We start from the raw sequence: 72,089 nt of genomic DNA on the forward strand, positions 1-72,089 counted from the left end.
ATGAGATGATTGGTGACTATCGAGAATCTGAACCCAAACCTAAACCTAGAAAAAGCAACCAAGTTGGTAGACCACCTCAATACCTTGAACGCTTTACCTACCTAGGGGAACACTTTGAAAGGGTTGGGGATGAACCAGATCATAAGCGTAAAACTTACCAAAAAGTGATAACAAATTCTGAAAAGAATCATTGAGTAAAAGCCATGAAAGATTAATACAATTCTATAAACCAAAACTATATTTGGGAACTAGTACTTCTACTTTGAAACCGTAAGACAATATGATGCAAATCGATTTTCAAGAAAAAGTTGAACTCAAAGGAAAAATTTGAAAAATATAAAGCTAAGCTAGTAGCCAAGGGATTCACCAAAAAAAGAAGGGGTAGACTATGAGGAAACCTTCTTTCCAGTTGTCAAGTTTCTATCCATTAGAATTCTGATAGCCATTGCAGCCCACTTTGACTTTGAGGTCCATCAAATAAATGTAAAGACAACTTTCTTAAATGGGGATTTAGAAGAAGAAATCTATATGAAACAACATGAGAGATTTGAAAAAAAGGGAAATGATAACCTTGTGTGTAAACTTAAAAAGTCTCTCTATGGCCTAAAACAAGAATCGCTCCAGTGGTACATTAAGTTTCAAGAGACCATGTCTCTTGCAGGGTTTTCCTTGGAATGAATGAGATATTTATTCATGAGTAAGAAAAGTGTGATATTATTTTCATGATTTGATTATTTGATAGGATTAGGTCTATGAAATTGCAGAAAAGATTCTAGCACATTCATTTGAATCATGATGGTGTTGGGTTTATGTGGCCTTTAAAGGCCTTATGAGTGCGTAATGAAAAATATTTATTATAAAGGAACATAAACTCAGTGGAAGTGTGATCCTTCGAAGACCATACCAAGCAAATGATATTTGCAGATACCGGACTGTGCTTAACGATCTAGGCCAGTCGGTTGGAAAACCCAAGGTACCTGGGCATAAAAAATAAACCGAGAAGGGTTTTTGGGTTAGTCCTTGATGAGGTCGGAGCTTATGCCTAGATGAGTGAGCCGAGAGACTGTGTGATCCTTGTGTGTGACGGTAGGCCTACAGAGACGGAGGCCAAAACCTCATCTGTGTTCCACCACACGGCAAGCATATAGATAGATCGTTCGAAAAAACTAGATATCCACCTTTGGGTGAAGCATATGCATGTGCGAGAGATACCCATATGAGCCATAAAGTTGTGGTCACATCAGATTGTGGTGACCTTGATTTGTCACAAGGGGAGGACCTGTAATCCACAGACTGAGATTGCGACTCATTGGCTCATCGACCATACTTTCGTGACCCGCTAATGAGCCCCTGCTTGGATTGTGGGTCATAGAAAATACTGGGTTGGTTCGATAAAGCTAGTATGGTCTGTAGTCCACAGTTGAAGGTGGTGTATCCCGTGATCGTTGATTGAATTCCTGAACCATATGGATCTACTTCCCATCATATTATTTTAATTGTGTTCATTTTATTATTAAATTATTTTAGATTTATTATTTGAATTTTTATAAGTCATTTGATATTTTATTTCTTATTTTTGGACTTATAAAAATGAAGTTATTAATTTACAAAGTTATAATGTTTTAAAATTTATTTTGTTTAATTTTAAAATATTTATTAAAAAAAATACTTGAGAGCCCATAGTGCACATGGGCCCACCGTGTGGGTATTAGGTAGGGCCCCACATACCATACATGGGTGGCACGCCCCACCCTTGGATACCTTCTCTTATTGCCTTGTCTTTAAGTTTATTAAATATGATAACTATATCTTGTAGCGTATGGTCAAATATTGATTAGGAAATATTGATCATAGCTTATCTTGAAGGAATATCTTGACTTTATATTATTGAAATATTCTTATGGAAAATATGTGATGGAATATGCAGTTTATGGTATGCACTATATTTTTAATGGATTTAATTTATTTAAATATATTGATGGGAAAATGGTTTAAGGAAAGAGAGACAATTGTTCATGCACCTTCCATAATTTTTGATGGCCCATCTATGATATGGATGTCTTAGATCTGTCACCCTACAAGTCACCATGATCAACGGTCCATATTCAATCTCAAGAAAGAGGCAAACTATGAGAAACCTTAAGGAAACCCTAGACCTAAATTTCACTATAAATAGGGGTGCTCTCCCTCCATCTCTACACACCTCTCTCTTTCTCTCCCATAAACTCTCTCTCTCTCTCTTCCTTAGGGGTCATGCCCCTCTCTCTCTACTCTCTGATTTTCTCTCTCTACTCTCTCTCTCTCTCCTAAAAAGACTCTAGGGGGCATGCCCCAACATAGAGACTCTCTCTCTCTCTCATGATCTAATCTAAGGATTGGAAAAATTAGGGTTTGAGCCTAATTATTTTGGAGTCAAGGTTTTGTAGAGATTTAAGGGTGGTTACCTAGTTTGGCCGAAATTAGCTTTCTCGGTTCGAGATTGAAGCTAGACCGCTGATCGCACGCCATTGGATGTGGTGACTTGGTGTGGGGTGTAAAAAGCCCGGTTGATGTAATCTTCGGCATCTTTTCTTTTAATTATTTGTTCTTTCATTTTATATTCTCAAGCACAATATTAGGTTGTATGAATGACATCAAGTAGTTGAGATTTATTTTATTGATGTGTTATTTTTTTTTGGAATTTCTATTGTTTGTAATAAGATCATCTATGAGTGATCTTGTTGTCAAAATTATAAGGGATGATTATTATTATAAATAAATAAAAAATTGTATTTCCCCGGCAAAAGATTACATAGGTTTTTCTTGCATTAGTATCAGAGCTAGTTTACTTGATTGCCATTATGAGTCTTTTCTTATTTTTGCTTGAGAATAGAAATATAATGGTTGCTCGTACCTTCATCTCTGAGATCTTGAAAACCGAAAGGTTTGATAGGGCCAACTTTGCTTCATGAAAAAGAAAAATCAAATTTGTGCTCTATGAATAAAAGTTGCATGAGGTAGTCTTTGAGGACCAACCTCATCGTCCATCTGACGACTCATCTCAAATAATCAAACATGAGTACGCCACTGGAAGAGGAGGAACTTGAGATGCAAGCACATTCTTTTATGTGCCATGACTGACTCGTATGCTTCTGAGTACGAGTCAATCTATATTGCAAGTGAGATTTTTGATAAACTTGAAAGAGAATATGCTGAACCCTCTCTCATGAAGCAAAATAGGGCTATGAGAAGGTACAATGATTAAAAAATGGTAGAACATATCAAGTTTACAGATCATGTGCACGTGTTTCGTATGTTAGTCAGAAATTTGGAAGATACAGGCATGAAGCCCAATGAATCTAGGAAGTGATTCATTTAATGAATTCTCTTCCTAATTCATGGGAGACTTTCATATCTTCCATAACTGCTAGAAGAAAGGCACCAAAATTGGAGGAACTCATCGCGATCATCAAATCTAAAAAAGAAAGGAGGAGTTCAAGGCAAACCCCAATAGATGTTATGCATATGATAAAATCTCAACCATCTTTTTAATTTAAGAAAGGAAAGGGAAGAAATACTTTTTGAGAAGAAAAGATAGTTCAAAAGAAGATATTTTGGAAATAAGGGAGCAAAGAGAGAGACTCGAACTTATTTTATTTGTATGAAGGTGGGCCACATAACCAATAGTTGTATGTTCAACAAATCTGGTGAAACTAACAAAGAATTGATATGTGTGGTTTTCGAGTTCATGCTAGCTGACCCCAAGGAAGCTTCTTGGTGTCTTGACTCGAGGGCTACGGCCCATGTCACAAACACTAACGAAGGTTATCATTCTTTCACTCCAATGGGGTCAGGACAACAACATATTTATATGGGAGGAAATCAGAAGACTGATGTACTTGGAGTTAGAGATTTTGAGCTGAAACTAAAGAGTGGGAGCACTTTGATCTTAAAACAAGCACTTTCATTGGGGAAAAAGTGGTGGTCAAGAAGGGGAAAGATGTGATCATGACTGGATGACTTGTAGACGGGCTATTTACTATTGAAATAAAAGAGAACGTTCCTTATGTCTCGTCCCCAAATGAATTAGATGCTACCCTATGACGTATGAAGTTATGACACATTAATATCAAACGAATGGAAAATTAAAAAGGGACGGGATTCTTCATAATTACAAGGGAAATTTATCGAAAGTGTGTGAGTCTCGTCTGTAAGAAAAACAAATAAAAAAAAATACCACCAGGGCAAAAAGAGCTACTAGTGTATTAGAAATCATTCATAGTGACATATGTGGACCTATGACCACTAAAAGTGGAAAAAGATATTTTATGTCTTTTATAGATGACTACTCGTGATATGGCCATGTGTACCTTATTCATGCAAAATCAGAAACCGTAAAAAATTTAAAAGAATATAATGCTCAAATAGAAAATCAAACCAACCTGAAAATTAAAGTCCTTAGAACCGATAGAGGGGGGGAATATTCATTTGATCTTTTCAAAGAATTGTGCATTGAAAATATGATCATCCATCAGTACACCATGCCTTATACTCCTGAACAAAATAATGTAGCTGAGAGAAGGAATAATACCTTAGTGGAAATAGTAAGGAGTATGATGGGGCATGCAAATCTCTCATTGGAGTTTTGGGGAGAAGCCGTATTAACGGTATATTAATCATTAACCGGACTCCCACAAAAGCTGCCCCACTTACTCTTCACGAAATTTTCACTAGTCGTACTCCCTCCCTTGAACACTTGAAAGTTTGGGGTTGCTCAGCCCATGTGCTTATCCCACATCAAAATAGAACCAAATTGCAACCTAAAACTGTCAAATCCATTTTTATTGGTAAGGGGTATCGATTCTATAACCTTAAAACTGGTACGATTATTGAAAGCCGCGATGCTCACTTCTTTGAGAAAGAGTTCCATGAAGCAAGGGTGAGTAGAAAACAAGTCAACTTTTATGAGGATGCCAAAAACAAGGATGTAGTTCGAGCCCCTGAACTTGAAACTTCTAAACCAACCCAACCTGTTTCTGAACTCTCTAAAGAAATTTAACATTTACCTGAACCAAGACGAAGTAACCGAGTCAGTAGACCACCTCTTTACCTATAACATTTTGTCTACCTTGGAGAACATTTTGATAACGTTGGGGAATATGTATATTCAGAACCTAGAACTCACGTAAAGCCTTGACTTGTCTTGAAAGGGAATACTGGGTAGAAGCCATGAAAGATGAGTATGCTTTCATTAACCAAAGCCATGTATGGGAATTAGTATCCATACCTGAAAAACGTAAGGTCATTGTTTGTAAGTGGATTTTCAAGAAAAAGTTAAACTCTAAAGGGAAAATAGAAAAATACAAAGCTAGGTTGACTGCAGAGGGTTTTACCCAAAAGAAGGGATAGATTATGAAGAAACTTTTTCCCCTGTTGACAAATTTCTATGCATTCGAATACTTATAGCTATAACAACTCATTTTGACTTTGAGGTTCATCAAATGGATGTCAAAACAACCTTTCTAAATGTGGATTTAGAAGAAGAAATTTACATGACCCAACCTGAGGGATTTGAGGAAAAAGGGAAAGAGAACCTTGTATGCAAACTTAATAAATCTCTTTATGGCCTGAAATAAGCATCACGACAATGGTACATAAAATTCCAAGAGACCCTTTCTCTTGTAAGATTCTTTATAAATAATGAGGATTATTGCATATATCAAAAGGTCAGTGGGAGTGATGTGGTCTTTATATCATTATATGTGGATGATATGCTAATTGTTAGTAGCTCAATTGTCCTAGTAATAGAGACAAAACATTTCCTTACACAACACTTCAATATGAAGGATCTTGGAGAAGCTTCATATGTGTTGGGCATCAATATAATAATAAACAAGAGAGAGAAGATTATCCAACTTCTCCAGGCAACCAACTGTAAGAGGATACTGGAAAGTTTGATATGAGTATGTGTAAGCCCATGTACACCCCAATTGAAAAAAAGACGAAGCTTAGTAATAAAATGTGTCCTACCGAAGACATGGATATAAGAGTCATGGAGAGAGTGCCATACAGGAGCGTAGTTGGGTCCCTTGTGTATGTACGTCATGACGGGAACAGGGTCTGACTTGTCCTTCGTCATGCGTCTGGTGAGCTGTTTCCAAAGTAATCCATGAGAGGAGCATTGAAAAGCAGTAAAAAGAATTCAGAGATATTTAAAGGGGACCATGAACTATGCGCTCACATATAAGGGGAAACTGAAATAGTAATAGAGGGATATTCAGATGCAAGCTATCTCGCGGATCCAGATGATGCGAAGTCTATATCTGGGTATGTATTTATGCTTAGAGGGGGTTGGCTTTGTTTACTATGGAATCCGAGTATGTGGCATGCTGTCTAGTAGCCAAGGAGGCTGTGTAGATTAAGGCATTTTTTAATCAACTTAATTTCCATCATGTACGTTGTGAGGCGATGCTAATTTTTCGCGACAGCACGGCGGCTATTTGTGTCTCTAAGGAGCCTCGGTTTCATAAGAATTCCAAGCATATTAAGTCATACTTATATCACCTGATAAATGAAGTGAGATTGAGATTGAAAGAGATCGAGATCAACTACATATCTACAGATTTGATGATTGCAGACCCTATGACTAAGGGAGTTATCCCTAATGTTTTTGTAAGATATGTAAGAGAGATGGGGATGAGAGAAAGTGAAGAAGAGAGAATGTAAGGCATTCAAAGGCCAAATGAGAGATGTTGGATTTATATGGCCTTTAAAGGCCTTATGAGTGCGTAATGAAAAACATTTATTATAATAGAACATAAACTCAGTGGGAGTGTGGTCTTTCGAAGACCATACTAAGTAAATGATATTTACGAATACTGGATTGTGCTTGACGATCTAGGCCAGCCGGTTGAAAAACCGAAGGTACCTGTGCATAAAAATTAAATCGAGAAGGGTTTTTGGGTTAACTCTTGATGAGGTCGGAGCTTATGCCTAGACGAGTGAGCCGAGGGACTGTGTGACCCTTGTGTGTGATAGTAGGCTACAGAGACGGGGGCCAAAACCTCATCCATGTTCCATCACACGGCATGCATATAGATAGATCGTTTGGAAAAGCTAAATATCCACCTTTGGGTGAAGCATATGCATGTGCGAGAGATACCTTTATCCACCATAGAGCTGTGGTCGTATCAGGTTATAGTGACCTTGACTTGTCTCTAGAGGAGGACCTGCAATCCACAAACTGGGATTACGATTTCTTGGCTCATCGACCGAACTTTGGTGACCCACTAATGAGCCCCTGCTTGGACTGTGGGTCATAGGAAACATTGGATCGGTTCGCTAAAGCAAGTGTAGTATGTAGTCCATAACTGAAGGTGAAGTTCCCTATGATCGTTGATTGAATTCCTCAACCATATGGATCCACTTCCCATCATATTAATTTAATTGTGTTTATTTTATTATTAAGTTATTTTGGATTTATTATTTGAATTTTTATAACTCATTTGATATTTTATTTCTTATTTTTGGACTTATAAAAATGAAGTTATTAATTTACACAGTTATAATGTTTTAAAATTTATTTTGTTTAATTTTAAAATATTTATTAAAAAAAATACATGAGGGCCCACAGTACACATGGGCCCACCATGTGCGTATTAGGTGGGGCCCCACATACCTTATATGGGTGGCATGCCCCACCCTTTAATACTTTCTCTTGTTGCTTTGTCTTCAAGTTTATTAAATATGGTAACTATATCTTGTAGCATATGGTCAAATATTGATTAGGAAATATTGACCATATCTTATCTTTAAGGAATATCTTGACTTGATATTATTGAAATATTCTTATGGAAAATATGAGATGGAATATGCAATTTATGGTTTGCACTATATCTTTAATGGATTTAATTTATTTAAATATATTGATGGAAAAATGGTTTAAAGAAAGGGGGACAATGGTTCATGCACCTTCCATAATGTTGATGGCCCATTTATGAAATGGATTACTCAAATCTCTCACTCCACAAGTCACCTTGATCAACAGTCCATATTCAATCTCAAGAAAGAGGCAAACTATGGGAAACTCTAAAGAAACCCTAAACCTAAATTTCAATATAAATTGGGTTGCCCTCTCCCCATCTCTATACACCTCTCTCTCCCATAAACTCTCTCTCTCTCTCTTCCCTAGGGGCCACACCCCTCTCTCTACTCTCTGCTCTCTCTACTCTCTCTCTCTCTCCTAAAAAGATCCTAGGGGGCACGCCCCAACATAGAGACTTTCTCTCTCATGATCTAATCTAAGGGTTGAGAAAATTAGGGTTTGAGCCTAATTATTTTGGAGTTAAGGTTTTGTAGAGATTTAAGGGTGGTTACCTAGTTTGGCCGAAATTAGCTTTCTCGGTTTGAGATTGAAGCTAGACCTTTAATCCCGTGCCATTGGATGTGGTGTCTCGGTGTGGGGTGTAAAAAGCCCGGTTGAGGTGATCTCCGACATCTTTTCTTTTAATTGTTTGTTCTTTTATTTTATATTCTCATGCACAGTATTAGGTTGTATGAATGACATTTAGTAGTTGAGATTTATTTTATTGATGTATTATTTATTTTTGAAATTTCTATTGTTTGTAATAAGACCATCGGTGAGTGGTCTTGTTGCCAAAATTATAAGGGGTGATTATTATTAAAAAAAAAAAAATGTATTTCCCCGGCAAAAGATTACATAGGTCTTTCTTTTAGATGGTTGATCTAAAGATCGGATAGCTCAAATCTCTCACCTCACAGATCTCCTATGATAAATGGTCTAAATCTAATCTCACTAAAAATGGCTAATTCTAAGAAAACCCCAACCCTTTCAAAATTTCTAAATAGGGGCTCTCCCATCAATAATTTTACACACCTCTCAACTCCCTCTCTCTCTCTCTCTCTCTCTCTCCCCTAGGGTGGCAAGCCACCCCCTCGGGTTTCCTATCTCTCTTTCCTCATTTAAGATCTTCCCTATCATCTCTCCCTCATTAGTTAAGGAGAAAGAGGGGCATGCCCCACCTAGTCCTAAGAGGGGGGCACACCTATAGCCTAAGGTATTGTAGCTGTGACTTGATCCAAGTTGTTCCATGCTCTCATAGTTTGTAAGGGTTGCAGCCTTAAGCTTTTCCATATTTGGTAGATTCGAGATAGACAATTGATATCGTGTGTCATTAGAGGAAGAGATCTAGTGTAGGGTATACTAAGTCTGGTTGAAGAAATTTTTCGGCATCTTTATTTTGTGCTTTGCAGTATTTTTCTTTTTGTGTCTTTCTTATTCCTATAAGCATAGTGTTGGTTTTATCAATTGAATGAAAGATGTTGTAATTAGTGGCAACAAGTGAGAACCACTTTTGCTGTTTATTTGTTTATTTCAATCAAGTTTTATTGTACTTGGACATTTGTAAGTGTTCTAATCGGTGAGAAAATGAAAAACAAAAAACTATATATACCATGCTAGAGAACCTTGGCCATATTTAATTGATATCAGAGCATAGGTTTCTTGCTGCCATTATGAGGTGTTATTCGTTTTATTTGAGTCTTGTATTTTCTTTGGGAAAAGAAATATGATTGTACACACTTTTATCTCTGAGATCCTGAAGACCGGAAGGTTCGATAGAGCAAACTACTCATCGTGGAAGCGCAAGATAGGATACGTACTTTATTTGGAAGGTTTGCATGAGATCTTAACTGTGCATCATCCTTACTCATATGCATCTGAGTATATGTCAATCAAGGCTACAAAAAGCATGCAAGAGAGGCTGGAGAAGGAAAATGCAACAAAAAGCATGCAAGAGAGGCTGGAGAAGGAAAATGCAACAAAAAGCATGCGAGAGGCTGGAGAAGGAAAATGCAGATCCTTCCCTCATGAAATAATCACTGGCTATGAAAAAAGTACAACAATATGAAAATGGTCAAATATACGAAGACATACTTTCCGAGCACTCGTTCAAGAGATGGAGGCTATCAATATGCGAACCCTGGAACAAATGCAAGTGGTTCACATGTTGAACACTCTCTCTAATTCTCGTCATGTTCCTCTCTACCTAAGAAATAGCTTCAAGGATGGACGAAAATAAAATGGTGTAGATTCATGTAGCCAATCCCAAATACTCTAGAATTCCTTTATAATTTAATCATTCCCATTCAAGAATTCCTTCATAATTTAATCCAAATACATTGCATTGTCTTTTTTTTTCATTTCAATTATTTTGTGTTGTTTTCCATTTGTCCTCTTTATTTCAACTATTAGTGCCAATTTCCATCAGTCAATTCTTTTTATTTTATTTTGTTGGACAGAATAAAACGTTGACATCCTAAAATGTAGAATTAAGGTGCAACTCAAAAATCCTTCAAAAAAAGTTGTTTTGATGTTGGAAAAACATCAAATTGATTATTTTGACTTCGAGATGTATGGATATGGAGAAAAAAAGTGATCTCAAATCCCAAAATAGTAAATCTTGCATCACCTTACATGGACCGTCAATTTTCAAGAGTTTATATGATTGATTTGAACTATATTTGGAGTTTAATATTTTATAATTCGATATGAAAATAGATTTTCACACCAACCTAAAAAAATTTGACACTAAAATTGCATCTTCCAACAAAATATGGAGGAGCGTCTAACTTTGATTGTTGAGGTCGCAACCTTATGCAAACCACACCAATCTGTTTTCGCTTTCAAACCCTGTAGGGTTCCCATGTTCCTTCAAAGAGATTTCTTTGAAATGTTCAAATGTTTCCATGAGGGCTCTGGTTAGTCAAAATGTTCCCATGGGCTCTGGTTTAAACTGACATATTTAGTTTTCTCTATTTCCATTTCATAGGTTTTTCAAATACAATCCAAGAAAGAAAAAGATAGTTCTTATTCTTCTTCTTCGCTACTGCTACCACTGCTGCCGGCAATACTAGTAGTCTGATGGAAATGAAAGGCTAGCACAATTCTCAGTCATGTGGTGACATACAATAAGCCAGTTAGATCAAAGATCCCTTCCAAATTTTTATTAACGCTAGGTATCCATTCACTCATGAGTGAATTGAGCATCAGTGAATAATTTACAGGAAACAAATATAGGTTTTGAAAACCGTGAACGAGCTTTAAAGCACAAACTATAGACATCATCAATAGAAAACAAGGTCCCTGGATATAACCTAAAACTGGGCACTTCCCCTTATCTACAATTAATCACATAGAGAAGATGCCATCAATTTGACCTTGGATACCTTTACATAGAGCTGTGAAGGCTGAACCCACCTCTAAAAGGCTCCAATTGCCTTCTAGGTTGGACTTGTCATGACTCTTGAACCATAATTTCGAATGGAACTTTCGATGTGAAGTGCTTGTTTCCAAACTCTGTAATATTTACAGATTATCATGGAGAGCTGACCTTGTATTGATTTGACAGGGCAACTGTTGATTGCATTACAATCTGTCCTCCTTTTAAAAAAAAATTATTGTAAAGAATAAAGATCAAGCAGATTGCAAGGTGACCTCTCCTGTGGAGCTAAGATTGGCTTCTGCGCTGGCTTCAGGGGTATCTTCTTCACTTGGAGGCACCAGTTGCCAAAACAAAGGCAAGTATTTGTCCCATTCTTTAAGAATCGCAGAGCCTTTCTTACTCCCAGTTTTTTCCTTCAAGATAGGAAAATATTTCAGTGACATCATATAAATATAAGAGAGATTTGTAGATTGACAAGATTGACAAGATTTAAAAGAATGAGATAGAAATTGTTTAAGTAGCTTACCACATGGGCTTCTATAAGGTTCCTCAGTTGCATTTGACCAGCTGGTGCAACCACTCTCTGAATCTTGACGATCTCTTTGTTTGCCTGAGTAAATAGAGGTGGCAAAGAATTTGAAAATATAAGATTCAGGAATAAACCACAACAAAGAACAAAAACTGAGATAAAAATTAAGCTAACGCACTACAGGAAATATGAATTGAGGGTCAATGGATAAACTTTCATCGAATATCTTGAGATATCAAGCCATTAATGTCTAATATTTATTTGCAGTCTCATGTCTAAAGTGCACAAATTGAAATGCTTGTAAAATCCATAGGGCTCACCTTTGGCACAAGGGTGTCATCATCATCAAGAATGTAGACTATACCTCCAGTCATACCAGCAGAAACATTCCTTCCAACTCTGAAAACCAGGATTTTGAGCTTCGACATTCATAAAAATATTTTTGTTTGAATATATATCAAAAGAATAAATACTTACTTGCCAAGGACGACAACACATCCACCAGTCATGTACTCGCAGCAATGGTCACCAGTTCCTTCAACCACGGCTTGAGCCAAAGAATTTCGGACTGCAAACCGCTCCCCTGCTTTCCCCCTGACAAACACTTGGCCCCCAGTTGCTCCATATAGGCAAGTATTTCCAACTATAGCTGCATCCTCTGGACTAAAACCCGTGTTTCCAGCAGGAACAACCACAAGCTCACCACCAGCCATACCCTTCAGAAAAGGAAAACAATTATTGAAACTAAGATTGTACAATTGGGTTTTAGAACATTGCACAAAATTCTTCATTTACTTACCTTTCCCACATAATCATTGGCTTCACCCACAAGTCTAATGTTCATTCCAGGGGTCAAAAAGCAACCGAATGATTGCCCTGCACTCCCTGTGAACCTGAAATATACAGGCTAGTAGGTAAATGCATGGCTAGTACGTAAATGCATGGCCAGAACAAGAAACACAATTTAAAAGGTCAATGAGAAGCAGTGCTTTCTTTCAATGTTATGTGCCAATGAGTTTCTCTTACGTTATATTTAGCTGCCCTGCAAATCCTGTGTCACCATACTTCTTTGCAATTACACCGGCTATGCGACCACATACAGCTCGATCGACATTGTATATTTTGATGGTTTTATTTACAATCTTTTCATTTTCGATCCCATCAGAAATCTGCAAAGAAAGGGAAACATTCTCACCAAACAAATACAAGCAACGAAGCATAAAACTTATAAAACACCAGGAGTGCAAAAGGATCACCATTAACACCTGAATGTCGAGACTTTTCAAGTAGTCAAGACATTAAAAAAACTTCAAGCGCATATGCGGCCATTGAGGAAAAGATTTAGATATCAAACTTAGGTTCATCATCATCATCCAAGCATTATCATAACTATTTGGGATTTGCTACATGAATCTTATTCCGCCATTCTACTCTATCAATGGTCATATCCTCAGTCATACCATAGATCACTATATCTCTTCTCATTACTTTCATCCATGACTTTTTGGGCTTTCCGCTTGCCCTTTTAGAGCCTTCCACTTGAACCAAATATCCCCTTATAAATGGTGTTGTTCTAAGTTGACCCTGCAAATAGCCAGACCACCTAAGTCTACTTTCCCCCATCTTATCACCTTTTGGAGCTACCCCTAAGTTCCCTCAGATGTGTCCATTCCCAATTCTATTATTTTTGTCTTGCCACGCATTCATCTCGACATCCTCATCTCAGCTGAACTTATTCTATAGATATGTTGTTTCTTGACCACCCAATATTCTGTCTCATAAAGTATGGCTGGTCCTACAACCATCCTATAGAAATTCCCCTTTAGTTTCATTAGTATGTTATGATCACATAAACTCCAAAAGCACATCTCCACTTCATCCACCCTACTCTAATCTTGTGTGGAATATCTTCCTCAATCTCTCAGTTCTCATGGATTTTCCAACTCAAGATATCGAAAATAATTTCTTTTAGGTACTTTTTGGCCATCAATCTTAACTAATTCCTGGTTTATAGTCATGCTATTACAGAACCCTTCTTTTTTTTTTGGTGAATATATTATTACTAAAGTTGCATTCTATATATTAAATTTTAGTTCCGATAATTTTAAAACCTTTTAGATTCTAGAGCATCCCTACAAAGTTCTAAATTTGTGTTGACGACGTCTCCAGTATCATCAAAGTATGTCATCTACAAACAATATACACTACGGTATATCATCTTGTAAATGCATACTTAATTCATCCGTAACCAAAGCAAGCGATATGGGCTCAACAGTGACCCCTGAAGTAGGCCTATTGTCAAAGGCATATTTTTAAGTTCACTTTTATAAAATACTACATGTGTAGGTTCTCTTATAAAACATTACATGTTTAGACTACCACAGGCATGTCTTTTTATTAGGAGATGGCTTTAGACAAACAGGCATCCAGGTCCAAACAAATGCAATATAGTTTTCTTTTTCACAAGGCTTTTGGATCACGACAAATGAACTTGGGCATAGAAGGTGCATTATTCTTCAGTTGTAATATACTGTGAAAATAAGAGCAGACAGAAATCTTTAGATCCTTTACACTGTTTGAGAGCAAAGTTCTTGCTCAAGTTTTGATTAAATGATGATTGAGAAATGCAGTTTCAGCGGCAGAATCTCGAGGTACCTGCTAAAGGCACCAAGTATACTTTACTTTTCTTGATCATTACTTGGCATATGCTAGATATCTTATGTTCTTGTCATTGAACAATGAAGAAATATCCTCACGTTCAGAAATCGTAGAAACCTAATCAGCAGTGTAGCAAAATTGCCACCTTACCATAGATTGCAAAGGGTTCTTGGAAATCAAGACCACCATATTCAGAACAAAACTCAAGGCAAGCGTTGGAAAAATGGACCATTATCCTCATTCAACTCATATTCATTAGATTAATAATACTTCATACACAGATGTACATAAGGTGCGAAAACAAGATATACAAGAAAGGGAAAAAGCAGAACAGCAGAAGTAAAGTTCCACCCTTTTTAATTACTTTTCTGTTAGAAAATACTTCCTTTTGAAAAAGTCCATGATTCCATCTCGCATGAGTACAAAATCAAATGGAGAAAGGAAACTAAAGCCAAGCTTCCCAACAAAAGTCTTCCATATAGAGAACCTGTTTTTTCCATGGCCTTCCACCCTTGGGGAAACAGTATGTCCATGTCTTAGTGACACCACTATGCCCACTTTATACAGATCATTGAGGGATATAAAGAAAAGAAATTACTTCTTACCTCTTGATCTGAGAGCAAAATGTCATCAAGAACAGGTCCATTCGTATGAACATCCTGATTTCTGATTGCGGTGCTACTCAACTTTGGCAACCCAACATTCTGAGAAACCAACAAAGATACCATATCAAGAACAGAGAGGCATGTATAACTTACAAAGCAGTTCTGTTCTATTACTCATGCCCAAACTCACATGCAAGTCACACAGAAATCATGCACATATAGGGGGAGAAGTGCACATAGACATAATAAGCAAGTGCACATGCATGTTGCCAAAGAAACTGTAAAACCATACAGAGAGAATGTAGCTGAGATCAAGGTGTTGAGTCTTCATCAAGGAAATATTTCTCGGTCTAAGCAAATCCGTTCGACCAATGATGTCATCTAACTTTTCATAACCAAGTTGTGCAAGCATGCCTCTCACCTGGAAAGAGATAAAGATTCCATTGAATCGTGCAGCATAATGGGTGTCATGCCACACAAGAAATGCAATTAGAGTTTCATGTATCAGACCATGAAATTGATAGAGGAAAGGATTCAATATTTTTATCTAATGGAGACTATTGACGTTCTCATTGGGACATTTCTTTTTCTTTTATCATGCACATTTTTTGTCAATGCTCAACACAGCATGTCACTAAGGTCTGGAAGATAATCACCTCCTCTGCAACATATAAAAAGAAGTTGACGAGATCTCCGGGGACACCAGGAAAACGGGCACGTAGCTCTTCTCTCTTAATAGCAACCAAAGTAGAATTAGGAATTTGAATAATGAAACCAAGTCAAACTCAAAAGAGAAAAAGATTTACAAGATTACCTGACTAGCAACACCAACAGGACAGTTATTTGTATGGCAAATTCGGGCCATTATGCAGCCTGTAGCAATCATAGCCACAGAACCAAACCCATACTCATCTGCACCCATTGCTGCAGCCATTATAACATCTACTCCACTCTTGAATCCTCCATCAACTCTGAGAATTACCCTCTCCCTAAGTCCATTTTCAATAAGTGTCTGCACAAGTAAAAACAAGTACTTTTTGAATATAAATGTTCTTGTGAAATTAGGCCATGTATGAAGCAAACATAAAAACATATTTCAGATGATAAACCTGATGAGTTTCTGTTAATCCAAGTTCCCAAGGGCCACCAGCATGCTTGATGGAACTTACAGGGCTTGCTCCAGTTCCACCATCGTGCCCAGATATCTACAATAAAAACGATTCGAACTCAACTTAAACTTTCGTGAATATTCAAGCATAAAGACAATGCTATTCTCAATCACATATCTTTACACACAACAACCACAGAGATGCTACTAGGAATAAAATTCTACATCACTCAAAGTGTGAATACATAAAAACATGCACTGAAACTACAGCTTATCCTGACTAATCCTGAAGGAATAGAGTGAGGATGGTGTTAAAATAACAGAAGATAAAAGACAAGTTCACTATTGTTCATATGTAGCACGATTTGTTGATCTATTCTATCTGCTTATTGAATAGTTCCTCATAATGCCAAGTAGGAGAAAATAATCATTAATATTGTCATGGATAACTAAAAAATTCAACTATATATTTTTTTGAAAGCATAAAGGAAATTTGAGGTGCCTCATAGGTATTTTGACTTGGGGAAAGATACTCGCTTATGGTGTCCTTCGGTGTATATATTTCCATGCATTTCAAAATGCACATTTCAATGTGCATATCCCAAAGACCCACACTAAGAACAGAGAAACATACAGGAGATGTGAGATAGCCACAAGGAAGACCAGTGTAGGATAGATGATGTAGGAATTTTGTTCAGATGGAAAACATCATGCAAAATATAAATTGGTCAATCACAAAATGGGAATGATTATGAGTAAACACAAGATCATTTGAAGTCATAAAACGCTTACGCTATTTTGCACTCACTTCTAGAAGGTGGAAACATTCTTTATATCATAACCAGTGAAACACAAAAGATAGAAGAATTTACTCAAATCTCTAGGTGCTATTAAACCTTCAGATCTGCACAAGTGTTTCTTACATAGACTTCTGTTCTTGTTATCCAAGTGCACTAAATGAATAAATGGGGAATATAGACCCAACACAGATCATGTTATGACACAATTCACGGAGTGCATGCGGATTTCATATCAATACAAAAACCACATTTTAGTTTGCCACGTGCCACAAACAAATCACAAAAAATATGAATCTGTAATGCAAAGCATCCATTTCAAATAGAATTGCTGGGGAACTCACTTACTACAGTATCACTGTAAAGTGGCAGGCTATCCATCTTACACATGGGCAATATGATAAAACGAAGAATTGAGTGGTGACATCACAACACCAAAACTACTCTAGGCACTCATGGGAAATCCAGGCCCAGAGGTCGATAGAATTTCGGGGATAGTAGGTGGCAGGTTCTAAAATCGTTCTCGGGCCCTACTGGTTTCCGTGACTTGGTTACATCAGAGGTCTCTTCTTTCTTGACAGGGGTGAGGATCTTTGTGGTGTCATTCTCAGTGCCACCTACAGTAGAAGTTGACTCTCCTACTATCATTTGTTGGGATTCGAAAGCATCCCCTATCCCGTGGCTACACAGATGACATGGATGAAATTTAATTTTTGACTCCACTGGTGTATATTCTGCCATGGGGGACCACATTCACTGCCTCTAAATATTCAGAGTACATGGTCCCTGTACTTTCCCTGCTTCTCTTGTTAATAATGTTATCCCATCTCCACTTTTCCCTCATTCCTTCGCTTCTTTGGTACATGACTCACTTTATTTGTACTCTCAGGTATAACTTGTCTACCCTTTTTCAAACAATTTTCCATCACAAAAAAAAAATTAGTTGGGAAAATGAACAGTTCAAATCCATCAATCTAATGAATCAATGTCTATGAAATAAATGAGAATGAAGATTTTGGCTTGATATTTAACAAAACAAAACTAGATTCTTCAGTGTTATATAAATGGGATTTTCAGGTTTCTTTTGTAACTAACAGTTTATTTGTTGTGATCTCTCTAAACTATTCAGAATGAGTTCTATCATTCGTGAATGATAGAATCCTTAGGGAAATTTCTGGAATTACACCCTCTAGTACCAATACACATTTCAATAAATGTTTCAAAACAAATTACAAGTACCTGTATTACATCAGCGTTGCCCTTGGCAACTCCAGAAGCAACAGTGCCGATGCCAGCTTCTGCTACAAGTTTCACAGAGACCTTAGCCATTGGATTGATCTGCTCACTCAGAAGATATCACCAACTGCCTCTCAAGGATGATCAAAGCCATAAAAGACAATAAAAGGAAAAACAAACCATAAACATGACAACGATCTGAAAACTAAGAGAAACTCGAATTGTGTTTTTCTTTATGGCTGGGCAACATCAAGCAGAATATGCTATATGTAAAGGAACATAGCCAACAATGGCCGGCTCATTGATACCTGATGCAGATCAAAGATCAATTGGGCCAGATCTTCAATAGAGTAAATGTCATGATGTGGAGGTGGAGATATGAGAGGAACCCCAGGCTTGGAATTTCGCAGTCGTGCTATGTAAGCACTAACTTTTTTCCCAGGAAGTTGGCCCCCTTCTCCAGGCTTTGCTCCTTGGGCAATTTTGATTTCCAACTGATCCGCATTCACTAAAAATGTTGGAGTGACACCAAACCTTCCGGAAGCAACCTGATATATTGGTAGAAGAAATAAAAATGAAATGAGTGACCTCCAGGGAAGACAATCATTTTTTTTGGGGATGGTGTAACCACAAGGGAATACATTACTATGTCCAAGATAACTATATCAGCTCACCAGTTAAGCATAAGCAAGAGGATCATTCCATAAGAGGAAGTGCAAGAAAGGGAAAGCACATGAGCAAGAATATATATATATATATATATATATATATATATATATATATATATATATATATATATATATATATATATGGTGAATTCTTGTCCATTTTACTAAGAGAAAAGAAAGACAAATACTTTGTAATTGGCTAATTACAACATCTAAATTCCATTAAAAACAAAATCAAAACAACCAGCCAATAGTTTTATGGTAGTCCTTATAAATACCACAAAGAATGAACCAGACACATCCCCTAAGAAAGACTTTGGTGTATGCACCTGTTTGATTGCACTTGTTGCAGTGTCACCATTTTGGAGACCTTTAAGGTGTGGCAGTGTTGGTGAGTATCCATCAACAACATCTGTGAGAGGACTCCAACGAATTGGATCCTGGACAAAGAAAACCCATTCAAACATGTATATGCATAAAAAACCTTTAGGACAAGTAGATGCAACTTAAAGAACAGAAATACTTCAGTTTTGCCTACTGTTCTGAAAAGGTGTAAAAGAGTTGGCGATTAGTAGTTTGGTAATCTCATGGAAGGAAATACAACCTCACCACCTTCCCCGGAATTTGATTTCCCACCCAATCTATTCATGGCAATTGCAATTGCTTCGTGAGTTTCTCTACTAATTGCTCCAAGTGACATCCCACCAGTGCAGAACCGCTGGACAATTGAAGAAGCTGATTCAACCTTCCCGACAGGAATTGGAGGCCGGTCACTCTTGAACTCAAGCAGATCACGGAGAACCTAAATAAAAGAAGGCATGAATTACAGGCTGCCATCACATTAATTATGTTAATGAACAGCAAAAACAAAGAAATTCAAAAAAACTTCTTCCCATAGGAAAAAGAGATCTTAAAAACTTCCTCTCACATTCACAGGTCGGTTGGCAAGATGTTGTTGATAAACTGCAAAAGCACTTTCACTTTTCTGGCGAATAGCTTTATGGAGCAGCTTTGACATCTCAGGGTTGTTACCATGATATTCTCCTTTTAATATGCACATAAGAACAGATTTACAATTACAGTAATTCTTTGTGCATGGATACAAGAAATTGACGAAAGTTTCTAGGATAACTAAACAGTAAAAAATCCTATTGGTACATCCTAAGAATGGTAAAGGAAATTACATTAAGAAAAGAAGTCGATTCAGCAAGGTCAATCAATCTTAATATTGCATAAGTAATAATCCCTTTTCAAAGATTACGCATGAAACCAAGAAACTAACATCAAGTAAATGCTAAGAAATTTCCCATACTGGCAGTTCATAAGTTACTAGCCGCTTTAAATGCAAAGGGCAGTTTACTACTACAAAAGCATTTCTTACTACATTGACAACAAAGAGAAAACCAGGAAAAAAAAAGGAAAAAGGTAATAATGAGAAAATTACACTGAACAAAGAGCAGAACCACTGAGAAAATAAATCTCATCATACTAGTTTTTTCATCATGGACTTTCTTTACTTGAATGCATTTGTCCACTAGTGGTAATGTCTTTGTACTCTGTCTAAGGCAAAGCATGTTGCTCACTCTAATATCGTAAATTTGATGGTCGTGGCGATGTGATTAGAGTTTTGGGGATCATAGGTATCACTATCCACGAAGAGCACTGGATGCTCATGAAGTTGCAATATAATAGGGCCCATCACTTCCCACTTCCTCTCTCTCCCTCTGTAAGAGAGTATAAACCAGGTTACTAAAAGAAGGTTCCACACGTGCAAGAATCTAGTTCATGAATCATGACCATCTCATATTCACTGTAGAGGTCAGTGAGAAGGCACAATATCCTCTTTTCTTCAGGTCGGATTATGTGTGTAGAGGTTCCTTATGAACACTGACAAGGGGATGCACAGATGGCTAAATTCCTCCCACATGCCCCAAAGTGTTCCATAATATTATCGTGTAATGGCAACATCTTTGAGTTGCAATGATCTTTTGATTATGTTCCAGAATTCTTCAGCAGAAGATAGGAAGCCCCAAAGTGTACCATAATATTATCATGTAATGGCAACATATTTGAGTTGCAATGATCTTTTGATTATTTTCCAGGCTTCTTCAGAGTAGATAGGAAGAAAATGCCACTACTACCATGCAGCTCCATGGAGTTTAGAAGCCATAATTATAATGGACTTATTGACATCTCATTTGTAAATTTGGAATTTGAGGCCTTATGGTTATTGAGTTGTCCCAACAAAACTAAACTGTTTATTTTCCCTATAAAAAAACTGAAATCAAGCCCAAGAATTATATTTAGCTAGATCGTGGCTCTTTGCAGACAAGGGCTTGCAAGTTTACCAGGATTTTCCGCTGTCAGCCAACTCATAGGGAGGGCCAGAGTGCCACTAAACAACCTAGGCTGGGTAGAGGTATGGGCTTCTCTACTCATACGAGCTGAGACAGATGTGAAGATATTCCCTCACTCCCCCTTTCTGGTTTCTTTAGTGGGGCTTATTCTTTCATAACAAGCATATGTTTTCACTAAGAGGCAGTAGAATGAATTGTAAATCGTTATTCTGACATAATGGACAAGAAAGAATAAGATCATGCAATATGACCGCATCAGCAAGAGAAGAGATGCATAAACATTAACAATGGAGAATAGTGAGACTTAGTGTTCCAGACACCTTTCCCAATGATCTACAACAGCATCATAAAGATGGTAAGTTCCCTGAAATATAATGTACAAAGGAAAATAATTACATAGAATAAATCCCCCGCCCCCCTCCCCACCCCAAAAACAAAAAACAAGTCTATTAATTGAATCGAGCCTTTCATTGATAAAGGAAAAACTGTTATACTTATTGTTTGCTTTTATTTTAAGCGCTATGGATGTTTTGGCACTTTTTCTTTGACAAGTGGGTTCTAAAAGTCTGTGGCCCATGTATGTAGGAGCTGACCAGGATGGGCCATTTTCACTCCTCAATGGGCAGAAGGAAAAAGGACCCTATGAAGGAAATTTGGTCTGCCTAAATGCAGCGTAAGAAAATAATAAAACTTAACTTCTCTAAAACACTGGAATTCAATGGAATTTACTGAAATCTAAAGGCCGTCATCAGCCTCTTGGGATACTCCTATTTGTGTAAAATTTACCATCAGAAATATGCACACAAGAGCAAGAACCAGGCATTCCCATAATCCCAAACAACATTAAAGAAATTCCAGTGGCAAAACTTGTTGTGAACAAAAAAACTCCGCACATCATCAACTATGATTTATTGGATGTTATCTTAGTTTCCAGGACAATAAAAATCTACTGAAATTCTAGTCCTTTTAACCAACATACTGGATCTTGGAAGATAAAAATCTCCTTCTAGGATGGCATCACCACACATAAAAGTAGCAATTCCTAGTAAGTTGGAGGTGACTCATACTGAAAATTGCTACCTCCAGCACCTCTCTAATGACTCTACCTAGAAGATAATTACCAAGATGATGGAGGTCTATTAAGAAAGAACAACTTAATAGTTACACTACTATTCACCAAACAATTCAAGCTATGTTGAATTTGCTACCTCCTTGACGGAAATTAATAAACCCGAAATTCTCCAGCCTCTTTGCTGTATCCTCCGAAAAAGCCCTGACCCAAAAAGATAGAGTTTCTCTCGCCAACTGCAAATAATGGTAACTATTTACATAAGTACTTGGGTTAATCAAATGATTCCAAATGTTCATGGAATGAAGGTTGCGTGCATTAAAATTGAAATAGCAGACATTCAAAAGAAGCTAAAGCCATTTAAGTATGAATAAATATGACAACTAAGCAATGCAGACCTAATGCTACTGTGAAAGAAAATTTAACTATTGCAAATATAATTAAGGATTTAGAGGAAATCTGGAAATATTCGGCACCACTTTTACAGCTGAGGGAAATAACTTTGACTTTGAATATGGATAATAATGAGAAACTATCAGAACATTTTGGTGGTTCAGGAAAAAGCATACAACTGCTACTCGCAGCTACAGAAGTTAACCATAACTCCTTGGTGTGGAAGTAACAGCTCACCGATGTGAAGCCCTAGAAGTTCTAGAGGCCATAGAGAATCCATGTAACCTTATTATAGTTTCAAGAGATATGATAACTCAAGTTAATATTCTAAAGTTAATACCATAAGGAGATCCTTCCTCCATCTCAAGCTTAATGGAGCGAATGATTCAATGTGTTCGAAAATATTCTAGCTAGGCCATGACTAAAAGAGATCACATAGTTTTTTATTTACCAACTCTTGTGCAGATAATAAACATGTTCGTGATGTCTACATTAAACTACATCACTCAGTTTCTTAATGTTTATTGATACCAGAAAAGTTTATCTTACATCTGATTTTATTGATAGAATGCACATACTATGCTCTTGTGGGAGCAAGATTGTACACTTACTACCCCAGCTAAAAGAGCTACTTGGGAGGATTTTTCTGATATGAAATTTTGGGATCTTCTTAAAAATAACTAGATGATTTAGAAAAAAGAAAATTGGATTTTGGTTCTTCAACAATTAGATTTCACCCCCGAAAAATTGGAGATCTTTGTTCAATCTTTGGAAGTTATTTTATTCAGGCACATAGAAAGTGCGATTTTAAATTTTTTTTTCTTTTCTGAGATCAGTCACAAGCAGAAGAGGTTACATCCCCAAATTTTGGGGTTCTAAAAATATTCCTAGAAAGGGATTTACCTGATAGAGTAATTGAGTAAATGAACAGTATGCTCCCCTGACAGCGTAGAATCTTTTGACTTGTCAATAATGGAATTTTTCAATAACAGCATTAACCGTAGTTAGCAATATGTGTAATGGCATTATATCAGTTATCCAAAAAATCTGTCTTATTTCGGTTTTGTTCCAAAAATGGAGCCCAAAAATTTGGTCAAACAAAACGGAGCACCAGAAAATTCTCGAGTGAAAATACATAATTGGTTCAGATTTGACTGAAAAAGTGGAACTATAAAGATGGGTATATATGTGTATACATATATCTAAGGGGGCCAATGCTTAATTATATTAACTTTCAATGAAGAACTAAGAGTTTCACTTCATATTGTAAGTAATTAACTAATTAACCAACATTAATACCTTGTTGCTATTCATAAGGACATAGCAAACTGACAAAAATAACAACTACGAACAATTTAAGGCACTTCTGAAGATTTTTTTTGTGAACTTCTTTGTTAATGATACAATATAGTAAAATTTCAGTTTCTTAAAAAAACAAATATGAGTTGTTTTTGTGTTATTCTGCAAAACAGTTCTTTTATGCAAAACAGTTCTTTTAAAACTGTTCTAAGAAAATAGGGGTGTTTCTGAAAAACCGTGTTTTGAATCTTGTTTTGATACGCATTAGACAAGCTTAAGATTCAGAGACAAATAGATTGTTGTCAAGATTGATTCTCAGGTAAACTTGCATGGTTTCAAACAGTAAGTCACAATCAGTCATTAACATCTTCGCAGAAACATTAATGTGTCAGAAAATTATGTAAGCCTTCTTGAAAGTAAAATAAACTTTGTTTCACACATAATGGTACTCACTTCATCGAATGTTAGTCCGCCAATACTGGAAACACTTCCAGAAAAAGCAAGATCCACAACTTCCTGTCCAAGTCCATAAATTTCAAATATTTGTGCCCCACAGTAGCTGGTATAAATTGAATGAGAAGAAGTTAGTAGAAAGATCCACACTAGAATATCTTTTCAAAAGAAGACCCCCAACATTTATATTTCATGTAGAACTATGATAAGTTATTGCACTATTCTAAAGTAGCTCACAAGAGAGCTATCATAATACACAAGAATCTCACAATACATACCTTGAAAGTAGAGAGATACCCATCTTAGAAAGTATCTTTAGCAGGCCTGACTTCACAGCCTGCAATGTCTCAGGAAAAATAGGAATATCAAAACCAGGACATTGGGAGGAATAGCCACTACTCAAATAGTAAATGAAATTTCGTGGTGTAATAGTAACATCTATGCATTGCACGAAACAAAAACAAACATTGACTTATTGAACGAATCCAGTAAGAAAGAAATGAAATGGACAGAGAAGTACAAATTGTTATGGAAGACAATACAAGGTCAGGTGCTTCACATAAGGTGACTTAGTCCAAAGTAACATTGCGGCGTGCCAATACCCATGTATGACTGTCCGATATTTGGGTAACATCGCAGAACTTTCCGAAGACAAATCTAAAAGTGCTAGATTTGGCTGTTTAAATAAGACATAATTTATATATTTTTTCCCATTTTTAATTATTTTATCTTTTAAATTATCTTTTATAACATATTTCTTTTATTAGACAAAGTGACAGTCAGTCTGCAGCTAACCAAGTCAATCTGGTCTAATCTCAGTCCAGCACCCAGTCCAGGTTTTTCAAACTATGCTCCTACTAGGTTCACAGAAGCAATGACAACTTAATCAATTTAAGTGCTTAGTCATGCCAGTCAACGAGTAAAACCAAACAATGAAGAATAAAATGAGGCTGTCGTATTAACAGTTCCTAATGAAGATATAATTGTTTCCTATACTATCAAACAGCTTCACAGGAAAATGGACTTCCTTGCATTAAATTTTCCTTACAAATTTTAGATCAAGTATATGAACAATGTTGCTAAAATACTGGAACATAACTAACTTATTATATACCTTGCAAAAATTATTTTGGGCCTGTTCGATAGTGACAGTAGGCATCTTCCCATTTCTCATCATATTCACAGTCTTTGAGCTCAAACGCCACTGGCGGCAGGTTTCCAAGGCCAAATATGGGCAGACCGCACTAAATAAATAAATACAAAGCTTACATTAATAACTGCATACAATAACAAATAAAAATCCCCTCTATGAATTGTACAATAAAAAACCAAGAAATACACCAAGCAAGAGAATGCATAGTAGGTATGATTAATTGGAATTTAAAAACATGCAAATTGAGTAGAATGAAGACAAACTTCACATCTCCTAGCTTGCATCAAGGGAATCATAGTCACTTCAATAAATTATCATAAGTATCATAATCATGTCCAGAAGAGTAAGATTTTAAGCTTTACATTACGTAATATGCTTGACAAATATAATAAGAAACCGCAAGCTAATGATTCATATTTAACAGGGTAGAGATTAGCATCAATACTGAAAGTCGCCTTACATCACACTCGTCCTTTTTATGAGTTAGCGCCATAATGGAGACAGGGTGAGGGCTCTAAGGTTGAGATTCTTCCCAAGGAGGAGTGGCATCAAGCCTTTCATCAATCTAAACCGTGCAAGTACCACCATATATCTTCCTCCATCTCAAAAGGAATATGAAATTATTTGATTCAAAATCCTTTGCAAAGATTCACAAATGAAACCCCCTGTTACTCCCTGAAAATATAGAGAGAAAAAAAATTCATGTGTGTGCAATATGTCTCAAATCCATGTAGCTGCATGGACTGGCAAGGTTCCTGGCACTTCACCTTAGGGTGAAACCCATGGAATACATAGTGATATTTATATGTAGCATAGGCTAAGAATTTGGGCTTTGTGGAGTCCATGGACCATAATTGTTATGTGCATAAAGATAATGGCCTATGGGCACGACCCATAAAGAATTCATAGCTAGGACCCCATGGGCGCCATAACCAAGCTCCATGATGCAATAAAGCGCAGTGGCCTAGAGCCATGGGATTATCAATGGACCACAGCTGTTGGTAATGATCTTATTAGTTTAAGGCTTGGGCCATGGGATCTTTGCTTCCATGGCCTTTCGTCATCCATAGTTTAAGGCATAAGACCCCCCTAAAAGTAAATTCTACTAACCATGAACCCCTGGGACCCTAAATGCAGGTTAAGAATCAAGAGGGCCTTTGTCCAAAGATATATATGCCACCATGGCAATTACTATGAATGCTGAAGTCATTTTTTCAACCCTACTCCACCCAATTAAATTAAGGTTTGGATCAAACCCTAAACTTATCAGATTACGATATTCCTTATGCAGCTGGGGACATCCCAAAAGCCTATGAGATATTATTTCTATCCCTATAAATTTTGGAAAGCAAATTTCACTTTGTATGGAACTCCAGAATTTAATGAGGTTTTGAATAGAAAACCACATGAAAGAATTCCAGCAGAAAGAGTGGATATGGTACTAAGCACAATAGAACAGCAGTAATGATTTCTATATAATACGATCCTACAACCATACAGAGTATATCATGATCTCTATCCACCCTAAACAAAACTTTATACACAAATCTGATTTGCAAATACTAATAAGATACCAATCCAGATTTTTGTTTCAGCATACAAAGATAGGTTGCACAGCTTTGGAAAGATAAAGATAGTAGATGGGATTTGAACGTTGGACATTGTTGAGGCCCACATGCTAACCACCCAGCCAAGAGTCTGAAACCTTAAAATTTTTATTTAGGGGAAATTAGAGGAATTCATTTTCTTTTGTTATTTTAGGAAGATTTGTCATGTTCCTAAGGAAGAAAACTCTCTAGCCCAGTAGGCTAGTAATTATGGAAATGGGAAGGCAGTTGGCATTGGGGAGTTTTTACCTCAACTTCATTGATTATGATCTTGTTATATATGACATTTTTACTTCATCATCTCAAGGCTCACATGAACCTTTTCTTTAATTTTTCATTCAAAGTTATAGATTGTGTATTTTGGGATAACATGTAAATAGAAGTGTAAATTGCAGATAGATGCCAACTGTCAAGAACAAAAGACCTTCACAAGAAAGCCATATCCACAACTCAAAGATGTTGAACAGAGACTATAGCTAGTACAAGAAGAAATAAATAACTATGCAACATGAAAATTGATTTTCTCGAAGAAAAGAGCACCTAATTTCCATGCCACTAATATATTTTCCAAAATCAACAGTTATATGGAAGTTTTGCACAAATAGACTATATGGAGAACAAGAAAGACAAACATATCAAAATGGTAAAGCATCCGAAGTCACTTTGCATAGAAAGCACACTGAGTGCTTCTTGAATCAACAAGTTTCAAAAGAAAAAAAAAAAGTTTCCTCAAATAATACAAGTTATGAGAATTAAGAAGAAAGATCACACTCCAGAAGAAAATGTGTAACGCATAAGAGACAAAATGACAAAGCTGCATATTAAGATAAGAATCATATACAGAACAAGCAAATGAAAAGATGAAACCATCAAGAAGAAATTAATGTAACCTGGCACCATATCCAATTAGACAAGCAAACTGATGGGTACTGAAGCACTGAGCAGTATCAGCAATTATAGAAGCTGACATACGTAAACCATTCTGAATCAAATGCTGATGAACAGCCCCAACTGCTAGAAGGATTGGGATTGTGGGTCGTGTTGGCTCCTGGCAAGAAATGTAAGACAAATGAATGATCTGATATGAGTGACCTCGAGCTTTTCTCAGCAGGGTAAAACATGAGACCTAACCCAAAACCACCCCCAGCCCCCCACCCCATAATAAAAAAGAGGAGGGGAGAAAAAAGGCAGGCAGCACAAGAACAACAAACACTGCTACTAAAATCACAAAGTAGGAAATATAGCTAGCCTGAAGAACAAGAAACAATGCTAACAAAATCACAGACGAGAAAATCTTGCACACCAGTTCATCAGAGCGATCAGAGAGAATAAGCAACTGGGAACCCCCACGCACAGCATCATCAGCTGCATCGCAAATCCTTACAAGCATTTTCTCCAAGGATCCATCAAGTCCTTTCCCAATATCAAAAAATATAGGCAACACTCGAGGCTTCAATTTTGAGTCTTTTGTAAGTGAATCTAGCTCCCCCTCATTCAGTACAGGACTTGACAGGATAACCTTCAACATCACAACATTTACTATATGAAAAAGCAAATGAACATGATACAAAAAATCTTTCAACAGAATAGTCCTTATGCTAATTTTTTGCAATAATAATGAGCAGAAGTGAATCAACACAAGAAAAATATCCTTTAACATATTAATGCTTCTGCTAACTTTTTACAATCAGTGTTTCAAAACGCGGACCGCCCAACGCCTAGGCAGCCAAACTAGGCTGCAGTCCTTGGGTGGCCGCCTAGGCGGTAAGGCACCCACCTAGGCGGCCGCCCAAGGGAAGAAATAAATTTTCCATTAAGGGTTCTATTGGAGTTTTTTGGGAAAAAAAAAGCTTTTAAGGGTGGGTTTTAAGTTTATTTGAAACCCAAACCACATGAACCTATTTTAGAGAGAAAAACCTCAAAAAAACTAGATTTTGTTGTTTTTATTGGATCAAAGTGTTTCTCAAAGTTACGGGAAATGGATCCAAACATCACCAAGGTAGATTAGATTTAGTTTTGGAGCGTTTTTAATCCTATTAGAGGGTATTTTTTAATACTTGAGCACCAAAAAACATCTCAGAGGTGGATGTTTGGAGTTCGAGCAATCAAAATAAGTGCAAAACCATATTTTTTTTGAATTGCTTGTTTTATTTTGAGATGTCTTCTTCAGGATCTAGTCGAAGTGGAGATCCGGGTTGGAAATATAGATATAACCCGAATCCGAATGACAAAATTTGTATAAGATGGAATTATTGTGAAAAAGATACAAAAAGGGGCATAAACCGGTTTAAGAAACATCTTTTGCCGGTATTAAGGGGGATGTTGCCCCTTATAAAAATGTTTCAGAAGCTATCTGAGAGGAGATTAAGCAATATATGAGTTCTATAAAACAAAAACACGAACAAAATCCTTGTCATTTGAATAGGTCTATTTCTGGTTCTGCTAGAAGAAGTGATCCGAGTTGGAAGTATGGTCATAAATCGAAACCAAACAATAAAAATTGTATAAGGTTTAATTTTTGTGAAAACAATACCAATGGGGGTATTAACTGATTCAAAAAACATCTTTTCGGTATTAAAGGAAATGTTGCTTCTTGTAAAAAGGTTCCTGAAGCTATTCGCGAAGAGATTAGACAATTTTTTCGAATTTAGTAGAACTAGAAAACGGTGAAAATGAGCCTTGTTCTATGGAAACATCTTCTCCAAGTTCTTCTAGAAGTAGTGATTCAGGTTGGAAGTATGGTTATAACCCGATTCCGAATGACAAAAAATGTATTAAATGTAAATATTGTCGAAACGATACTAATGGAGGTATTTACCGGTTCAAAAAACACCTTGTCAGTATTAAGGAGGATGTTGCCCCGTGTAAAAATGTTCTGGAGACTACCAGGGAGGAGATTATACAATATTTAAGTTCAGGGAAGCACAAAAAGATAGAAAAGAGTAGAGCAGCCAAGACTCCTAGGGTCTCATCTACACATAATAAAAGAGAGGTAGAAGAAGAGGAGGAAGAGGCAGATTCAGAAGAAACAGAGGAGGTCGAGCGTTATATTGAAGAGGGAGATGATTCTGATGATGATGATGGCCTTGAATCTGATGCATATGATGAGGCTTATCCAACTCCTTCTGATGATGATGAGGACTGAAGAATGAAGAGTTGAAGACGCTTGACTCTTGGTGTTGACTGTTCAGTGTTGACTATTGTGTCCTAGTCTCCAATATTGCATATTTTTTTAATTTCTGTATATTTTATTTTTCTTATTTTTAGTTTCTAGTTTCTACCATCTAACTTTTGTTTTGTGTGAATAGAATCAGACTATCAATGTATGCTTGTATGGTTTTAGCATTGTAGTAAAAATATGGATTATGGTCTTATATACTATCAAAATTTTCTTCTCAACTTCTCCTCATTCATGGAAATATCAAATATGGATTATGGATAGAATATCAAAATTTTAATATTTGTGATTAGAATATCAAAGTTCTCCTCATTTATGGTTAGAATATCAAAATTATAACTTTTTTCTTTCTACTGAGCTGCCCAGGTTCTGGGCGCCCGCCTAGGCGCTAGGTAGCTTGGACCCCCACGGCCACCTAGTGCTTTTTGAAACACTGTTTATAATTAATCTTTACATATATTTTAATGCTTACCTGTGCAGCATTATCAGGTCCAACCTCTAAAATATTTCCACGCTTGCCCAGGTTGACCTCAAGAGACATGACCAGTCCCTCTCTTAGGGGATCAATTGCTGGATTGGTGACCTGCAACAAAATCATCACATGTAGGATGTTTGTTAGTCAAAAGATTATTTCACATTATTAAAGCGCTTCCCTCCACTGGGAAGTAGCCCTAGAAGACAAATGGCAAGAAAGATATTTTTTATCATAAATTGAATGACAATACAGGTGATAAACAGAAAACAACCTGTTGTGGCACTTTAACAAGAACAGTTTACCTTTACCTTTTATATAAATGACAAATTCTTCTCTTAAGGGCCTTATAATCTTCTGTTTCACTTATTAATTTGCATCCATTTTCATCCTTTATAAATAATGTGCAAGAACTTTCTTGCCATGCATAATTCAAACACATTACAAAATACTGGCATGGAACTTTGCAGTTAAATGAAAAACAAACAACAACAACAGATTATACATGCATACAAATATAAGTAACAATAATTTGAATAAAAAATTGTTAATCATAACAATATAAGAAGGTAGGAATCATGGTAGTAGTTGTTTCTAGTCCAGTAACTAACATTATCAGCAGAAACTAGAATACCTGTGCAAATCGTTGCTTGAAATAGTCATAGATCATATGAGATTTACGAGAAAGTGCAGCCAAAGGAATATCATCACCCATACAAAATGTGGGCTCCTTGCCTTGTGATGCCATGGTTTCTATAATCATTTGAACATCCTCAAGGGAGTAACCATAAGCCCTAATCCATCCAAAAGATAGTGATAATATCAAAGTATGAATTGCATACTAAGAAAGTCACAGATAAAAGGTTCATTCATGATGAATCAGTGCAACAAATGAGCCATGAGAACAATCCAGGTGTGGCAGATTCTGAAAAAAAAAAAAAGAAAAGGAAAACCAAACCAAAAAAAAAACTTCACAGCATCAGAATGTATATCCAACATATTTCATCCAATAAGCGGGATTTATGTAGCAAGGGCAGCTCACTAAGAAGAACAAAACCTAAATGAAACTTTACTCATAAAAGTAAGCCCTAGTGAAACATGAACACAAATAACGAGAGGCTTAAACAGTTCAGAATAACAAATAAAATTGTGCGACAATTACGAAAACGACAACTGGAAAGGACTTCCACAAAAAGAAATCCTTCAGCATACAAAGTTCTAAAGAAGGTTAAAAAGATAGATCAATTGATTTAATCATTTTGAGAAGACAATGCTGATGAGGTAGTGAGTAGGATACGTCTAGCATTTATTGGGATAGTTTAATAGATTCCAATCAGGTCAGAATAAGTACTTGGTCTTTGGTTTTAGGAAATTCATTTTAGAAGTGGGATATCTATGTATATTAGGTTTTAGGGTTTTCGTTTTTAGAGTAACTTAGGAAACAAGAATATTTAGAGTTTGGAATTTCCAATGAGCCTCTAAGTTGGCTTTCATGTCTCTAGGCTCTTTATAATCTTATAACCTTATTGGAGAATGTTACCTTTGTATTGAAGAAATACAAATAGTACAAAATTGCAGCCTGAAAGTTCGGGAGCTATATACATAAAAAATTGGCTCCTCTCAAGGGAGCACTGTACAAAAAAGCCCTGAGGAGGTAGGAAAGGAAGAATGAAGAAATAGAAGAGAGAGCAATCCTCTTGAGCAGGGAATGGATTGAGTCTACAAAAAATCACTCAGTAACTAGTAATGTAGCATCTTCCTTTGCAAGAGAGTCAGCATCAGAGTTGCTTTCACGCCATACATGTCTCCAAGAGAAATTTCTTCAAAAATATGCACAAGAGGCCACGGTTGTTGACCAAGCCAGAAGCCCAGTGTAATACATTTTTTGAGTCACCTTCTATTATCAGGGCTGAGGACAAATTGCGGTAAAAGAGTCTAAGGCCTTCGTGGAGAGTTAAGGCCTCCTCGAAGGCCTTAGCTCTCCTAGATGTCACTAACATGTTTGGAATATGATGCGAGGATTGTGCCTTTGAGGTTCCTGAATAGACCACCAATGCCAGTAGGTCTAGGGTTGCCTAGGGAGCAATCGTCGAAGTTAAGCTTAATGGACTCATAGTCAAGTGGTCTCTGCAAAGAGGCGTGAGGGACGCGAGGATTGCTAAGTTAAAGTAGGGGCATCCAGTCACAGTGGAAAGCCGAAAAGTGGATACCTTTGAAAAGCTTATGGTTGGAGGCCCAAAAGATGGCCGAGCTTTTTATCTTGTCAAAGACAGCAGCTGTGGTAGTATACTGTCCTCAGAAAATTCTGTGGTTTCGCTCATTCCACACTGTCCATCAAAGTTCAAACATGGAAGCCTTCGAAAGGAGGATGCCTGGTTTGGGTCAGGGGTAAGGCTGGAGGGAAGAGAAGACGAGAGGGATAGTTTGGGGGTTACCCATGGCCGTTTGAACAGGCGAAGGAGGTATCCTCAAAGGAGATGTGCGCAATGGATGAATAAATGTTCATTGGCTTCCTCAGCATCCATACACATGATACAGCGTTTAGGTATGGGTAAGCCTCTCCTTTGTAGCTGGTCGACTATGAGGATCCATTGGTGAAGTGCGATTGAAAACTTGAATCTTGGGAGGGACAAGAGAGAATCATGCCTCTGCGGTAACTGAAATAGGAGCCAAGGGGAAAGTGGGGGCTTGGAGTACTTTGCGGTAGAATGAGGAGACCGAGAAAAGCCCAAAGGGAGATGGACACCAAATAAGCTTACCATCGCTCGTGGGCAGGGGGGGGAGAAGGTGGTTGAAGGAAGGCAGAAGCTTGAGCCCTGGGTATCAAAGACGTTGGCAACCGTGTCCTGTCGACTGAGGGCTAGAAAGTATAAAGAGGGGAATAAGTCTTTGAACAGGGTGTTCACACCCAAAACTTAACTCGAGTGCCTGCCCGGGCTTGGAGACCAAAACTTAACTCGAGCCTTCCAAGTGGCTAATTTACGCTAAAACTTGTCAATTATATGCGCCCAATACTGATAATTTTTTTCCTTTTCCCACGTTTCCATGCATCAGTTGATATGAGTGCCAGTCATCAATCCATTGGCCATAATTCACAATCGCCAGAATGGGAGGAAAAACCACCTGCATTTTTCATGGCATTCGAGAGGACAACCCCTAGGGAGAGGATTCAAGAGTGTTGCAAATGATTAGCAACTGCTGCAATTTGTGATGCATCTAGAGCAGTGAGACCCATCACAAAGTAGTTTTGCAAGTGTCCTGCGATCCAACTCAGGGAAATCTGCAGATCACGTTTTTCATACGCAAAAGTAATGGCCAAATCCTAGACTTAAAGATAGCATAACTCTAGCTCTTAATGAAGGATAAACCATAACATCAAAGCTTCATCAGATTTGAGTGATTCTCAATTGGGTGAATATGATATGGCACTGGGTAGGACACATGTAGAATTCTTTAGGGTGCCTTTTTACACATAGCTGTACTTAAGGTAGAATAGGCATTTCAGGGTATCAGCTTTTTAAGAAAATTATTTTAGTAGATGGGATGAATATATATGATGTTTTATGATTTTTGTCTTTACTGTTGAGGAATATTTTCAGAAAAGGAGAAGATTTAGTATTTGAAGTTCCCTCTTCTCTCACTTGGTTCCCTAGTCCTTACACTCTAATTATATTGCAGAAGATTTCTTTCTCTTTTTCTCTTCTATTTATTTCCGTGTCATAATCAGAGATACATGAACCTCAAATCCAGAACCTTAGTTCCTCAATGTTTGAGTAATAACAGGGGAAAAATCCGCACGTTTCATAAAGATATAATGTATCAAGTCACTTGCTTGAAACATCTAGGACAGCAGAAAGTTTGAAGCATAAATCAATGGGAGCACAAATATATTCTTTGGCTCTCCAAACTCTCAAGATCAGTTTATGAAATATAGAACTCTTTGCAAGCCTTAATAAAGGTATATATTTGTGAAGGGCTCTGAAACTTGCAAAACCATGTTTCTTGTGTCATTCTCAAACTTTGAGTTTCCAATCAAAAAGTGCGTAAAGTAGAAAAGTACATAATGGCTTCAATAAGGATCTACACCATAGTAACTAATCCTGAATGACAAAGGCTAGTAAACATTATCGAAAGTGCAGTAGTAAGTTAGGGTCATAAAGGAAATCTCTTATTCGAAGAGAGTTATGTGTGAATTATTCACTTACACAAGGGCATTTCTTAACAATATATACCAAATATATGTGACTGATCCCAAAGGAGGCTCATGCCACTTTTTCCCTCTTCTATTTCTTTAATGCACCTCTCTCTCATCTCCTTTTCTCTCATGCACTACATCTTGTTCTTCCTCTTTCCCCTCACAGAAATCTAGATTTTCCTTCCTCTTACTACGTCTTTTCATCCTCTTTCCCTTCACAATGATCTAGGTTGTATCCTTCAACTACCATCACCGAATGATTCCATTCAAACAAAACAATAACACTCGTCTTAAATGGCACGTGTTCTAAAAGTAGCATTCAAAGTACAAGACAACCATAAAATATATACAATGGTCTCATGAGTTATCAAAAACACACTTACTGAAAATTCAGAGTGATAATCAAGCAATAACAAAAGCAAACAGCTATGCCATATCCAAGTAGTGTTTCTAAATGGAAACAAATAAAACTGTTCAAGCATTAAAATATATAAGAAGAATACTGAGCCACCCTCAGACTAAAAGGCAATCTATGAGCCATTTTTAATACTTCAAACATGAACCAAGCAGTATTTCTTACTGTTGACGTCTCAGAATTGTTTCATTGTCCAAAAGTGCTGAGGATAGGAAATTCACAGGTTTCAAGGTTCTCATATTTTCTTTTAACCACTTTCCATATGGGTTGGCCAAGGCCACCTGCTTTTTCACTGCAGTATTTTCATATACCTGCAAAACCATTAGTCAATTATAAAGACAACTAGAACAAAAACAAGTAATAACCAAAAATGACTAAGAAATTCAAACCCCATGCTAGAAAAACTCAGAGAAAGAAACCAATGTCTTTATAATCGTATTCCTTATGACTAATACTTTTTTGCAGGACAAAACTATGACATGATAAGAGAAAACAGTAAATTTAGATATAAAAACAAATCAACAACAAAGTAAAATTTATAATTCCACACCTCACCACTCAGTAGATCAGCAGTAATCATCATTCCAGGTCCTAGACGACCTTTCATTATGACCTTAGAGTCATCAACTGGCAGTACTCCCACCTATGACAAAAACATTTTAAATGGTCAAGGTACAAATTTATGTGCCAGTCACATTTCTTTCTTTCTTTTCTTTCAAATCTTTTTGTCTTTTTGAGAATGTGTTAAGTCACATTTCTAAGATTATTATTGAAAGGATTTACTCAAAGGTATCAATCCAAATACCATAGTCAAAGAAAAAGGAGAAAGAAACTCAAAAAACATTAGATGCGATAGAGAGACATCCATCCACAAAAATCAAAGCATGGGAACATTATCAAAGCAGCATGAAATCATCAAATACGACAAACAATGTGATCATGATTCATCAGGCAGTAACAAAAATCAGGGCAATCTTCCCTATACAAAGAACTTTTAGGGAAGATATCCCTTGGAAGTACAAACAGTTATCTCTACCACATAGAAGAGAGGTGTGTGCCCTTTCTTTCTATCAAAAAACCCAAAGAAACTCGTACAAATGTTAACAAAAAACATAGAAGTGGACAAAAAAACTTAGAAGTGGACAAATCTTACATGAGGTAAGAAACCATATTCACTTAAAGGTAATGAGACTAGATTGGATTCAAATGACCCAAGTGAATTGAAAATAAGTTCCCCCAAAGGACTATTTTGAAAAGGTTAGATGCGCACTAAAAAAGAAAAATATTTTGCCTTGCCTTGAAGATGCAGAGGACTTGAATGGGGCATTCGAAGACAAGTGAGCAGTGTTTTAAAATGGGGGATGCGGCCCTGATGCGGTGGGGGGCTGATGCGGCGATGCGGCTCGATGCGGCCCGGATGCGGGTGCATTGCGATGATGCGGTCAATAAATGTAAACAAATTCTAAAAAATCTAAAAAAATAAGTTAATACATAGAAAAAAATATGAAGGTAATATATGTGATAGTAGGTATTTTAGTTTAATGATTAACTTCAAAACTATTAGCTGTCGAAGATTCTGTATCCAGTTATCCACTATCCCCCGATAGAAACTAGAAACTTGAAACCAACTTCATAAAGCTTTCAACAATCAACAACCACAAGCACAAATTTGCACCATAAGCACAAACATAAGCACAACTATCAACAACCATAAGTACAACCATAAGTACAACCATAAGCACAAAATAGTGATATTACAAAATACAAACCAAAAGTCAAACTCAAGAAGAGTTAATAGTTAATAACTTAATACAATCATCCATTTTGAGAGTAACTTTTGAAATTTGAACTTCATGTTTTCAAATATCAATCAGACAAGACATCTCGAGAGTCGTATTGCGCATCATCAATATCATCATCAACGGCCTTCATGTATTCTTCTTCATCGGTCTCCTCTGAGTCAGCTTCCTCCTCGACCTCTAAAGCTAATGTGCGAGTGCGACTAGACCCAACAGCTCCTCTACTCCTTTGTGCTCTAGTGTTAGGTCGATCTTCTTCATTAACCCCTGTTGCTAGCTCGACATCAAGCCATGTCAGATCCTCACCCTCAAACACACGCGCTTGTCTTGGATCCATGGTCCACTCACTTATGGAATCACCATCAGCTTCATATAATTCGTGCGATTTTCATACCTCTCCCTAAACCGCTCGTTCTATCGCATATAAACCAAATCATTCAACTTTTTCTGCTCCAACCTATTTCTCTTTTTTGTATGGAGCTGTGGTAGAAATTTGAAATCAGATAAATTAGATTTTAGATTAGAAGATTGAAATTCAAGAAATAAGGATTAAGGAATAAGGAGTAAAGGACTGACATGCTCAAATACACTCCAATTACGCTCACAACCAGATGAGCTACATGTGAGATTCAACACTCGAATAGCAAGACGTTGTAGATTTGGTGTCTCGCTTCCATATAATGCCCACCATGCAGTTGTATAATATTTTATAATTTAAAATATAGTTAAAAATTAAGGGTATAAAATAAACAATGGAACTATACATAAAGTAAGAGACAAGTAAGATTATTTTTGAGCTTTTAGCCTTTACCTGGATCTGTAGTGTCCCTATTTCGAGTGGCAATATCTCTCTCAAAGTTTCCCAAGGTCAACTTAAACTTAATCAATTCATGGCTCTGGATCTCATCCTGGATATCTTTGTCTGGCACCAACCTCTCCAATACATCTAAGAACCCACCATTTATTACACGATCTGACTCAATGGATGGGTGCTTGTAGTGAAGAGATGGGTTTAGAAAATAACCGACTGAATGGAGGTGCCTGTGAAGCTGGGTATGCCATCTCCTATCAATAATTTCAAGCATAGCCTTATGCATATTTTCATCATCCTTTGAAACATCTTTTATTTCAGTTCTTGCCCTAGTCATTGCCTCATGTATGTAGCCCATGGCGGGCTTCTCATCACCATCAACCAGTCGAAGCACTCTCACTAAAGGGCAAGCCACCTCCAATGCAATAATTATTTGACTCCAAAAAGATGTATTCAAAATAATTTTTCAGCCTTTCTCCCATCCTTATGCTTTGACCATTTGCTTCGACTCCATTGCTATGAAGCAAACATGGTCCTCAAGGCACTTTTTTCCTTGGCTAGGCTTCGAAGAGTGAGAAATGACGTAGTAAATCTAGTGATATCCGGTCTCACTAACTCTCTCTTCTTTGTAAAAGACCTCATCATGCTTAGGACTATGGTATGATTGTAAATAAATCCAACAACAAACATAGCTCTTGAAATCACCCCACTAAATAAAGATGTTGTACCCATTTCCTTAAGCATAAGATTAACACAGTTAGCTGCACAAGGTGTCCAAAACATATGTTTCCTTTTCAAAGTCAAGAAATGCCCAGCTACAGCATAGTTGGCACCATTGTCAGTGATAATTTGAACCACATTTTGCTCCCCAACAAAATCGACAATCTCATCTATCAAGTCAGATAAGTATGTACCATCATGTGACTTGTCTGATGCATCAATAGACTTAACAAAAAAAGTACCTGTTGGGCAGTTAACCAAAAAATTAATGAATGCCCTTGATTTTCCATCGGACCAACCATCACACATAATAGTGGCCCCATATTTCTCCCACCCTTCTCTCTGAGAAATCAAAATTTTATTCACATCAAATACAACATCCTTCAACAAGGGCTCCCTAACCTCATGTAGTGAAGGAGGAATAAGTGTTGGGCCACATTGCCCAATTGCCTGGACCATATATGCAAAACTATCCAGAGTTATAGTATTAAAAGGAATGTCGACCATGTAAATCTACTTTGCAATCTACTTACATACCAACTTCCTTTATTCTTTCTTATATTTATTGTCAATTGTGGTTTGTTTTGTTTTTTTCTTTCTCTCCTGAACCACAATTTCGGGGCTAGGGGTGAAAAAAGAATCCATTGGCCCCTTAGAGAGAGGTGTTCTTGAGGTTGGAGTATGAGTACCCCTTTGCCTCATAGCAACTTCAGACATATCATCATCATCATCATCATCATCATCATCATCATCAACATCATCAAATAATTGCATATCATCAAGTAATTCCTTTCTTTTCTTTTCTTTTTTCTCTTTATCTTTTATCAATCTATCCAAATATTCTCTAATCTCCTTTTTTATATCATCTGTAGCTTGTGGGTATGCTCTTACATTTCCAGAAATTCCGGCTAAATGCTCTTTTTGTCGAAAAATACCACCCATATAAGTATTTCCACAAAGCAAGTATATCACACAATTTCTATCTTTCGGATATTTTAGTTTAGCATATTTCCAAGCCGGATCCTTGTTACTAGAAGATTGGGAAGAAGACATTGCCCCAAAAATAAGTATAACAGTATTATTGTACAAGAAGGAATAAAAAGTTACCGACTCTGTGAAGTAGTGCTCGATTTCTTCACGGTCTCTGAAATCCCCAATTTCTTATCACAAATTCACCTTAACATCCCTAAATCAACAATAAAAGGCATCAAATGAACATCCAAGTATCAAACAACCACCAAATCAAAGATTTGAATGAAAAAAAAATTTTCGCCAAATTTTTTTTTTCCTTCAATTTGATGCAAAAAATGCCACAAAAGTGGCTGAAAATATTTGATTAGGGGGTATAGTAACCCCCCAAACAGTTTCTCTAAACATTGGAACAAAAACAGACCATTTAAATCAAAAAAAATTTCGTGCAAACAGATGCGATCTGATGCTGTCTGATGCGGCGCATATGCAGCCGCATCTGTCAAAAGCGAAAATGCGCCTGAACGGGATGCGGATGCGAGCACGTCCCGCATGATGCGGCCGCATTTTAAAATACTGCAAGTGAGTAAATAGATTATAATGAAGCATAATAGACTTCTGGCAATATATAAATTACGAGGGTGAACTAATATTCCAAGTTCTAGATGAGATAATTTTTTTCGAATAAAGTGAGAAATTCTGGCACACATCAAAGAAATAAATGATTTCAGATCATCAACAATCCATAGATTTACTAACCTCATTAAAGTTATACTGACATTAGTTACAATAATGAGCATTTGTATAAACTGGTCACAAGTAATAAATCAATCAGTTTTAGAATTTTGACCAATCAATTCATCACTTAATTGAATTCTGATATTAGTGAGTATTTCTAGGAAAATGCCATGGAATGTGGTAAATAATCTTGGCTTGTGACTTAAATTTCAAAAGACCAACTAATCAGTTTTAGACCAATTGAAATCATGACTTACTTGAAATTCTGAAATTCATTTTTTACAAAAAATTGAGGACCAATGATAACTAGTCATTGGTTTAATTTCAAGGTCTCAATTTTGATGTGCACAATGGCACTACAAACAATTCAAGATGAGTTTTCTCTGAATAATATATTTTTATGTCAAGAATCATTGACGTGGAGCCCGAATAATTTATGATTACAAATATTGTGACGATGCAGTCCAATGGCAAAGTTCCGCAACATATCCATCAAACTCAATTTTGTGTACAATGTTATCCAAAAGATACAGTATTCATGGATGATGGTCTCCAGTGCCACCCTATTTTGTAGAATGTTATCTGAAATATCATGCCCTTAGGCCTTAATCAATAAAACTGCAAATTGCCCATCCATACTCAAGGACACGTGTTAACTACCTAAGGGAGTGTCATTCTGATGATGACATGATGTAATTCACAAACTTCAAAAGGTATATGTTTCACCTTCTCAACAGACAGACATGATCACATGTTAGCCTTATCACAGCAAGTACAGAGCTTTGATGGGTCAGATTCTAAGGGTACAGAACCCAAATAGGTGCCCACTAAATGGGTACATATCTTTGACAGTTGCAAATGCTGAAAGTCTGCATACACAAATCCAGCAGTTACAGATCATGACAGGTACTGATATCACACTGAATTGTAGCATGTACCAACAGGTAGAAATAGTGAATAAAAACAAATCCAGAGGGCAGAGATCTGGAAGCTATAGATTCAGTAGGCATAGCTTGGCAAGCACAGAAACCCAGAGAGTATAGATCCAGTGTGCATATATCTTTCCTATGCCATAGATCCTGCACCAGTGACACTTGTGAAAGCAAAAAAAAAGGTAAAAATGAGGGGTACAGACTAGCTGGACAAAAACACAAAATTCAGCAAAAGAAACATCAAATCTACCCAAATTTTGAATGGAATATCCCAAACATTGTCATGAACCCTCAAGCTTTAGCTCATTCGATCCAAATCTGTGCAAAACAACAGTCTCAAGATAACATCCATAAACAATTCTGTAGAAATCTAATGGCATTGGCCAAACCAACAACAATATCAAAAAAGTTCCTAAAAACAAGAAATGAAACAAAGAGAAACACTAAAGAGAACCATAATTATAAAATTGATGAATGTGACCCAACCTATGGCGCATTCCTAGGTCTCAGGCAACTATATAATTTCATAGATGGCCTTCGATAACCATTACCTTATTTCCATTTTCAGACTCAACACAAAGATGGCCGCCTTGTTGCGCAACAGTAACCATGCAACTTCCTCGTTGGACTCCACCCTACCAGAGAAATGAACCTTCTGAATGGGTTTTTTTTTTTTTTTTTGCCCCTTGTTCTACACTCCTGTTACCTTTGGTAGAGAAATCAAGGGACTCAGACATTCATTGCTTCTTTCCAGGATTTGCCCAAACAAAATATCTCCTCCCCGGGGAACTTTGTTGCAAAAAATTAAGACATCTATAAAATGATAACTTTAACTCCAATTCCTCAACAAATATCCATCCATCTACGGTTCTTAATTCCCAGATCTACTCCATTTTCTCTCAACCAGAGCAAAACTGAAGATGCACTCCAATGTTATTGGCCATCATACCAATGACCTAGGAAGCTGCCGTGCCCTATGACCCACACAAGAATTATGCCTACTAGCGTACCTTAACTTGTGTCCTGAAGAACTTAGTTAATTTGTTTATAAAAATAAATACACCATGAATTACTGAACAATTTCTCACCTGAACTCCATAAAACTTTCAAGCCTAATAGGAAATATATTCTTCTGAGTACAAAAAAATCAACCAAGATTACCACAAATGCAACAAACGCGGTGCAATCAACTCTTTTAATGATAGTAATAGGAGAAATGTTAAATGCAATCATAAAAAGAAAAATGAAAAAGCCACAGACTTCTTCCTTTGATTGAAACAATTTAGAACAAACCTCAGATGCTACATAGACAACGTTGTCTGCTGTCCGCCAATACCGAGCCGGGCGAAGGCCATTGCGATCAAGGCAAGCTCCCACTGTCTTTCCATCACTAGGTGAAAGAATAACAATTATTACTGTATAAGAAAAAAAAAGCACATACATTCTTTTGGTAGCAGAAAAATAAAACAATGAAGTTCTGGTCAACATGATAATGGAAACCTACATTTTTCCCTTAGTACCCAGAAACCTCAAATATTATTATAACCAACTTAAGATATTCATTACATCTACCACAAATAATAACTACTATCATTCGCTAGTGCCCTGCTTCAAAATGATAGAATACAATGATAGTATGCAAATCTAAGACATTCTTTTTTTTTCGGATGTTAGAAGATTAAAGTTATTCAAGTTCTAAAATTTTAAAAAATTCTTCAACTAATAAGCAATTTTGCTGGGTATAAATTGATACATTAGAATTAGACGTCATGTTTACCGGATTAATGCTACACAGACTATCATGGAAGAACATTCAATGTCAGCAATCCCATGTCTGAACAGAAAATGCAACATTAGATGGAGAATAAGGCAAGCCATTTATGGAACTTGGGAACTTTTACTTGGAAAGACATGGGCTGCAAATGGTGTTTGAAGGGAGGCGAATGGGGCAGCAGACGTGCTGGCTGCACGTGCTATGAAGAGACGAGGATCAATCCATACATTGAATCGGTGACAAACCTACTGTAAAATAACCACTTAATGCTATTTTAGCACAGATGGTTTCCAAAGTACATGCACCAAAGAAATGAAATTGTGAAACCAAAATATTATAACTTAGGAGCACAGCATCCTACAAACTTCATGGTGACAGGCTCGAGATGCTGGAATCAGCTTCTAATCAAGAACCGTACAAGCACACAATCCAGGCAGATAGCTAACCTACTAAGAAAAACAATCCAAACTAAAAACCAGTTTGATCAATTGGGTCAGACAATTATATGATCCACACAATCCTAAGTCCAAACAAGATCATGAAACCCATTTCATATTATAGTTTTCTCCAATTCTAATGAGTTTTCCATTTTGTTTTCCCCAAAGGAAATGTTAATGAATTTGTGTTAGGTGGATTGGACCAACTAGCAATCCAATAGTCTTCTGCTCACTAAATCCCACTCTGAGTTGTAGTTTAAAACTCAGACCTAAAACTTAGGACTCCGAAATTTAGACTCTACTTGACCACAAGCCAAGACTCATAAATAATAGACCAGACAACACTTAGTTTATCCAATATACGTAAGTATCTGTTTCCTTGTTTAAAGATTTGTTGAATAGCTGACATATTTGGTAACAAGCCAAGTCCCAAGCCAAAAATAAATTTTTCAACTAGGTTCCAAACATGCAGAAATCTTAGGGCTAGTTTGGGTGCCCTGCTATTTTGAGTTTTAACCAAAATATAGCCTACCACCAGAATATAAAAAGCAGAATGCAAAAAAGTCCATCTGGATAGCCCCAGAACCATCAAGCCTAACCACGAAACATGCCCTTCAACGTGTGTGGCATGCAATTAAGTTTGATTCCAGTGCAATTTGGTCAGCAGATTGCAAGCATAGAGGACCCATCGAAATGGTGAAAAAAGTACCCTTACATTATCCAATTGAGAACCAGCTGATACAATGGATGATATTTCTACAGGTTCCCCTTGTTTTCCGGTCCACAAGGGCAGTTAAAAAATTTGTGCTTCGTCAAGGTTTTCTTATGTTTTTCCTACATAAGTTATTTCAACTTTTGAGCTGCAAAGAGATTTGGGAGAATTTGAGAGCTTTGGGAGGTTCTGTCGGTATGTTTGTCAAAGTTTCCTAGAATAATTTTTAAGGTAGTGGATTAGAAAGTCTATTACTTAATTCGTTGAGAGGGAAATTGTAAAGGGGAGTTTCAGGACTAGACTAAGTAATATAGGATAAAGTTTGGTTGGGAGATATGGCTTAGACATCAAGCCCAGGCCACCTTGTACATGGGCAGTCCACCCCTTCAGAGGATTATTGAAGTTTTACTGAAACCTTTCCGAGTTTCTTAAGCCTTTGAGCAGCTGGGATTATTGAAGTTTTACTTAAATCTTTTCAAGTTGTTTAATCCTTTATGAGTTGTTTTAAGTCATTGAACCCCTCTTGTGTCAGAACTCTTCTCTTTCTAATCCTAATGGCATCACATTAGGTGCCAGAAAAGGAATACATCTTAGTCAGTCACTAGACAAGCCAATGTAATTCAAGCTGAGTTCATTCAACCTTGATGAAGATGACTATTCTTTAACAAGGCAAGAAAGTAAGTTCCCACGATAGCCTGAATGGAGCCAAAACAATAAAAAAAAACGCTCCAATTCTTACAGAACAAAGGAAGTTCACACTTAGCATTCCAACAAAGATCCATGAAATTGGGACCTAATACCCAAAAATTATAGCTCCAACCCAAAATCCACATGATCATAATTAGTAATCAATCTTATGGACAACCCAAAAGCTTCCAATAATGCTTCCATAAATTCACAGAGCATGCTCATGAGCATTGTCAACTTCTCTGGAGTCCGGAAGAACACAGCCTACAAGAGCTATCCAACTCCCATTTACCTCTGCCAATAATGAGACTGCATTAGCCTCTCCAAGTCCACAATATCAGAGTGCTATGTATTCTTGATGGAGAAATAATTGTTGGTAGACCTTTTATGGTGTTACATGCTGTAGTATCTAAGCATTATATCCCATGGTATTTTGCCTCTTCCATTTAGCAATATATTCAATTACATTCTTGAAAGAATATTTTAGTAGTGTATGATAGTTTGTATTTGAGAATGTTAACCTTAGTATATGATAGTTTATAGCATTTTCCAAGCTACGAAAATGATTTGATACATCATAAGCAAGATAGACAATCGAATCTTTTCTAATTTCATACCTTTCTAGACCAAAAAAGGCAACTTTTCTATATTTGAGTTAAAACATTACATACCTAAACAAAAGTAATGCAGGTCCATCCCATGCCTCCATCTGCCCTTTGTAGTAATCATAGAAGTCAACCACCTGAGAGAGATGTAAATAAGAAATTGAACTAACCATGCTCTTCATGTCAATAAAATCTACATGCCAAAGTACAATAAATTTCGGGGAGAAAGATACTAAAATCCTCTTCTTTAAATTAAATCTTCATGAAGTTTTGTCATGCACCCTTGTTTGATTGGAACCTATGTTCATGATCCCAAACGAAATCACAAATTTTATACAAGTTAATAAACAACTTACCTCTGGATATTTAATCATCAATGTTGGATGATTCTTATATGCCTCTGGGACTAGAAGCATAAGAGCCTCCTCGGGACTACGACCACTTCTTATTAACAACTAATCACAATTACAAATAGGAAACAAGTAAACATTTTAGAAAGAGTATCAGGGAATCAACTTCAAATGTAAGGTAGAAACGATACAGCTAAAAAGGCCAAAATGTGAATGTGTGAAACAATATTTCATTAACAAATTTGCAATAATTATAAATGTTGCTGACGACTTCAATGAGAACAAAAACCAGTCAAAGATCATTATACTAAATGAAAAATACATAATTTTTAGACTCTAACGAGAGCAAATATGTTTCATAAACAAAACAGAATCCATCAAAATGAAGTCAAAACTATGTAGAGAAGAAAGTGTGAGAAATCCAAGAAACAGAACATAAGCCCCCAAAAACCCATGACAGATATCAAGTAGTAATATCAATTCCTTGTGCATCCTCAACAAACAAAAACCTAAACTGACAAATTTGTTAGACAAATTTGATGCAAAAATTTAGGTAAGTAATCATTTCTGCATAATACTCCTAGCCATCAATACAATGTTCAGATGTAATGATGCTATTTGCCAAGTTCTAGGGAACTACGAATGTATGGACCACTATCAAGTTAGTGGGTAGTTTCTTGACCATTTTTTAACTACTTGGAGATTCCTCAAAGCAAAAATATTTATTACTAGGAGCATATCTGATTATTTAAGTTTGTTTTGTGGGTTCACTATTTTAATCTCCAACCAAATTCAAACGTTTTTGGTTTTTCAGAGCATCTCATAATGGTATCACAGCCTCATGCTCTTGAATTTAGGTTTTCTTTAGTTAAAAAAGGTCTCATGGAGACACCATTTTGAAAGCAACCAAAATGAGCAGGAAATCCTTAAGAAGCCTGAATTGGCTTCACAAACTGCCCATAACATTCACTGAAGTAAAACAGAAAACCATGTGGTGTTCAAGAAGACTGGAGAAATACTGTTTCCACTTGCCCTTGGAATTATGTACCATTGGTTCCTAGAGGATTTTGACAAGGGTATTTGAGACACATTTCTCAGAGTTGAGCAACTAACTTAGTATTTGACCATCAACAGAAGATCTGCTATAGTTGAAGTTGGTTTCAAAATTATTCTGAATGCTAGAATTACGCATCACAGAAAGTGGGGGTACAGTTTTGGGACAAAATTTCTTCTTTGGGTATAGTTTTGGCGACCATTAAAGGTGCATCACCATGAATTGAGGTCCTGGATTTCCAAGACGACCTTGAACATTAGAATTAAGCATGACAGAAAATATATTTGATTTTTGAGAGAAAATCAAAGAATTAAAAGCAATCTGGCAATAGTTCAAAGAAGTTCATGAAGACAGAAAGAGTTCAAAGGAAGATTTCAAAAATCTACTAATAGTTGAATTTTTGGTTTTTTTTTTAATCACAAATAACTCTGTGACATTGAAACTCACTGCAAGAATAGCCTAAAGGGATGTAAACCCTATAAAACATAAGATTGGGAAACTGTATATCTACTGTGCAAGTATTATTCTTGTACTCATTGTCTCCAAATGGCACCTAAAATCATACAGGATTTTGTCAGAGGATACCTTGGAAAGTTTTTCTCGTGGGACAGTAACCTTGAGTCCTGGACTCACAAAACCATATTTTGACTTTGCACCACGAATTCTGCTACTGCTAATAATCCATAATGAAATTTCAAATACTTTTTTTTTTATGATAATGGAAAATTCCTTCAAATTCATGGAACTGAAGATCACACATGGACATAGTAAGGCTCTATAGGGGTGCTTTATTGGGAGTTTTTCACTTTCTCCGATTCACTACTTGTACACGTGTGTTACTACAATCCAATCTCTAATAATCAAGAAATCAGTGGAGACTAGATAAATAGTTAAACATTACCAATAAAAGATATACAATGCCATTGGAATATTGAAGGAAGCTGGAACAACTGCAGAAAAAATTGCAGTAATGTTAAATCCTCCCTTTTGGAGTCCCTGCATCAACTGGACAATCTTGAGGAATCCAGACCCTCTGAACACCACATAAAAGGATCTTAGATCACAATCTAAGATGGAATATCTCTCTATCCTCAAAAAAGAAGAGATATACTGGTACCAGAGATCAAGGATACAATGGTTGAAAGCAGGTGACTTGAACACCGCCTTCTTTCATCGGCTAGTAAACTGTCGTAGGCGTGACAATACTATTTCGATGTTAAAATTCAACAATTGCTACCTGGTCCACCCCGAAGCAATCGAGCAGCCCATTCTCGACTTTTTTCGGATGCTTTACAATGCCCCTTCTATACCAAGACCTAGAATGTCATCCCTAGACTTCTTGACCCTCCCTTCAGACGGGGCTGAGTGGTTAACGGAAGAAGAAATCCTACAAGCTATTGATGCCTTAGCCAAAGATAAAGCCCACGGCCCAGATGGATTCCCAATTGCACCCTTCAAAATCTTCTGGGAAACCTTCCTTTCTGATATCATCGAATACTTTGAGGAATTCTTTCACAGGGGTACTATCCACAAAGCGATGAATGCTACCTTCCTAGCCCTTGTTCCAAAAGTGGAAGGGGCAGAAGAGATTAAGGACTGTCGCCCAATTAGCTTGCTAAACTCCTCTTACAAAATCTTGGCTAAAGTCCTGACTTCAAGACTCCAACAGGTCCTCCCCTCTATCATCTCTCCACCCCAAACTGCCTTCATCCAAGGAAGGCAGATCCTTGACGAGGCACTAGTGGCCCACGAGTGCATCCACTCGAGACATCTATCCAAGCATCCTGGCCTTATCTTCAAAATCGATTGGAAAAAAGCCTATGACTATGTCGAATGGTCGGTTTTGAAGGAAACCATGGCTAGAATGGGGTTTCGGGACAGATGGAGGAAGTGGATGAGGGGTTGTTACTCCCACCCTTATTTCTCTATCCTTATATATGGATCCCCAAAAGGATACTTCCCATCCTCAAGGGGGCTCTGCCAAGGGGACCCTCTCTCCCCATTCCTCTTCACTATAGCAGTTGAAGTCTTCAGTCGCTCGCTCTCCGGTTTTTAGCAGGCGAGTATCCTTTCAGGCTTCAAAAGCTGCTCGCAAGGCCCTATGGTGTCTCATCTGCAGTATGCGGATGACACACTCGTTTTCCTTGATGCCTCAACCCATGAAGCCAATTCCCTAAAGCTCTTCCTCCAGTGCTTTCAGTTGGCTACGGGCTTCAAAGTCAACTTGAAGAAATCTACAACGATGGGAGTTGGCCTGTCTTCTTCCGAAGTTAGAAACATCATACCAGATTGGGAGTGTAAAGTAGAGGACCTTCCCACAACTTACTTTGGCCTTCCCTTGAGATTGGGTAAACCCAAAAAAAGCCTCTGATCTCATATCCTGGATAAGGTAGATAAGAGGCTGGCGGGATGGAAAGGCAGTTATCTTTCTATGGCAGGTCAGTCTACCTTGATCAAAGCTACTTTAGCCAATTCCCTGGTGTACCTCATGTCCCTCTTCCACATGCCTGCTCAGGTGGACAATCGCCTGAAACAACTCATGCGAAACATTTTGTGGTCAAGGCAGGCGAAGACTAAATTCCACTTGGTGGCATGGGAAAAAATATGCTTACCTAAAAAATTTGGAGGTCTAGGGATTCGGATACTTAGGAAACATAATTTGGCATTACTCAGGAAATGGTGGTGGCGTCTTGCTACTCAGCTCAACTCTTTTGGGCTAGAATCCTTCGAACTAAATATAAAATCCCAGAAGGCGCTTGGCTCCCTGATGATAGACGGTGACCGAAAGCGTCAAGAGCCTAGAAATCTATCCTTACCTTTCTCCCGCAGTTCAAAAGATGGGTACGTCTTCAGCAAGGGCGGGCAATAGGGTACTTTTCTGATCTGACCTTTGGCTAGGTCATACCCCTCTGAGCCAAGCTTTCCCAACCCTCTTCTCACTAGCCACAAACAAACACTCCACCGTTGCTGAGGAAATGGTGCTAATAGGGGGCCGAAGAAACTAGAACCCTGCTTTCTGAAGGCACCTCACTGATGAGGAAGCCTTGCACTTCCAAATTCTCTCGGCTGTGCTATACTCAATTTTCATTCCCTTAAATGGGACTAATTCTATGGTGTGGATGCTTACTCCTACTGGCCTCTTCACCATTGCCTCTTTCTATAAGAGCCTCTCTCAAGCCCATACCTTTCCTGGGAGCCCACCATCAGTTGTGGCAAAAATGTGGGTGACTATTGCACCACCCAAGGTTCAAACCTTTAACTGGATTGCTGCATCCAACAAAGCCCTCACGGTGGACCAACTCCAAAAAAGGGGGATCCCCATCCCCGATGCGCCTTATGTCTTTCTGAGGAGGAATCTAACCCCCACATTTTCCTTCTTTGCAATGCCGCACATGATCTGTGGGGTATGGTAATACAACTGTTCGGTATCCAATGGGTCACGCCATCCTCGGTCAGAGCCCTTATCTCTTACGACCAGGACTCCTATTGGCAGAAAGCTGGTAAAACTCTGTGGAAAGCTACTGTAGCAGCTACCATATGAATTATATGGGTTGAAAGGAATAACAGAGTTTTTCAAGGTATCAAACTACCAACCCCAGCTCTCTTTCACAGGATCACTACCTTGGTCTCCTTTTGGGCTTCCAATCATCAGACATTCGCGAGCATTCCAAAGAACTTCTTCCACAGTCAATGGGAGAACATTCTTTACCACCAACCGAGAATGGCTATTGGACATAACAACTGGCAGCCCCCACCTGTTGGCTGCATTAAGTTAAACTTTGACGGTTGTTCAATTGGGAATCCTGGCTCGGCTAGCACTGGAGGAGTTTTTAGAGACAACCATTGGAAAGTCCTCTTAACGTACTTTGAACACCTTGGTAGTGGTGACTCCCAATATGCAGAGGCTATGGCTCTGTAACTGGGGCTGAAAAAGTTTAACCAGTCTTGGGGAGCACGCCTCATTGTGGAAGGAGACTCCCAAAATACAATCTCTTGGGCAATTGGGAAGATCCCCTCCCCCCCCCCCCCCCCCCCCATGGCAACTGACCACCATTTTTGATGAAATCTTTCACATTTGTAGGGATATGGACGTCTCTTGGAGGCATATCTGGCAGACGTCCAACGAGTTCGCAGATCTCATGGCGAAGAAAGGAGCTAGAGTGCAAGAGGAAGGTAATGCCAAGTCCCGCTCCTTTTTTGTCACGGACCATAGGCACACTTGGTAGCTTCGACAGTGTCTTCCCTAGTTGTTTTATTTTTTGGTTACCCACTATAAATCATTGTAAACAGGCGACTAATATAAGCCCTTTTTTGTATATGGCTCTCTGATGTATTTTTTACCAAGAGCTACCCATTTGGGGGCTCTCGGTATTCTTATTTTTGTAACCATTACTGGCTTAGTAATACAATGTTAACCTTTCAAAAAAAAAAACATTGCAGTGATGTTCATCAAGAAAAAAGCAAACACGGGCAATCTTGAACTTGATTGCTCCCTCCCTTGTGTCCCCTCCATCCTTCCCTTCCTCTACTCATCCACCCCTCATCCCCCTCCCCAGGGGTCTCCCCCTCTCTTGCCTCCCTCCCTAAGTCTATCTCTACAAACATCCATTATCTTCACCACACATATTTGTGACCCTAGTACCATGCATATGGCAAAAGCACGAAGCATGCAAACAATATCAAACTAGATTTTGTACATGCCAAAAAATCGTCCATAATGAGAGAGAGCCAAAACAGGATTCTTCCCAACAGGACTCCATGGTAGGCAATAAGAGGATTAATGTACAAAAGAGACAATAAGAAACATACTTCAGCGACACTATCAAGATTTGCTGAATCTGAAGCTTTTGGGTTGCCATAGGGACGAATTTCATTTTCACGACCACGCCAAACAGGAGAAGAAATAGATGTCTCACGAGATTGCATCCAATTCAAGTTCCCCTGAAGTAACACAGAACCAATATAACAAACAAGGGCCCATTATCCATTCAGATTAATATCCACGAGAATATATCAATAACCAAAGAAGAAACAACAATATTGACACCTGTATTGTATTGATCTCTCCATTGTGGCCCAGAAACCTCATTGGTTGAGCTAGAGGCCATCTTGGGTTAGTATTTGTACTGTATCTCCTATGGTAGATAGCAAATGGTGATTTGTACATATCACTCTGTAGATCCAAATAAAACTGCCCCAAAACTTCTGACCGGAGCATTCCTTTGTAAACAACTGTTTGATTAGACAAAGAGCAGAAATAAATCTCATCACCCCAGGTTTCTGATTTCACAGCAGTTTCAATCAATTTGCGACAAATGTACAATTCCCTTTCAATATCATCAACATTCTCCTCTTTTGGAATTTTCACAAACACTTGTTGAATGTTAGGCATGGATAGCTTTGCATAGTAACCAACAATATCCATGTTGACTGGCACCGTTCTCCATCCAAGTACCTCAAGCCCTTCTTTCTTGAAAGTGTTCATGACAGCTGCAGAAATAGAGAACTATTAATTTCTCAAAGAATATTTTTTATAAGTAAGAAATGCATGAATTTTTACCTGTTAGGAAGACCTTGTAAGAATATACCAGTAAAAAAAAAATTAACGCATCTGTACAAGTCAATGTATGCTGCAATTATCAGCTAAGAAACTAACATGCGAAATGCATACTTATATGTTCACTAATAACAGGAAATCCAAAATGACATATTAGACAAATAAAATAAATAAACTTTTGGAGGTCCCTGAAAAAGGTATACCTGTCTTGGCTTCATTCGTCGCACTTTCATCCTTCGGAAGAAAAACCATTCCCACTCCAGTATGCAATCTATCTAAAGGGGCAATACCCTGTTTGCCAGCCCAAACATCATATAGATCCCAAGGGATGGACGTCATAACTCCAGCACCATCACCTGAGTCATTATCTGCTCCACAGCCTCCACGATGTTCCATGCAACCAAGGGCTGTGAGAGCATCCTTAATAATCTCATGAGATGATTGCTGCTTCAAGTTGGCAATAAATCCTACCCCACAAGCACCCCGTTCAGATAGAATTTGTTCTAAATTGACCACCTGATCAGCCAAGGACACTGAACTTTAGATATACATGACTATCACACAATACAAAATAAACGCAATTGTTTCGACAATGAATATGAGACTTAAGAGATCAGATATCATTTTGTTTTTTGAATGGTAATTAACAGATCAGATCAGATATAACATGGCAAAACTTCGACCAAAAAAAAGCCAAGCAAACCATACATGGCAATTATTTGCTTATATCATCTAGAATAACAAACCATAGGATCTGAATACAGAACATTATTTTGTCATTAACTATTGTAAACCTAAGAGCTAGATATCAGATGAATCCAATGTCAAGATAGACCAATTCACATCTTTTTGTATCTGGCCTTGGATGAGGTTTTTATTGACATTAAAAAATATCACATTTCTGACACTCAGGATACATGATAACAGAAATGAAGGTTACTGTGTGCAAGAAAAGAAAAGAAAAAACTACAGGAGAAATATTAGTCATAATGTATGGGATCCTAAGCCAGCAATAGATTGAAAGAATTGGGAATTTCAATTTCATTCATAAATATCAGTATACACCAATGTTACAAGAACACAGAATCTGTCATGCCTCCCAAGAAAATGGGGTGTCATACATGACACCTTTGTACATTGCTGAGGTATCAATATGTGTGTCGAAGGGAATAAATCCCAAGGGCTATTACATATTTATATATAAATTAATTAAATACGAAAATTTTAGATATGCATGTCCTGTATAGGGACATGCGCATCACTCTTCTAGGCATGCATATACAAAATTCTGTATACGCATGTTTAAATCACTGGAATGCATTTCTAGAACAATAGAAATATGTGCCCAGTGCCCACAGTCATGGACAAACTATTGATGGCAAACATACAGCCTAGTGCATGTAATATGATAACATTTTGAGATGTTCGTGGTGGTACTTGCCAGAAGTATCAACTGGCCTGTCTGAAATGTTGACACGCATGTTAAGAATGGTATGAAACACACAAAAATGTATGCATTTGCTACAATGGTACCTGCACAATGACTCAAAACGATGGATACTCAAAGTCATATTGCAAAAAAGGTTACCCCAAATCACCCAAGCAGAATATATATGGCATCTATAAATTGTACACGGTCACTGTTAGTCGACAATGGCAACCATGCTCATGATATCTGGCATATGGTACACATTAAGAAGACACAGAAGTCCTTGAGAACATCTGTCCAAAACTTTGAACTAGAGGGTAAAATGACAAAGGAGTTCAGGATTCCGGAGATGCTACTTAAGAGCCACCGCTTGACTCAGGGTAAGAGAATTTGTATACAGACCAAGCTAAGCAACGAACTATGCATCATTCTAACTTTCAAAATACCAAGAAGAGTTAAGCAATATATATTAAAAATAGATCAATACTGAACAAATCTGCTCATCAAGATTTTACCACAACAAATTTCCAATAAATTGTATGAGGATTCTAGCTTAGAGATTCCAGAAAGATAAACACGATCACCTTATTGACTGTAAGAAGCGACGTGCCCCTATGGGTATTTCAGTCAATTTATAATAATGGAATCTAGCAATTCCATTCTCTAATTGTTACAGGGAAGTTTCTGTCCAGTTTTCTACTTTAGACATGTACAGGAAATGAAGCACTATGAGGTATCATTTCACCAAGACATATCTTCCAAAACATAAAAGAGTGATTCAGAGATGTATTATTCTCTCTGTGCAAAGAAGGAGTTCCTGGACCTGATGGCATCCCCCATCACCTTCTTCCGTGACAATTGGGAATTTGTTAAATCGGAACTTATTTATTTGTTACAAGAATGTCATTGGAGATTAAAGATCAATTTGACACTAAACACCAGCTTCACAGTCCAGTACCCAAGCTCGAAGCCTGAAGGAGCTGAAAACTTTAGAGATTTGTTGACAAGAGGCAATTTCCCATTTATGCCTGCCTGCCTGCCTTTATCGCAACTTGGTGAGATGAGCTCCCTCCTCCTGAGGTGACCACCTCCCAAGCATCATGCTTAATAAGAAGGATTTCAGTTGTCCATTATCTAAACAGCTTTCTCTAGCATCTAGGAACAAGACTTTTCTCGATATGCTACCATATCACTGGTGCTAAACGTGTCCAGTACTAACTCATAAAGTTGATGCTCCTTTATGTGTGCATTCCTGCAACAAGTAAAGAGTCATTTCTGGGGATCAAACTGACTCTCATCTCATCATTTTGCTTGTGATTACTTAAAAAAAATCATAATATCCAGCACTAAGGACCTCAGAGAGTCAAAACATTTTCTTTCAGTTCAATACCTAGGGTTTTCCAAGTGGGTTTCAAAATAGAATAACACGGGGCTTTCTTGCAAGGCAAACTCAGTACCCAACTAGTTAACGGACTCATTTAAAGTTTCCACCAATATGAATAACCACTTATCCTGATGCCAAGAACCCAGATGGATATAGTGCTCTCCCAACATAGTTTTCTTTTGATTAGTGATCTCCATTTTATTTTTGGTTTCAATGCATCGTAGTTGAATTGAAACTTAATTTTAGTTTTTGCAATTCTATGCTCAAGTCATTCCGCATGTCCAATAAACAGGCATTCAAATGCAGGCATCAGACGAAGAAAATTATGTAGCATCACATTGTTAATATCCGGATTTTGCATTCTTGCAACTACTATGCAATCCTCTGAAAGGTTCTGATCAAGAGATTCATTTAAAAACAGATATGCGATGAAGATATGAATGCACAAGGCATGGCAGGACTTCAACATCTCCTCTCGTGTAAATTACTCAGCGGGTACCTCTATTTCCCATATACCATGTGCATAATTCAGAATCTTACATAAGAAAACTCACAATGGAAAGCAACACAATACAGAGAACTCTCCATACACAAAACCTTTTAAACTATTCTTTCGCATTTCTGGCCTTCCTTAAACATAATTCAAAATTTATGAAATTAACACCGAGCCACACAATTTCATTGCTTAATTCAAGTCTAAACGACCAAGTTAAACACAGATGCTCATGAATAATGAGTGTCCGGTATCTGAAATATAATTTACAGTTTACACAAGATTCTACCACAGAATATCTTAATAAGATGATTTTATATCTTGATAAGATGATTTTGGACCCTATTATACAAAAATGGACCTCCTCCATAATAAGCGAGTTCTATATGATAAATCGATTTTCTCATGAAAAATTAAAACTTACTAACCTTTGAGTTATCCTGCTTCACCTTACGATCAGATACCTTGGAAGCTCTGGCTTCAGATTCTATATCAAGAACAGCATAGATACCAGACCAATTAGAATGCAAGCGTCTCGATTTTTGTGTCCATTTAACTCCATTTCTTCGTCTCACTCCTCGAATCCTCTTATTAGAGTCACAGCTCAAGCCCAAGTGGTTCCCGAGAAGAAGCACTCTACTCCCAAAAATGGCACAGTTGTTACCAGAATAAGAGGCTAACCTCTCTGGAACCAGTCGAGGAGAGGAAAAAGACGATTGAAGAGCCATTCAAACTCCGAGCTCTTATCAAATTTGGCAGAAAAAAAAAACAAGAAGAAAGCACAGGATTTCAAAGAAGAAAATTGCATAAAAATGCTTGATCAAGATTTCTAGGGTGACCTTCTAGTTTTTTAGGGCTTGCTAAAATGGGATTGGAGTTAGCAGCTTCGAATTTTTTTTATTTTGGAAGGAGAGGCCTCTGCAACTCTTGAGCATCCACTAAACGAGTGCGAAGTAAGCTCACTTCACGCTCAACTTGAGAAATATAAAATAATAATAACGTACATTTGAGAAATATCTCCGGTAAATTGTTTGACTCAGTCTAGCCCGCACGCATTCTGAGCCGTCCAACTTCGTTGGCGATGCAAATTGCATCGTGCCCTTGTAATTTCTATCTTAATTGGACGGTGGAGATGATATATGGACTTGCCGGCATATAAACCATATATTTTTAATCCAAATATTTGTGGGACATTAACAATTTAGCATTCTATACATGTCTTTTAACTTAATTCTAAAACAAATAAATATTTATTTAAAAGTTTCTTGAGAATTTATAATCACATTATAAAAAATGCTTTCAAATCATTCATCTCGATCTTGACTATTATGGATGTAAAAAAAATTATAATTTTAAATCTTAAAAATAATCTAAAAGATTATATAAAGTGTGTATTTTCAAAGATTCATACAAGATTTTTACTAATTTTTAAACTATAAATTTTATAATAGTGGAAATAGATTTTAGAGACATTATAAGGGGTTTTGAAATAGTTTATTTATTATGAATATTCTATAAAATTTTCAAAAATGTAATAAAGACCCGGGTAGTCCATTTCATTGACTCACGGGCTATTGCCGGTGAAGTTCCAAGGTATCAAACGGTAAAGGGCGAGGAAATCGTTGATAGGGATGGTAGTCTCCCAATCCTGGCCCTACACGTAGCGCGATGAGCGGCTTCCCAACTAATCGGAGGCCGTTCCAATGGAGTAGAAGATTCATTTGACCACCCTTAATATTAGTGGAACACCCAAACTCACGTTGTAGCTTACTAGTTATCTAGGTGGCGTGAATTGCCTTGCATATAGCCTCTACAACGTCTCCTTTCCCATGCAAAATTTCCTCGCCGGATTACATGCTCCCGCGGGAGCATTACGCATTTGGTCCCCTTTGGACCTCGGGGCAAAACGCATGGATGTTACTTTCTATTTAGTCCCTCAGGTAAAATTAATTTAGGGAAACGTTCATATAGGACCTTTTCCATCATGTGTAAGAACTCAAAGGATCACCATTAAATTTAGCACTGATTTATAAAAAAGTCAAGTCTCACACCTATAATAATTTTTTTAAAGATCCGTGTCAACTTTAATGATGATCTTTTGGGGTCTTACACATATAGGTGGGAGAGGATCCTGTAGGATAATTAAGACCCCAATTTTGAAGATATAACTTTTTTAAACTATAGATTAATTTCAATAAAAAATTTCTTAGTTGCACTCTATTTCCAATTTTGGATATACAACCTTTTCAAACTATAAATTAATTTCAATAAAAAATTTCTTAATCTATTTCCAATTTTGAAGATACAACCTTTTCAGACTATAGATTAATTTCAATAAAAAATTTCTTAATTGGACTCTATGTAATTGAAAAAAGATAATGTCTCAAGACTTAATAGAGACAGTCCATTTTTTAGAGGGTGATCTAAGTATTAAAAAGACTCCAATTTTTTAATTTTTTAATTTTAATTTTTTTCTTTTGAGAATAATCATCTACTGATTTTTAGGTAGTTCTAAAAAATTCAATTTAAAAAAGTGTTTCTAAGTATGAGTAAATGTAAATTGTGCTCTTATGGGGCAATGGTCTTTTTCTGATTATTTAGAGTTGCCCTGCACGAATCCTGGTATATCATTTTGCTTTATCAAATGTCATATTTTCAATGAGGTCATAAGTACTCGTATTTTTTCTCAGTACTTCTAACCATATCCTTTTGGTCTCACCCCTTGTCATTTTTTAGCATTTCTCCTTAAACCAACTTGTGCCTTTTAACAGGTGTTGTATTGGATGTGCAATATACATCACACCTAAGTCTACTTTTTTTCATCTTATTATTTATTAGAATCACACAAAAATTCTCCCGAATGTATTGATTTCGAACTATATCTATTTTTATCTTGCCACTCATTCATCTCAACATCATCATCTCAACTACAATCATCCTATGGGTATGATGTTTCTTGACCTCCCAATATTCTATCCCCTAAAGCAAAGTTCGTCTTACAACCGTCATATAGAACTTCCCATTTAACTTCATTGGTATGTAGCAATCACATAAAACTCTTGTTAAACATCTCCACTTCTTTCACCTAGCTCTAATTCTATATGTGAAGTCTCATTGATCTCTTTATTTTCATAGATTATCAACCCAATATATTAAAAGTACTTTCTTTTTGGTATTTCTCGCCCATCAATCTTAACTACTTTATCGGCTCTACTCATATAATTAATAGACTTGCATTTCATGTAGTATGTCTTAGTCTGGCTAATTTTAAAACATTAAAGTCTAGAGCTTCCCTCCAAAGTTCTCCCTTTGTGGTGGCATTGCTTCGGATCTCATCGATAAAAACTATGCCATCTGCGAATAACATACACTACAATACCCCATCTTGTAGATGTCAAGTTAAATCATCAATAGTTAAGATAAAGAGGTATGGTCATGAATCCAATTTCAAACTGTCAGGCCTTAGGGTATGTTTGGCAACCCCATGATATCCTAATATTTTAGGATATTGTAGAATCTTAAAAAAAATCGATCTCAAAAGATGTGATAAAGGCTTTTGCCTTGTTTGATTGACCAAAATAGTATTTTTTAATATTAAGATAACCATATTTATCTAATTTTTAGAAAATTCAAGTAAGACTTGAATTTTGTGGGATTTAACTCTCCGTCTTTCAAGTCGAAGATGATGTGCTCCCCTCTTCCCCACGAACCCATATCCTTTCTGGGCTTTTCCTCTGTAAACATCCTCTCCAAAAGTCAAGTTTCACCCTCGTCTCTCGCCTAACCATAACCCTAACTCCCCAAAACTCCTTGAAATCAACCAGCTTTCGAAAACGTATCAGCTATAGAGTTGTATTTTTTATACAATTTTTTTTTTTTTTTTTTTAAAGGAAGAAGAAAAGGCCAAAGCCCATATACAGATCATAACGAAACTTAGAATCAGAAAAAATCAAGAAGCCATGAACAAAAGTTTGGAACTACATAGTCTCACAACACACAACAGTCACCAAGGAACCAAAACCCTAAAAAGGCACAAATAAACGCAAACACTAACCCATTTGTAGGCATCTCTCTTCCTGCACATAACATGATCTATGCTCAGCCAAAAGAAACAACTGTTCCGTGCTTTTTTTTCCTCATTTTTTTGATGAGTATTATTCTTTCTTTTTTACTTTTCCCTATTTCTCTTTTCCTTTTTGATATGTAAGACCACCGCTTACATTCAGTGCCACAAAATCCACCATGAAAACTCCCACGATCCTCAAAGCATTAGAAGCACCATCATTCAATAACAAACATGTAAACCAACCCGAAAACATTTAGAGAGGATACGACCAAGAGGAACGTAGCAGTCAAGTGAACAAAGAAAACTAGTGATTTCCTTAAAGGCTTCGGTGGGAAGAAAAATCTAAAACACCCGTGGAAGTCAAACATGTACAAAAAAATTAATATCAAGTTAATATGTAATTCAGATATATAGATTGCATAGGAAATTAATTTTTAGATTAATTCAGATTTTAAAAATTTGAATTTTTAGATTCTGTTTTGTCAAATAGACCCTTAGTGTTTCATAAATTCAAAATCTAATTTTTGTTTTGTAAAAATACTTATCTAGAGATTCTAAAGTGAATTGGCATAGCGACAAAGAAAAATCTACCACAATTCCAAATCCATAAATCCTATTGAGAAGATCGTTTGCCCACCCAAGGGAGTACAAGCACATCGTGCTCCCACGAGACATGCTTAAAACATGAATTGTCTAGATATTTATTATTGGGATCGTATACTAGGAGACCATTTACTTACAAAGAGGTCACAATCACTTTTACCCATTAGATGTTAAATTGGATGGTCTAGGGTATGTCATCAAGGTCGAAGTTTCTTTTTTTAAATTTTAAATCTAGTCAATAACACAATTAAAACTATTTGATTTAAAATATGACAGACAAAAGTGATTGTGACCCTTATACTACCAATAAATAGTCATCTTTATACCACCAATAAATATTCAAACATTATCGACTATTCGTGATCATTAGATCGGCCCAGATTTAATCTCGACCATTAGACTCATTTTTTCTTGTGAGCCCATTGGCTCACAGAAGCATTATATATATATATATATATATATATATATAGGGCTTGTTTGGTTCGTATGGTTCGTAGGAAAACTTGCATCGTGAAACAGGTTACATAGGAAATATGCAGTTACACATGTTTGGTTCATATGTAAAATCGATGAAAACCTTTTCCATAAGAAATGGTTTTACCACTACAAGGAGCAAATGATGTGAAAAGGAATCCCCACCCCACTAGGTGGGGAGTAAGTTCCCGAGGATCCATTACTTGCGCATACCTGAAAAAATATTTCATTCAAGTTTATAGCAATGGCTGAAACAACAAAAATAAAATAAAAAATAAAACATAAAAAAATATTTCTCTCTTCTATCCGCCATCTTTCTCTTTCTTCCAACCATCACATCTCTCTCTTCCGAAGCTGGTTTCTAGACAAAAAAAGAGTTTTTAGAGAAAAAAAAAAGAGAAATTGGATATATATATATATATATATATATATATATATATATATATATATATATATATATATATATATATATATATATATATATATATATATATATATATAGGATGGGTTTTTAGAAAGAAAAAGAGAAATTGAGTTTCTAGGGAGATGATGGATTTTTAGAGAGAAATAAAAATTAAGTTTATAGAGAGATGATGGATGTTTAGAAAGAAAGAGAGATTGGCTCCTAGAGAGAGAATGGGTTTTAGAGAGAGAAAAAGTGATTGGATTTATAAGGTGAGAATGAGTTTCTAGAGAGAGAAAGAGAGATTAGGTTTCTAGAGAATAGATTTTGAGGGGGGAAGAGAGATTGAGTTTTTAGAGATAAAAAATGGAATTTTAGAGATTGAAAGAAATATTAGATTTCTAAAGAAAAAAATGGGTCTTTATAGAGAGAAAGAGAAATTGGGTTTTAGAGAGAAAAAGATAAATTGGGTTTTAGATAGAGAAAGAGAGATTAGGTTTTTAAAGAGATGAAATGAGTTCTTAGAGAAAGAAAATGGGTTTTAGCGAGGGAAAAAGAGATTGTATTTTTAGAGAGAGAAAGATAAATTGAATTTTAGAGAGAGAAAGAGAGATTGGATTTTAGTGAAAAAATAGTTTTTAGAGAAAGAATAGGGTTTTCGAGAGAAAGAGATATTGAATTTTTAGAGAGAGAGAATGGGTTTTCGAGTGAGAAAGAGAGATTGGTTTTAAGAGAGAATGAATTTTTAGAGAGAGAAAGATAAAATGGATTTTTAGAGAGAGAAAGATAGATTGGATTTTTAGAGAGAGAGAAAAAGATTAGTTTTTTCGTTCCAAAGAGAGAATGGGTTTTAAATAGAGAAATAAAGATTGGGTTTCTAGAGAGAGAAATGAGTTTTTAGAGAGAAGAGAGATTGGCTTTCTAGAGAGAGCAAGGGTTTTTAGTGAGAGAAAGAGAGAATGGGTTTCTAGAAAGAGAAAGGGTTTTAGAGAGAAAAAGAAAGGTTGGATTTGAGAGAGAGAGATTGGATTTCTAAAAAGATAAAATGGGTTTTAGAGTGAGAAAGCGAGATTATGAGATAGTTTACCAATGGATTACCAAACATAAGTATCTAGGTACTTATGAATTACAGAAATGTTGACCCAAACATGAGAAAAAACCGGATTGGAAAACTATTACATAAAGAACTATTTACATATGAAAATTGTTTCACATATGCAAACTGTTATTCACGAACCAAACAAGCCCTTAAATTATATCTGAGCTTCCACATGCAATGACCAAACCCAAGCCTAAAAGGATCAGAAGTAGGGCCCCGATCATCTAGAAAAATCACCCAGCGTGACCACACCATCGCATCCAAAAAGAAAAAAAAAAAACCTAGAAAGTGGCAAAAAAAACCTTAAAAACAAAGGACAACTGTGGCCAAAGAAAAAAAAAAAAAATGCAATTTTTCTTAGGAGGAGCGGCCTTTTGAGAAATGACTACTTGGCATAAATGAAAGGTCAAGGCTCTTCTTCAGTTCGAAGGAGTGGCAATCAGGCAACAGTCCTGCCTTTGTGGGGCCATCTTTGGTGTGGTGACCTCTAAGCCTTTTCATCACCACTTACTCTTTATCCATGGAGCTGGTAATTTTTTAAACAAAAGGAAATGGAAATGTTTTCCTTTTTGGATGTCCTTTTATCTTTAAGTTGTGGTGGCAATGTAAGACCTTATCTATGCCATACATGGTCCTAATTACTCACCCCTTATTGCTTAGCAGAAATCAAAATATAAGGAAGCAAATATGCTTTTCTTATAGTATCGCTCAAGATAAATAAACATATAACTTAATAGTTTTTTTAAAATTTTATCTTTAATAAACTGGTAGTCTTATTAGCAAGTTTATCTTTTACGTAAGTATAGTTGATTTCAAAGTTAGTAGGATTGGACAATCATTACCACTATGGGGGTTCTGGTCCAATTAAAATTCATTCTACTCCTAGTCAAATTAGTTCAGTTAAAAATGGTGAGAAAAACAAGAATAATAATTTTAAAATATAAAATAAATTAGAAAAAAGTTTCTCAACTTTATTTAACTTGTTGAACTAGTAAAAGTTGGATGATCCCACTAGTAAAAAGCGTTCAAACATTAATTTTGATGAGTTTTCAACTAAACCATGTTTATGCCTTAGATTGGACCACCAAAACACCGGCTGACAGTCCGAATGGTAGTGATCCAGTCTGTCTTGATAATGACATTGATTTTGATGAGTTTTCAACCAAACTATGTTATGCCTTAGATTGGACTACCAAAACACCGGTTGATAGTCTGACTGGTCGGACTGAGTGATCTTGTCTGTCTTGATAATGACAATTGATTTTCTTTAAGACAAATTAAAAGTTTGTCGGGCAGAAAGTTTTTAATTTGAGAACACTTGGGTTTCGATCATAAATATGGGTGTTTGTTTAGAATGCATTTAACTTGGCCTCCTCAATTATGAGATATGAACCTAAACACAAGCAATAATATTGAAGAACTTCCTGTTTTTTTTGATTGTGAAGTTCTCTTCAATACAAGGGTAAAAAATCTTATCGAATTTTGATTTATTTATGTAGATTTTCAACCAAACACCGCCTTCTATTTAAGTGAAAAAATCTGACCAAAAAAAAAGATATAATTAGGTTTGTAGAGTTGTCTTCCCTTTTGAGCAAGAACGCTTGTCTTCCGTTTTGACCAAGAACACTACAACATGGCAAAATTGGTCAATTAGCAATTAGATAGGCTCCATTCTTAACAGATGGTCCTTCTAAGTGCCATAGAAATGAACAAAATTATAAATTCACTCAAAGGGCAATGTCGGATAGGTTCATTTTTCTTGTCAAAAGAAGAAATAAATAAAATTACTTTTTTTTTTGGTAGTTTAATAATAGGAAGGGAACTTGAGATACAATGTTGCTTGATGTCAACTGCTAACCACTCAAACCCAAACCCAAGCCCATTTATAATAAAATTATTTTAAAATGACAAAATGGGTCAATTTAGACATCTTATTGTCAATCTCAGAGGGCCCATAGGTTTTGGCATGGATCGAGAAGCCCAAGACATGCGTGAGGTTGCGAATGAATTTTAAAGTACTAGTTGGATCGGTGCTTGATTGATTCATGCAAGTTCAGGACCCATCGTCAGAGAGTAAATCACGCGAGCGAAAATATCGTATGCTCCTGTAGGTGCATATTGTCCATTCACTACTTGAGAGGACACGTGTAAATTTGGGACCAATTTTATTTTTTTTGGGATTTGTCCTCAACCTAGCGACTACCCTAAAAAAAATCATATTATGTTGGTGGTGACAACGGGTCGGGTTCGGCTGGATCTGGACCCAAATACTGAATTTTAGACCCATATCTAGACCCGAGGTCAGGTCTACCCGTCGAGTCCTGCACAGGTTTATTGCGACCCACTGAGACACATGGGTTATCACTATGAGCTTCTTTTCCTTACTATTTTTTTATTTTTATTTTTATTGTTTTAGTACTATCATATACCCTATCATTGGCAACATTTACAGTATTGCACAATATTTATGAATACCCACATTCCTTACTATTTTATGTAATAACTAGAAATTCTTGAAAAATAAATGTATTGGCAACATTTATGAATACCCACATACACCCATACTATTCATGTGTTGGTTCCGACTGGACATGAACCTAGACTCGAATAGTATTCGGGTCTAAGTTTTGAACCTGACCCGACCTGATGGGTCTAAAATTCTGACCCATATCCGGACCCAATGTCGGGTCTATCCGTCGGGTCCCAACTCTAGTCGGGTCCATTATCACCCCTAATGTATCTATATATTCCAGGAAATAACATAAAGAGATTGAAAAGCGTTTGATCGAATTGCTAGAAACCTAAACTTCCTTTTTTCTAAATGGTAAATACTCAAATGGTGATTCAATAATGTATATCGTAGAATTTTCAAATTTTAAGATAGAAGATTTCTCAAAAGTTGATATTTTGTACGCCTAGTGGATGATCACATTGAGCATTTGGAAGTTTCTAGAGACGTCCCAATACACCTGCATGCTCATAAACACGACAATGTACCTTCGATGTGGATGGCTCAGCTTTTTGTATGACGTCGATTCAAGACTTTGTAGTTATGATGCGACCTCGACCGCATTTATGTCGACTTCGGTGACGCGGCGGCTTTCCAAAGTTTAGGGACTTCGCTCCCCACAACACCCTCTCGAATTGTTTCACAGTAGTGTTTTCGAACTTAATAGTTTCTACTTACCCTAAGGAGAGAAAAAATATATGGTAGTTTTTTATTGAAATCGTCGATCGAGAATCTATTAGTTCTAGGATGGTGGGTTCCGACCCTAATTCCATCTAAACCCTCTCTCTTATGGGACGTTTGGGGCTTGGCATATTGTAAAATTTGGTTATACATCAAACCCTAGATATACAAATTCTAGTTTTATAAAACATAGTTTTAGAAACAATATCATTTGGGTAGTTTCTGGATTAACCTGGTATATAACAAATCCCACTCATCTAACTATAAAACCAAGATACAGTAGTATAATATTATTATGTTAAAATATAATAATATCATAATAATATTTATAAATATTTAATAATATCATAATTATAGTATAATATTATAATAATACATAATTTTTTAATATATATTACATAATATAATAATAATAATAATGTTAATGCATAATTGATAATGTTGTAATCTTATTTAATATTATATTAAGAATGTTATAATATTATAATGTTATTTTAATAATGCATAATACAAATAATATCATTATATATGAATATAATATAATGTTTTAATATTACATTTAATATAATATAATATAATACAATAATAATACTATATAATAGTCTAATATAGCATTATAATTATTATTGTAACTAATAATGTCATATAAATATTATAATTAATAACATCGTAATTAAATAATTATATAGTAATGTAACGTATATTATTATTATTATTATTATTGAATATCAGATATAAAATAGGGAAAGTATAGAATGAGATCATTTACCTTTGATACAAGGTGGTCACAATAATCTTCACCATTGGAAATGAAGTTGGGTGGTTGCAATTATTCCATTGACCAAACTCAAACTTCAAAATAAATTTTCTCGAACTTTGTGACACATCCAAGGGCATTTTAGGACGGCATTCCGAGTCCATTATTTGTTCGGCTGGCATTCTGCGTACTTTCCTGGTATGTACACGGTGAATGGCGCTTTGTTGGGGACCATGTGCACTTAGCTTGTGAAGATTGCAAGTCATAAGGCTAAATTCCACTCCCCTGGTCACACACGAAGCCTCTTTGCAAGGGACACTTTCTTCACCCATCGGAACCCATTTCTTGTGGTTGGTTGCACTGATCGTACTTTCGTTTACCAGCTGGCATGAGTTAGACAGTGCCTCCACTGGTATCCCTGAACTAATGTTCCTCTTAAGTAAAAGGGGGTACATTTTGCCTTTTTGAACGCAATTTGGCTCAAAATTGGAGGTATATTATCCTCATCGCTTTGCACGGCAGCATGGGCTTGACCACGGGTGCCCATTTCCTGTTCTATTTGAGAAACAGCACATGAAAGAGGGTTTGAGGAGGAAGAAAGATAACCTAGGGACCCATCGAGAGGTCTGAAAGGCAGTGCACGTAAGAACAACTCGAGCAACCTGTCTCGATCTTATAGAGGTGAAAAACTTTGTTGTTCCCCATTGTGGCAGGATGGGCCAGGCTACAAAGGCCTATTGGCGATGGTGGGAGATTATCAACAGCTGGTACTGACAAGTCGTTCATCCTTGAAAAGGAGAAAATCACACCTACGCCATGTTGAGCCCTACAAGAAAACAATCATCTTTTGGTTAAAAGGGCATCAAAGCAACCCGAGATCATCCATGGAAGATCATGTACATTATAGGGCAGCAGCAGGGACTGTTTTGGAATTCCATATATTGTTAAGCATGGGTAAAACAATCATTTTGTACCTTTTTTTAGAATTTATTTTAATTCAAAATAATTGTAATTATCATCACTTTGATAGTTTTTGGGCATCCACTTATGTTTGGGCCAAATTCTATAAATACATGCTAAACCTAAGTGTAAAGGGTCCTTCTCTTGATTCCCCCCTCATTCTCTACATTAAGCAATAAAATTTGAGAGTCTTCTTTGAGTTCGTGGATGCATCTTGGAGAGAGAGAGAAGAGAGAGAAGAAAAGGGTTAGTACCCTTCGGTAAAATAATTTTTCTCTCTTCTCTTCTCATCGCCATCTTTCTTTCTTCTCTCATCTATCTCTTTCTCTCTCTTCCTCTCGTCTATATCTCCCTCTTTTCTCTCTCATCTTTCTCTTTCTCTCTCCTTTTCCTCTTCTTCTCTCTGTCTCTCTCAAACATGCACGACAGTGACCATCGCCATGCATGTCTCTCTCTCTCTTCTTCTTCCCTTCTCTGTTCTGTCTACTTTCTTTCTTCTCGCTCTTTCTCTCTCTCTCTCTCTCTCTTTCTTTCTCTTCTCCTTTCTTCCTCCTCCTCTCTTTGCTCTATCTTTCTCTTTGTCTGAATATGCATGGCGATGGTAATGTCGTGCACAAATCTCTCTTTTTGTTTTCTTCTCTCTGTAACATAAACGGCTGTGGTAGTGCCGTGCATGTTTCTTTCTCTCCTCTTTCCTTATTCTTCTTTCCTCTTTCCTAATCTCTTTCTTTCTCCTCTGACTCTCTCCCAATATCTCTCCTCTCCGATCATGCACGACAATGCTCATCGTCGAGCATGACATTCTCATTCTTCTCTTATCTTATAGAAATATGCACAGTGAGCCGGGCCTTAACCCGAGTGGCGGGCCGGGTCTCTGTCCAAATTTTCCTTTTCCCATGTTGTGCACGGTGATGCTCATTGCCGCACATGACATTCTTTTCTTTGTTCTTTGACGATGATACTGAACCAAACCCTTTCTTGAGTGACGGGTTGGGTCGTGTCTGAGTTTCTTATGACATGGGCGGCGATGCCCAATGTCGCGTGCGACTCTCTCTTTCTCGTTCCTGTTTCTCTCTCTGTCATGGATGGCGGAAGTCCATCGCCGTCCATGTTCATTCCTTCCCCTCTTCTCTCTCTCTTGTCATGAACGGCGGAACCCCATCTCCGTCCATTCTTTTGTCTCCCTTCTTTTTCTCTCACCTTTCTTTTTTCTCTCTTATTTCCTCTATCTTTTCTCTCTTGTCTTCTCTTCTCTCTCCTTTTCTCTCTCTTCTTTTCTCCGTTTCCCTCTCTTCTTTCTTCCCTCTCTTTCCTCTTTTCTCTTTCTTCTTACTTCCCTCTCTTCGTCTCTTCTCTTCTTTGTTCTTCTTTTCTTTCTCTCCTCACTCTCTCACTCTCTTCTCTTCTATTCCCTTTCTCTTCTTCTATCTCTTCTCCCTCTCTCTATCTCTCTCTGCTTTTCTTCTTTCTCTTCTTCTCTCTCTTCTTTCGTCTTCCTCTCTCATTTGACTAAGGGACAAGTCTAACACTGTCACAGTAGTTTCGTCATGGAGCAGTATTGCCATCGTGTCGATCTTGTTACCGTGCTCGTCTTGCTACCACGTCGAACTTATTGTTGTGCTAGACTGGTTGGTGCTGGTGTTCTGTCACCGAGTAGTATTGCCGTCGTGTCGGTCTTGTTATCGTGCTCGTCTTGCTACCACGTCAAGTTAATCATCGCACCAATCTAGCCACTGTGCTAGGCTAGTCATTCGGTCCAGTGTCTCTTTCTTTTCTTTTCTTCTCTCTTCTTCCTTCTCCCAACCCTCATTTTATCATTTCTTCTCTTTTCTTCTTTTGAATGTGCACGCCTGTGTACATTCACCCAAAAGACAAGGTGGGATCTCTTGACCCACTTGTCTTGTAACCTTAACCATATATGTGTGATTGTAGAAACAGAAGAGTACAGGCCAAGGGAGGTGATTTCGAACCAGTTGTAAGACTGGGGGGCTTTCTTCGTGATCTAAGAGAGCGCCCACGTGAGCCAGCCCGAGTAAGTCCCGAACCTGCCTTAAATTTCTCTCTCATCGGTGTATACCAACCCTTGTTCTTGAGCAGGGTTCTCGAGGGAGCGATCTCAAATCTCGGGTTCCCTTGAAACCTGAGACACTTACCACTAGGTCATTTAGATCAGGAGGGCGAGATCGAAACACCTAATCAGCTTGATGACTCCATTGGGGACTTATTACCCCTTCGTCAGATCGTACTTGTTTGACTAGTTTCTCCTTTGTTATTATGTTTTCACACACCACATGGCTTTTGGGTTTGTTAACCCATTCATCCGGATCGGGGATTTTCTCATCCCTGCATTCGCGAGTGTCCCCAGGGAACAAGTTCCTTGAATTTTGTTCCCAATCTTCCTTCTGAGCAAAGACCCAATGTCTAGCTCCAAAGTCTTAATTTGGATAGGTGTGAGCAGGGACTTAAAGGTCCTCACTCCCCATCTCCTAGCTTTGGTGGAACTTCCACCAAAGCACTTTGCATTGGTAGTACATCTGCTGCTACTCACAGCATGCACCCTGTCACTGGCAAGTCTCTTGTCAGTCGTATTGCCGAGGTACGCTGAAAGGCTGCCCAGTCCCTCTCTGCAAAAGGCAAGCAAGTTGTCATTGCTTCTGTGGGTCGCCGCAAGGCTACCCCCCACATTCCTGCACCATCTCGGGTCTCTAGGTTAGAGACTCAACACATCGAGGAGGAGACCCTGGGGCCTCCACCTCTCGCATACACACTAAGGCTCGTGGGTTATCCACTCGAGCTACACCTCGGGGCAGCCCTTGTTCTACCTCGAGTAAGAATTCAGGATCAGCCATTCTTCGGCCGAAACCTGTGTGCATGCATGCGCATCTCACCACTCGGGGCAAAGCTGTCACTACGCCAACCCAAGTACACGGAAGATGACCCTCTCGTCCTCCTACTCAGCATACACTAGCGTACCCTGTAAGGGGTAGGCTTCCACCTATTTCCTTACAGACACCTGCTCGCAGTTCTCGGCCTCCTAAGGCCAGACTACCTGTTTGAGTCCAGGCTGATCCCCAAGTCACCCGGAATGCTACTTCAAGGGGTGTACACAAGCCACCTTCCTAGGCCACCACTCACTCCCGACTCAGAATAGGTCAGGAGCCGGTCCCTTCTTCTTCTGCCCTTTCTCCTTCCGACGGACACCTCAAGACCTGGTACTCGAAGGTTTTCTCAAAGAGTACCATCCACAGCCAGCCCATCAGGTCGGCTATGCCTCTGGAACCCACATAGGAGTTTGGGGCAAAGGCCTGATGGTTGATGAAGTTCTTTAACTTCCAAGGCAGCAGCCTAAGTTGGCCCCTATCCAAAGGTCCACATTCGTTGCTCCATCTTATGGACACGGCCCTCTCATGCTCTAAGAAGGCAGGCCAACTTTGACCCCAGTCTCAGTTCTGGAGAGAGGTCTATCGCAGTCTCAAGTTCAAGCAAGATAGAGGACTGCAAATCCTAATCAAGGAGCCGACTAGAAAAGTTGGGGCACCCAGCTCCAAGGATCTCGTTCTTAAAAATCCTTTCTACCCTCTTCGAATCACAAAGCCTAAAGAGGAGGTATAAAAATTCTGCACAGTGGTTAGAAGATGACTCAGCCACTCAGTAACCACGGTCCCAAGATCATCGAGAACAGGTCCTTACATGCTCGGCATACAAGAGTCGAATTCAATCGAGGCATGTTGAGCCCCTGCTAATCAATCTACCACGTACAATACGCCAACCTCGAAAGCCTTCTATCACATCTAAGACTGACCACCCAGGAGAAATGGTCAGCGATATGGTTGTAAATGAAATTGGCTACTCTCAAGAAGCATGCATGGAAAGGTTTGAACATATGGTGTAAGCAATGATGGAGAAGATTGATCGCATGGAAACCGCATGACACTCGGCCAGCCATGAGGTCAACTCTAATCATTCAGATGACGCTGCTCCAAGGCAGCCTCCTCCTCCTGCCTCACAGGGCAATTCTGTCCCTCACCCCCTCTCATAGGCAAACATCGATGCTATGGTGACTCACAGTCTAAAGAGCAAGCAAATCCTGAGAATGTAGAGTGCGATGCTTTACCAGAAGCCGTACCCTTCGTACATTGATCAGGTTCAGACTATAAGAAAGGGAAGTTTACCCTATTCAAATGTACAACATCACCGCACCAACTTATCACCCACTTTCAGGCAGCATGTTGAGAGACAACGGCTGATGGGAGACTCATTCTCTCTCAGTTTGTTGGAACTCTTGATGGCCCTGCCTTCTAGTGCCATGCTCGGGTTCCCCCAAATTCGGTACATACTTTAGAAGAAATGGAGAAACTGTTCCATCAGCGGTTCTATGAGTTCGAGGAAGAAGTCCAAACTATTGAGCTTCTCACTTTAACCCAGGAACTTGATGAACTTGTGGGTCAATTCATTGTAAGGTGGAGAGATTTGGCCACTCGCATCCCAATCGCATGCCCGAGAAGGAAGCAGTTCAGATTTGTGTGCGAAACTTGTGCCCTAAGATTGCTCTACATGTTGAGGCCTCCAATCCGACCTCCATGTCAGAGCTAATCTCTACATCAGTTTGCATAGAAAGTTTGTCACGCCACCATGGAGGGTCACGACAACAACCTTCAAGCTCGGGAAATAA

General features: G+C 37.4%; 1 protein-coding gene across 4 annotated transcripts; it reads right to left on the reverse strand.

Annotated features, from left to right (window-relative positions):
• Positions 1-10,977: 10,977 nt before the first annotated feature.
• LOC18444596 (ferredoxin-dependent glutamate synthase, chloroplastic) lies at positions 10,978-56,794 on the reverse strand. Of its 4 annotated transcripts, none has more exons than XR_016051590.1 (33): positions 56,294-56,794; positions 52,763-53,075; positions 52,050-52,492; positions 51,812-51,943; positions 45,955-46,053; positions 45,665-45,735; positions 42,677-42,773; positions 35,965-36,057; positions 35,580-35,725; positions 31,439-31,598; positions 30,805-30,915; positions 28,458-28,673; positions 28,045-28,202; positions 25,509-25,638; positions 24,673-24,731; positions 24,395-24,500; positions 22,389-22,485; positions 19,752-19,867; positions 19,428-19,625; positions 19,153-19,263; positions 18,464-18,703; positions 18,159-18,282; positions 16,124-16,219; positions 15,829-16,026; positions 15,671-15,745; positions 15,307-15,435; positions 15,015-15,113; positions 12,778-12,920; positions 12,551-12,644; positions 12,229-12,467; positions 12,072-12,150; positions 11,749-11,832; positions 10,978-11,635 (listed from the first exon to the last, which is right to left on the reverse strand). XR_016051590.1 is itself a non-coding variant. In XM_006854762.4 (33 exons), the coding sequence occupies exons 1-33, from the start codon at positions 56,591-56,593 to the stop codon at positions 11,474-11,476; spliced, it is 4,893 nt and encodes a 1,630-aa protein (XP_006854824.1). In that variant the 5' UTR covers positions 56,594-56,794; the 3' UTR covers positions 10,978-11,473. The 4 variants fall into 4 exon arrangements, 3 of the variants coding, with proteins under 3 accessions (XP_006854824.1, XP_088717369.1, XP_088717360.1); XM_006854762.4 differs by having other exon boundaries at positions 18,159-18,257; XM_088861243.1 differs by lacking the exons at positions 52,050-52,492; positions 52,763-53,075; positions 56,294-56,794 and having other exon boundaries at positions 18,159-18,257; positions 28,127-28,202.
• Between the last annotated feature and the right edge of the window lie 15,295 nt (positions 56,795-72,089).

Source organism: Amborella trichopoda, chromosome 1 (assembly GCF_054954075.1).
Source record: "Amborella trichopoda isolate Santa Cruz 75 chromosome 1, AtrichopodaSantaCruz75HAP2 v2.0, whole genome shotgun sequence".
NCBI classification, from domain to species: Eukaryota; Viridiplantae; Streptophyta; class Magnoliopsida; order Amborellales; family Amborellaceae; genus Amborella; species Amborella trichopoda.

Excerpts from the sequence above, each read along its gene's own strand:
- LOC18444596 (XM_006854762.4), bottom strand. The coding sequence starts at position 56,593 with ATGGCTCTTCAATCGTCTTTTTCCTCTCCTCGACTGGTTCCAGAGAGG. Across the intron at positions 31,599-35,579 it reads ACAATTCTGAGACGTCAACA|GGCTTATGGTTACTCCCTTG; the intron begins GTAAGAAATACT and ends TGGATGGATTAG. Across the intron at positions 12,645-12,777 it reads GCAGGGCAGCTAAATATAAC|GTTCACAGGGAGTGCAGGGC; the intron begins GTAAGAGAAACT and ends TGTATATTTCAG.